Consider the following 72,089-nt stretch of genomic DNA (forward strand, 5'->3'; position numbering starts at 1 on the left):
AGATGTCACGCCAGCAAACCTCCAAGGGTCCTCAGGGAAAGACTCTAACCGACTATTAGAATATACAACAAGACTGAGGCAAGAGAGAGCTAACACTCGCATCATGCTGCAGCAATTTAATGTATTTAAACCTTCAGCCCAGGTGTTTCATTAGCAACAGAAGGTGAAAGTAACTCTTCCTTCCTAGAGGGAGATGGATATCGCTCCACAACAGAGATGCAAAAATCAAGAAGGTGCTTGAGCTAAACGCAAAGACCTTCTACAGCCGGATCCAGGGTGATAGTCTGTCACACCTGACACACCCGTGATATTTATATTGGTGTTCATTTACATATATGCCGATTGTGCTGTTGATGTATACACAAAGTTTTTTTAATATGAGCTCCACCCATATGGGAGTGGAGTCGCGTCCATATTCATTACTTTAATGAGCAGTACCACATGACCGCTGAACACAGGAACAAGCTGCCCGCGTCAGAGACAATCTGGGAAGCAGGGACCGCCTCAGGAGCAGGTGAGTATGATGGAACAGCTGCCGCACCCCCTCCTCTGCCGACACCCTGGGACATTGACTCGAGTATAAGCCGAAAGGCGCACTTTTAGCCTAAAAAAATGGGCTGAAAATTTCAGCTTATACTCGAGTATATGCGGTATGTTTCCAAAATAGTGCTGATGTAAAGTAGACATGTGGGAAATGTTATTTTATTAACTATTTTGTGTGACACCACTTTGATTTTAGAGTAGAAAAATTAAAAATTTGAAAATTGCAAAATGTTCAAAATTGTTGCCAAATTTCCGTTTTTTTTTAAATAAATAAATGAAAGTTATATGGAAGAAATTTTATCACTAGCATGAAGTACAATATGTCACGAAAAAAACAGTCTCAGAATCAGTGGGATATGTTGAAGCGTTCCAGAGCTATAACCTCATAAAGTGACAGTGGTCAGAATTGTAAAAGTTGGCCTGGTCATTAACCCCTTCCCGACCCATGACGCCAAGTAGGCGTCAAGAAAGTCGGTGCCAATCCGACCCATGACGCCTATGTGGCGTCATGGAAAGATCGCGTCCCTGCAGATCGGGTGAAAGGGTTAACTCCCATTTCACCCGATCTGCAGGGACAGGGGGAGTGGTAGTTTAGCCCAGGGGGGGTGGCTTCACCCCCCTGTGGCTACGATCGCTCTGATTGGCTGTTGAAAGTGAAACTAACCAATCAGAGCGATTTGTAATATTTCACCTATTAAAACTGGTGAAATATTACAATCCAGCCATGGCCGATGCTGAAATATCATCGGCCATGGCTGGAAACACTAATGTGCGATTTTCTATTGGAGCAGTTGTAAAACCTTTGCGGAATCCGCAGAAACAAGTGACATGCTGCAGAATGTAAACCGCTGCGTTTCCGTGCAGTTTTTCCGCTGCATGTGTACAGCGATTTTTGTTTCCCATAGGTTTACATTTAACTGTAAACTCATGGGAAACTGCTGCGGATCCGCAGCGTTTTCCGCAGTGTGTGCACATACCTTTAGAATTAGACTGTGCACACGGTGCGGATTTGGCTGCGGATCCGCAGCGGATTGGCCGCTGCGGATTCGCAGCAGTGTTCCATCAGGTTTACAGTACCATGTAAACCTATGGAAAACCAAATCCGCTGTGCCCATGGTGCGGAAAATAACGCGCGGAAACGCTACGTTGTATTTTCCGCAGCATGTCAATTCTTTGTGCGGATTCCGCAGCGTTTTACACCTGTTCCTCAATAGGAATCCACAGGTGAAATCCGCACAAAAAACGCTGGAAATCCGCGGTAAATCCGCAGGTAAAACGCAGTGCCTTTTACCCGCGGATTTTTCAAAAATGATGCTGAAAAATCTCACACGAATCCGCAACGTGGGCACATAGCCTTGGGGTTAGGGTTGGAATTAGGGTTGTGGTTAGGGGTGTGATTAGGGTTATGGCTACAGTTGGGATTAGGATTGTGATTAGGGTTATGGCTACAGTTGGGATTAGGGTTAGGGGTGTGTTGGGGTTAGTGTTGGAGGTAGAATTGAGGGGTTTCCACTGTTTAGGCACATCAGGGGTCTCCAAACGCAACATGGCGCCACCATTGATTCCAGCCAATCTTGTATTCAAAAAGTCAAATGGCGCTCCCTCACTTCCGAGCCCCGACGTGCGCCCAAACAGTGGTTCACCCCCACATATGGGGTATCAGTGTACTCAGGACAAACTGCGCAACAATTACTGGGGTCCAATTTCTCCTGTTACCCTTGTGAAAATAAAAAAATGCTTGCTAAAACATCATTTTTGAGGAAAGAAAAATGATTTTTTATTTTCACGGCTCTGCGTTGTAAACGTCTGTGAAGCACTTGGGGGTTCAAAGTGCTCACCACATATCTAGATAAGTTCCTTGGGGGGTCTAGTTTCTAAAATGGGGTCACTTGTGGGGGGTTTCTACTGTTTAGGCACACCAGGGGCTCTGCAAACACAACGTGACGCCCGCAGACCATTCCATCAAAGTCTGCATTTCAAAAGTCACTACTTCCCTTCTGAGCCCCGACGTGTGCCCAAACAGTGGTTTACCCCCACACATGGGGTATCAGCGTACTCAGAAGAAACTGAACAACACAACAACTTTTGGGGTCCAATTTCTCCTGTAACCCTTGGGAAAATAAAAAATTCTGGGCTAAATAATTATTTTTGAGGAAAGAAAACATATTTATTATTTTCACGGCTCTGCATTATAAACTTCTGTGAAGCACTTGGGGGTTCAAAGTGCTCACCACAAATCTAGATAAGTTCCTTTCGGGGTCTAGTTTCCAAAATGGGGTCACTTGTGGGGGGTTTCTACTGTTTAGCCACATCAGGGGCTCTGCAAACGCAGCGTGACGTCCGCAGAGCATTCCATCAAAGTCTGCATTTCAAAACGTCACTACTTCACTTCCGAGCCCCGGCATGTGCCCAAACAGTGGTTTACCCCCACATATGGGGTATCAGCGTACTCCGGACAAACTGGACAACAACATTTGGGGTCCAATTTCTCCTACTACCCTTGGCAAAATAGGAAATTCCAGGCTAAAAAATTATTTTTGAGGAAAGAAAAATTATTTTTTATTTTCATGGCTCTGCGTTATAAACTTCTGTGAAGCACCTGGGGGTTTAAAGTGCTCAATATGCATCTAGATAAGTTCCTTGGGGGGTCTAGTTTCCAAAATGGGGTCACTTGTGGGGGAGCTCCAATGTTTAGGCACACAGGGGCTCTCCAAACGCGACATGGTGTCCGCTAACAATTGGAGCTAATTTTCCATTCAAAAAGTCAAATGGCGCGCCTTCCCTTCCGAGCCCTGCCGTGTGCCCAATCAGTGGTTTACCCCCACATATGAAGTATCGGCGTACTCGGGAGAAATTGCCCAACAAATTTTAGGATCCATTTTATCCTATTGCCCATGTGAAAATGAAAAAATTGAGGTGAAAAGAATTTTTTTGTGAAAAAAAAGTACTTTTTCATTTTTACAGATCAATTTGTGAAGCACCTGAGGGTTTAAAGTGCTCACTAGGCATCTAGATAAGTTCCTTGGGGGGTCTAGTTTCCAAAATGGGGTCACTTGTGGGGGAGCTCCAATGTTTAGGCACACAGGGGCTCTCCAAACGCGACATGGTGTCCGCTAACGATGGAGATAATTTTTCATTCAAAAAGTCAAATGGCGCTCCTTCCCTTCCGAGCCTTACCATGTGCCCAAACAGTGGTTTAGCCCCACATGTGAGGTATCGGTGTACTCAGGAGAAATTGCCCAACAAATTTTAGGATCCATTTTATCCTGTTGCCCATGTGAAAATGAAAAAATTGAGGCTAAAAGAATTTTTTTGTGAAAAAAAATACTTTTTCATTTTTACGGATCAATTTGTGAAGCACCTGGGGGTTCAAAGTGTTCACTATGCATCTAGATAAGTTCCTTGGGGCGTCTAGTTTCCAAAATGGGGTCACTTGTGGGGGAGCTCCAATTTTTAGGCACATGGGGGCTCTCCAAACGTGACATGATGTCCGCTAAAGAGTGGAGCCAATTTTTCATTCAAAAAGTCAAATGGCGCTCCTTCCCTTCCAAGCCCTGCCGTGCGCCCAAACAGTGGTTTACCCCCACATTTGAGGTATCAGCGTACTCAGGACAAATTGGACAACAACTTTCGTGGTTCAGTTTCTCCTTTTACCATTGGGAAAATAAAAAAATTGTTGCTAAAAGATCATTTTGTGACTAAAAAGTTAAATGTTCATTTTTTCCTTCCATGTTGCTTCTGCTGCTGTGAAGTACCTGAAGGGTTAATAAACTTCTTGAATGTGGTTTTGAGCACCTTGAAGGGTGCAGTTTTTAGAATGGTGTCACTTTTGGGTATTTTCAGCCATATAGACCCCTCAAACTGACTTCAAATGTGAGGTGGTCCCTAAATAAAATGGTTTTGTAAATTTCGTTGTAAAAATGAGAAATCGCAGGTCAAATTTTAACCCTTATAACTTCCTAGCAAAAAAAAATTTTGTTTCCAAAATTGTGCTGATGTAAAGTATACATGTGGGAAATGTTATTTATTAACTATTTTGTGTCACATAACTCTCTGGTTTAACAGAATAAAAATTAAAAATGTGAAAATTGCGAAATTTTCAAAATTTTCGCCAAATTTCCATTTTTATCACAAATAAACGCAGAATTTATTAACCTAAATTTACCACTAACATGAAGCCCAATATGTCACGAAAAAACAATCTCAGAACCGCTAGGATCCGTTGAAGCGTTCCTGAGTTATTACCTCATAAAGGGACACTGGTCAGAATTGCAAAAAACGGCAAGGTCTTTAAGGTCAAAATAGGCTGGGTCATGAAGGGGTTAAGTACCAAATTGGCTGTCACTAAGGGGTTAATGTTCCATTTACTACCAGAAACTAAACACGTAGTAAAATGGTCAGCATCAATGAACTGGCAACGAATCTTCTTGCAGCTAAGTAAATGTAGGAAGAGGTTTTGGGATAGCACAATTGGGATACAACTGGGACTAGTGTACATCTGCAATATGTCTACATACGAGTTATAATATTAATAATATCAATACAAATCAGAGAGTACAGGTAGAAACATTACATAGTAACACACAAGTGAGTGCTCTGCACAAGAGCTTACAATCTATGAGGAATAAGACAAATCTATGGAGCTCATTTGTAAGTTGAATTACTGCTAATCCACTTCACAGATTTCTTTCTATATTGATGGGGGAATTTGTATAATTATGTCCCCAGCTGAAATATATATGCTATATGAAGATCTATGTAATTACAGAAATGTGCAGGGTATTGCACTAGAGATTAAATGGCAGCAGGATCCAATCTGCTAGTGGGTGAAAAAAAAAAACATTTTTTTTTTAAGTTTACAGAAGTTATCCGCTTTTACAAATGCATACCCCAAACAATTCCTGTACTGTCACAAAACCAGATAGTATTGACCCTTCCGTTTCAGCATTGGCCCCCTGACGCTACTCTTTGTACTTAGGCTGCAGCAGTGACGTCATGTCAACAGCTCACATCACCGGCTGCAGACAATCACTGAGCTCGTCATCTTGTGTCGTCTACATCGGAAAGCCCTTAGCTCAGTGATTGGCTGCAGCAGTGACCTTCTCAGTGGTGGTGAAATCAACACTGTGGCCAAAACACAGAGCCTGGAATCAGAGCTGAAGCAGGGGAAAGTGAATGCTATCTGGCTTTGTTATTTTAAATAACAGAAATAGTTTGGGGTCCACTTTCCTGAAAGTTGAAAACCCCTTTAAATCGCTCCCCTTTTCTAATTTTTTAAAGTACCATTCCAGGAGTTTTATATTTTACCATCTTTTAACTATCAGTAATGTATGTTCAGTGTGTGCATTATATACCAGTCGCATCTTCTGCCTTTCCCAGCTCCGCTCCAGTTCTCTCCTACAACAGGTCACTGTAGCTCTTTCTTGCCGGGTCACACGGCCAACCAACCGTTAATTCTTTCCTTAAAGGGGTTGTCCAGGTATAGGTATTTAATGACCTATCTACAGGATAGGTCATAAGAAGCAGATTGGTGAGGGCCTGACACCATCATCGATCAGAGGTGTACCTCAATATGGATGGTCCCTGTAGATAGGTCAAATACGTATGCTCGGACAACCTCTTTAGTCTATTAGAGCAGTGTATTGAGTCTCATAGGCTTATATAGAAAAAGAGACTTAGTCTACACAGAAGTGCTGTGTGAGCCGAGATGTCACATGATGCAGGAGAGAACCAGTGCGGCACAGGAGATGGCAGATGGCAGCGATAGGTAAGTATTTAAAGAGGCTGTCCAAGACTTTAACATTGATGGCTTATCTTCAGGATAGGTCATCAATGTCTGATTGGTGGGGGTACAACACCGGGACCCCCGCCAATCAGCTGTTCTTGGTGTCATTGGCAGAACTACACTGCTCTGTTGACTGAATAGTGGCCGTGGCCAAGTACTGCACATCCACACCCTATTGATTTGAATAGGGGGCAGATGTGTAGTTCCCGGCTATAGCCACTGTTCAGTAAACAAAGCAGTGTAGCTCCATAACGAAGTACTTCTGGTTGCCACCAACATCAGGTACAGCTGATCGGCGGGGTGTCGGGTGTTGCACCCCCACTGATCAGACATTGATGACCTATCCTAAAGATAGGCCAATAATGTTAAAGTCCCAGACATCCCCTGCACATGCTGAACATACATTACTAATAGCTAACAGATGGCGAAATAAAAAACCCAGCTGGACTGGTACTTTAAGTGCAGGGCTCTTACCAGCGTTAAGAGTTCCATTATTACTTTACAAAATAAAAACAGAATTCATGTCTTGGAAGCAGTCGTTTCAAATGACCCCTCTCTCCTCCATGATCTGAACCTTGCCTAAATTAAAAAAAAAAATCTAAAAAATAAACCTAATACCTAATTAGCATCAGCATGTCTGTGAAAGCCCAAACTCTTACAAGATGACATTTTACCCTGCAGACTGAATGCCGTATAAAAAACTCCAGCTGTACCGAGGATGTCAGAAGCTGTATGCCCCTAGATATGAAACCGAGAAAACTACTGTTCACGTGCAGAATCACAGGGACCCACGAATGCAAAAAAGAGTTATAGGTCTCAGAATATTGGGATACAAAACTATTTGCATTTTTTCCTTAACCTCTTAGTGACTGAGCCAATTTTTACCTTAATGACCAAGCCAATATTTACAATTCTAATGACTTTCACTTTATGAAGTTATAGCTCTGGAATGCTTCAACGGATCCCACTGATTCTGAGACTTTTTTTCGTGACATATTGTACATCAAGTTAGTGGTCAAATTTATTCTATATGACTTGTTTTTATTTTTGAAAAAAACGGAAATTTGGCAAAAATTCTGAAAATTACCTGTTCACCATTACATTGGATACATAGGACAAGATGAAGACCATGTACTCAAAATGGATACTACAAACAATATGGATTCTGTTGTCGCACATGCCCTTAGATCAGAGAGTGGTGTCACACAAAATCATTAACATATAACATTTCCCACATGTCTACTTTACATCAGCACAATTTTGGAAACATAATTGTGTTTCGTTAGGAAGTTATAAAGGTTAAAAGTTGACCATCAATTTCTCATTTTTCCAACAAAATTTATAAAACCATTTTTTAGGGTCCACCTCACATTTGAAGTGAGTTTGATGGATCTATGTCAGGGGTCCCCAACTCTAGTCCTCAAGGCCCACCAACAGGTCATGTTTTCAGGATTTCCTTTGCATTGCACAGGTGATGCAATTATTACCTGGGCAAGACTAAGGAAATCCTGAAAACATGACATGTTGGTGGGCCTTGAGGACTGGAGTTGGGGACCCCTGATCTATGTGATAGAAGATACCCAAAAGGGACACCATTCTACAAACTGCACCCCTCAAGGTGCTCAAAACCATATTCAAGATGTTTATTAACCCCTTCATGACCCAGCCTATTTTGACCTTAAAGACCTTGCCGTTTTTTGCAATTCTGACCAGTGTCCCTTCATGAGGTAATAACTCAGGAACGCTTCAATGGATCCTAGCGGTTCTGAGATTGTTTTTTCGTGACATATTGGGCTTCATGTTAGTGGTAAATTTAGGTCAATAAATTCTGTGTTTATTTGTGATAAAAACGGAAATTTGGCGAAAATTTTGAAAATTTCGCAATTTTCACATTTTGAATTTTTATTCTGTTAAACCAGAGAGTTATGTGACACAAAATAGTTAATAAATAACATTTCCCACACGTCTACTTTACATCAGCACAATTTTGGAAACAAAATTTTTTTTGCTAGGAAGTTATAAGGGTTAAAATTTGACCAGCGATTTCTCATTTTTACAACGAAATTTACAAAACCATTTTTTTTAGGGACCACCTCACATTTGAAGTCAGTTTGAGGGGTCTATATGGCTGAAAATACCCAAAAGTGACACCATTCTAAAAACTGCACCCCTCAAGGTGCACAAAACCACATTCAAGAAGTTTATTAACCCTTCAGGTGCTTCACAGCAGCAGAAGCAACATGGAAGGAAAAAATGAACATTTAACTTTTTAGTCACAAAAATGATTTTTCAGCAACAATTTTTTTATTTTCCCAATGGTAAAAGGAGAAACTGAACCACGTACGTTGTTGTCCAATTTGTCCTGAGTACGCTGATACCTCATATGTGGGGGTAAACCACTGTTTGGGCGCACGGCAGGGCTTGGAAGGGAAGGAGCGCCATTTGACTTTTTGAATGAAAAATTGGCTGCACTCTTTAGCGGACACCATGTCACATTTGGAGAGCCCCCGTGTGCCTAAAAATTGGAGCTCCCCCACAAGTGACCCCATTTTGGAAACTAGACGCCCCAAGGAACTTATCTAGATGCATAGTGAGCCCTTTAAACCCCCAGGTGCTTCACAAATTGATCCGTAAAAATGAAAAAGTACTTTTTTTTCACAAAAAAATTCTTTTAGCCTCAATTTTTTCATTTTCACATGGACAACAGGATAAAATGGATCCTAAAATTTGTTTGGCAATTTCTCCTGAGTACACCGATACTTCACATGTGGGGGTAAACCACTGTTTGGGCACATGGTAAGGCTCGGAAGGGAAGGAGCGCCATTTGACTTTTTGAATGAAAAATTATCTCCATCGTTAGCGGACACCATGTCGCGTTTGGAGAGACCCTGTGTGCTTAAACATTGGAGCTCCCCCACAAGTGACCCCATTTTGGAAACTGGACCCCCCAAGGAACTTATCTAGATGCCTAGTGAGCACTTTAAACCCTGAGGTGCTTCACAAATTGATCCGTAAAAATGAAAAAGTACTTTTTTTTCACAAAAAATTTATTTTCGCCTCAATTTTTTCATTTTCACATGGGCAATAGGATAAAATGGATCCTAAAATTTGTTGAGCAATTTCTCCCGAGTACGCCGATACCTCATATGTGGGGGTAAACCACTGTTTGGGCACACGGCAGGGCTCGGAAGGGAAGGCGCGCCTTTTAACTTTTTGAATGGAAAATTAGCTCCAATTGTTAGCGGACACCATGTCGCATTTGGAGAGCCCCTGTGTGCCTATGCAATGGAGCTCCCCCACAAGTGACCCCATTTTGGAAACTAGACCCCCCAAGGAACTTATCTAGATGCATACTGAGCACTTTAAACCCCCAGGTGCTTCACAGAAGTTTATAATGCAGAGCCATGAAAATAAAAAATAATTTTTCTTTTCTCAAAAATGATTTTTTAGCCTGGAATTTCCTATTTTGCCAATGGTAATAGGAGAAATTGGACCACAAATGTTGTTGTCCAGTTTGTCCTGAGTATGCAGATACCCCATATGTGGGGGTAAACCACTGTTTGGGCGCATGGCAGGGCTCAGAAGGGAAGGCACGCCATTTGGCTTTTTAAATGGAAAATTATCTCCAATCATTAGCGGACACCATGTCGCGTTTGGAGAGCCCCTGTGTGCCTAAACATTGGAGATCCCCCACAAATTACCCCATTTTGGAAACTAGACCCCCAAAGGAACTAATCTAGATGTGTAGTGAGCACTTTGAACCCTCAAGTGCTTCACAGAAGTTTATAACGCAGAGCCATGAAAATAAAAAAAAAAAATTATTTTCTCAAAAATGAATTTTAGCCCGCAATTTTTTATTTTCCCAAGGGTAACAGGAGAAATTTGACCCCAAAAGTTGTTGTCCAGTTTCTCCTGAGTACGCTGATACCCCATATGTGGGGGTAAACCACTGTTTAGGCACATGCTGGGGCTCGGAAGTGAAGTAGTGACGTTTTGAAATGCAGACTTTGATGGAATGCTCTGTGGGCGTCACGTTGCGTTTGCAGAGCCCCTGATGTGGCTAAACAGTAGAAACCCCACACAAGTGACCCCATTTTGGAAACTAGACCCCGAAAGGAACTTATCTAGATGTGAGGTGAGCACTTTGAACCCCCAAGTGCTTCACAGAAGTTCATAACACAGAGCAGTGAAAATAATAAATACGTTTTCTTTCCTCAAAAATAATTTTTTAGCCCAGAATTTTTTATTTTCCCAAGGGTTACAGGAGAAATTGGACCACAAAAGTTGTTGTCCAGTTTCTCCTGAGTACGCTGATACCCCATGTGTGGGGGTAAACCACTGTTTGGGCACACGTGGGGGCTCAGAAGGGAAGTAGTGACTTTTGAAATGCAGACTTTGATGGAATGGTCTGCGGGCGTCACATTGCGTTTGCAGAGCCCCTGGTGTGCCTAAACAGTAGAAACCCCCCACAAGTGACCCCATTTTGGAAACTAGACCCCCAAAGGAACTTATCTAGATGTGTGGTGAGCACTTTCAACCCCCAAGTGCTTTACAGAAGTTTATAACGCAGAGCCGTGAAAATAATAAATACGTTTTCTTTCCTCAAAAATAATTTTTTAGCCCAGAATTTTTTATTTTCCCAAGGGTTACAGGAGAAATTGGACCACAAAAGTTGTTGTCCAGTTTCTCCTGAGTACGCTGATACCCCATGTGTGGAGGTAACCCACTGTTTGGGCACACGTGGGGGCTCAGAAGGGAAGTAGTGACTTTTGAAATGCAGACTTTGATGGAATGGTCTGCGGGCGTCACGTTGCGTTTGCAGAGCCCCTGGTGTGCCTAAACAGTAGAAACCCCCCACAAGTGACCCCATTTTGGAAACTAGACCCCCCAAGGAACTTATCTAGATATGTGGTGAGCACTTTGAACCCCCAAGTGCTTCACAGACGTTTACAACGCAGAGCCGTGAAAATAAAAAATCATTTTTCTTTCCTCAAAAATGATGTTTTAGCAAGCAATTTTTTATTTTCTCAAGGGTAACAGGAGAAATTGGACCCCAGTAATTGTTGTGCAGTTTGTCCTGAGTATGCTGGTACCCCATATGTGGGGGTAAACCACTGTTTGGGCACACGTCGGGGTTCGGAAGTGAGGGAGCACCATTTGAATTTTTGAATACAAGATTGGCTGGAATCAATGGTGGCGCCATGTTGCGTTTGGAGACCCCCTGAAGTGCCTAAACAGTGGAAACCCCTCAATTCTACCTCCAACACACCCCTAACCTTTATCCCAACTGTAGCCGTAACCCTAATCACAACCCTAACCCCAACACACCCCTAACCACAACCCTAACCCCAACACACCCCTAACCCTAACCACAACCCTAATTCCAACCCAACTCTAAGGCTATGTGCCAACGTTGCGGATTCGTATGAGATTTTTCAGCATCATTTTTGAAAAATCCGCGGGTAAAAGGCACTGCGTTTTACCTGTGGATTTACCGTGGATTTCCAGTGTTTTTTGTGCGGATTTCACCTGTGGATTCCTATTGAGGAACAGGTGTAAAACGCTGCGGAATCCGCACAAAGAATTGGCATGCTGCGGAAAATACAACGCAGCGTTCCCGCGCGGTATTTTCTGCACCATGGGCACAGCGGATTTGGTTTTCCATATGTTTACATGGTACTGTAAACCTGATGGAACACTGCTGCGGATCCGCAGCGGCCAATCCGCACCGTGTGCACATAGCCTAATTCTAAAGGTATGTGCACACGCTGCGGAAAACGCTGCGGATCCGCAGCAGTTTCCCATGAGTTTACAGTTCAATGTGAACCTATGGGAACCAAAAATCGCTGTACACATGCTGCGGAAAAACTGCACGGAAACGCAGCGGTTTACATTCCGCAGCATGTCACTTCTTTCTGCGGATTCCGCAGCGGTTTTACAACTGCTCCAATAGAAAATCGCAGTTGTAAAACCGCAGTGAAATGCGCAGAAAAACCGCGGTAAATCCACGATAAATCGGCAGCGGTTTAGCACTGTGGATTTTTCAAATCCGCTGCGGAAAAATCCGCATAGGACCAGAATACGTGTGCACATACCGAAACCCTAACCCTAGCCCTAACCCTACCCCTAACCCTACCCCTAACCCTAACCCTAGCCCTAACCCTACCCCTAACCCTACCCCTACCCCTACCCCTACCCCTACCCCTAGCCCTAACCCTACCCCTAACCCTACCCCTAACCCTAACCCTAGTTCTTACCCCAACCTTAGTGAAAAAAAAAAAAATTCTTTATTTTTTTTATTGTCCCTATCTATGGGGGTGACAAAGGGGGGGGGGGTCATTTACTATTTTTTTATTTTGATCACTGAGATAGGTTATATCTCAGTGATCAAAATTCACTCTGGAACGAATCTGCCGGCCGGCAGATTCGGCGGGCGCACTGCACATGCGCCCGCCATTTTGGAAGATGGCGGCGCCCAGGAAAGAAGACGGACGGACCTCGGGTGGCCAGGTAAGTATAAGGGGGGGGAGATCAGGGCACGGGGGGGGCGTCGGAGCACGGGGGGGTGGATCGGATCATGGGGGGGGTGGATCGGAACACGGGAGGGAGGATTGGAGCACGGGGAAGGATTGGAGCACGGGGTGAGGGATCGCTGTGCGGGGGGGGTGGATCGGAGCACGGGGGGGGTCGCTGTGTGCGGGGGGGGGATCGGAGTGCGGGGGGGTTTGATTGGAGCGCGGGGGGTGTGATTGGTGCACGGGGAAGCGGACAGGAGGACGGGGGAGCGGAGCACAGGACGGAGGGGAGCGGACCACAGATCGGGGGGCTGGGGGGGCGATCGGAGGAGTGGGGTGGGGGCACATTAGTATTTCCAGCCATGGCCGATGATATTGCAGCATCGGCCATGGCTGGATTGTAATATTTCACCAGTTTTTTAGGTGAAATATTACAAATCGCTCTGATTGGCAGTTTCACTTTCAACAGCCAATCAGAGCGATCGTAGCCACGAGGGGGTGAAGCCACCCCCCCTGGGCTAAACTACCACTCCCCCTGTCCCTGCAGATCGGGTGAAATGGGAGTTAACCCTTTCACCCGGCCTGCAGGGACGCGATCTTTCCATGACGCATATGCTGCGTCATGGGTCGGAATGGCACCGACTTTCATGACGCAGCGTATGCGTCAAAGGTCGGGAAGGGGTTAAACCTTCAGGTGCTTCACGAGAACTAAAGTAATGTGGAGGGAAAAATTTACAGTACATTTAAGTTTTTTCATAAAAAATTGACTTCAGACCCTAACTTTTTTATATTCTCAAGGGAAACAAGAGAAAATGAATTACAAAATTTGTTGTGCAACTTCTCCTGAGTACGCCGATACCCCATATGTGGGGGAAAGTCACTGTTTGGGTGCATGGCAGGGCTCAGAAGGGAGGGAGCACCGTTTGACTTTTTGAACGCAAAATTGGCTGAAATCTATGGCGGGTGCCATGTCGCGTTTGGAGACCCCCTGATGTACCTAAACAGTGGAAACCCCCCAATTCTAAATCCAACCTTAACACACTTCTAGCGCCAACACACCCCTAACCTTAATCCCAACCCCAACACAACTCTAACCATTATACAACCCTAACCCTAGCCCCAACCCTAACCCTAACTGCAAAGAATGGAAAAAATTAAAAACATTTTATTTTATTATTTTTATCTAACTTATAAGGGTGTGATAAAGGGGGGGTTGATTTACTATTTTTTTTTATTTTGATCACTGTGATAGGGTCTATCACAGTGATCAAAATGAACCAATGGTAAAAATCTCTTATTGTTGCTGGGTACCGGACAGCAGATCTCGGCAGGTGCACTGCGCATGCACCTGCCATTTTCTTCCAGAAAAATTACATGAGGGCCAGGGGACAGAGCAGGAGGATCCGGGGATGGCGGACGTACCCAAGGGGCTTGGGGGACCCCATTTCTCTCTCCTCTGGTATGCTAGATCATATCAGAGGAGAGAGAAATGAATTGAAGAGCGAACCTTTTTTTTCTTTCTTGTGATTGCCAATATTGGGTGAATAATCGTGCTCATGTGACTGGGGACGGTAAAAACTGACCTGAATCATGTTCTCCGGGGTCCCAGCTACCCCCAGTAGCCAAGACCTCAGATTTTCCAACGCTGGGCGGCACTATACACTTATTTCTCAGCGCCGTTAAAAGGCAGCATGGAGGAATGAGTACCGTTAACTGCCTCGGCTAAAAGGTGTATCGGTGGTTGTGAAGGGGTTAAACTAGTAACAAGCAAAAATATATTCTATTCGCATCACTATAATGGTACAGAACCACTCCCCATGACAAGCCACACTCCTAACAGACTCCACCCCGTCACATACCACAGACCCAGCAAACCCCACCCATTCTACACTCTGCCCCCATAAACCCAGCCCCATGAAAAGCAATGTCCCATCAAAAGCCACTCATGACAAATGATGCCCCGTAAACACCAGTCCCATGATAGGCCACACTCCTAACAAGCGTCACACCATTACATGTCACACCCCAACAACCCCCACCATTCTAAAGCACGCCCCATAGATACCTGCCCCATGACTGGCCACACCCCTAAATTCTACCCAATTACAAGCTACGCTTCAAAGAAACCCCGCCCTATAATATACCACACCCCGAGTCTAGACACACTCCCATAGCGCCATAAGTGAAGCCTCAACAAATCCCACTCAATAAAAAGACACGCCCAGGTGCGAATGTATCCTTGGTGCAACCTGTGCAGGCGCACAGGGGCCTAAGGGGTAGGGGCCACTTCAGTCTCCAAAGCAGGTAGAATTATGCATTATGATGGGCTCTTGGGCTGCGCAGGGGCCTGTTCTGTGTCTGCCAGTGGCCATGCCCTCTCTACAAGTCCCACCCAGAAAAAATCACGGCCTGTCACAGCTCCAGTGATTCTAGAAACGATTTCCAAGTGCTGACACCTTCTAGGGAAGGACACGTTCTACAGATAATCAGATTCTCCTGCCTGCCGAATTCTCAGGATTGTGTGTAAATTCAATGTGAGCAATAGATCTACCGCACACTCAGTCTGAGGGTATGTGCACATGTTGCACATTTCCTGCGGATCCGCAGAGTTATTTTCCATGCAGAAGCACTGCAGATCCGCAAGTGATTTACAGTACAATGAATCAATGGGGGGAAAAATGCTGTGCTAATGGTGAGGAAAATTCCGCACGGAAAACGCAGCAGATTCAATGCGGATCTGCAGCGTTTCTGCACCCGTTGACTTCCATTGATTCAGTCAAATCTGATCCTGCTGTTTTGCGTGCAAGAAACGCTGCAGATCGGAAGGGGGAAGAGTGTATGGGCGGAGTGTGGGAGGAGACTGTGTGTGTGTGTGCGTGGATTGGGAAGATGTGCGGGTGTTTGTGTCTGCGGTGGTCTGCAGGGCTGTGTGTGTCTGTGTTCGGGGGACTGCGGAGCTCTGCGGGAATCTGTGGGGCTTTGCGGGTGTCTGCGGAGCTGTGTGTGTGTGTCGGTGTGTGGGGATCTGCAGGGCTGTGCGGGTGTCTGTGGGGCTGTGTGTGTCTGTGTGCGGGGCTGTGTGAGGATCACGGGGCTGTGCGGGGGTCTGCAGGGCTGTGTGTGTGTCTGTGTGGTTGTGTGCAGGGCTGTGTGTGTGCGGGCCTGTATGTAGGCAGGCATCGTCCGATGAGACTTCTAGTCCCATCCGGGTATGTCTGCTACAGTGACAGCTAGCGGGATGATGGGACAGCAGTAGTCTCATCATACGGCTACTGTGTTCAAGTGTAAGAAAAAAAAACACATACACACATACAGGACATACAACACACAGTACATACTCACCTAGTCCCCGAAGCCCTCGATCACCTGTAAAAAATATTAAAATAATAAACCAAAAGTATACTCCCTGGTCCGCAGTAATCCATGTAATAACGAGTGTCCCATGACGATCTACCGTGGAGAGCTGTCACATTGGCAGATGCAACCGCTCTCCAGCGGCTCTGGGATACAATGACAGAAGATATCCTTCCGCACTGTATCCCTCCGCCGCTGTGAGTACAGTACAGTTCATACTGTCATACTGTCAGCAGTGCCGTAAAGTGTCAGCAATGAACTTATTGAACCCTCAGTGATAACACTGCAGGAGCCATTGTCTCTTGTCAGTGTGTCACTGAAGGCCTATTTGAGCGGTCACATCTCCTGATGTCACTGTTCTATAGGGGAGATCGTTGGACACTCATTATTAATTGGACTACGTCGGAACAGGGAGTATGCTGTTGGTTAATTTTTATTTTTTTGCAGGTGATCGATGGCTTCGGGGAATTAGGCACGGTTGTAAGTATGGTGAAATTTAGAACATTAAAATACTTTTTTCTCGCTTTTTTTAACTTTCACTACTATAGGATTAATAATGGATAGGTATCTTATTGACGCCTCTTCATTACTAACCGTGCTTGATGTCACCTTACAATACAAAGGTGACATTAACCCCTTATTATCCCATATGCCACCGCTACAAGGCAGTGGGAAGAGAGGCTAAGTGCCAGAATTGGCACATCTTACAAATGCACCATTTCTGGGGCCGCTGGTATTTGTAGCCTGGGGAAGAGGGGGGGGGGCAATATCCATGGCCCCTCTCTAGGCTATGAATATCACCCCGCAGCTGTCTGCGTAGCCTTTCTGGCTATAAATTATAAGGGGACCCCACGTCATTTTTTGGGGGGGTCCCCATATAGGCTGCGCAGACAGCTGTGGGCTGATATTAATAGTCTAAGAAGATCCATGGGTATTACCCACTTCCCAGGCTATGAACACCGGCCCCCAGTTGCCACCTTTCCCACTCTAGACTTGAAAATTGCGTGGGAGTCCACGCAATTTTTTTTCCAAATGAAACAGATATTGTGTTTAAGGCTGGAGTCACACTTGCGAGAAACTTGCACGAGTCTCGCACCTCAATACCCGGCACCGCAGCTGGGACTCGGGACCGGAGTTTGCAGCTGCATGTATTTCTATGCAGCTGAACGCTCTGGTCCGAGTGCCGGCAGCAGTGCCGAGTATTGAGGTGTGAGATTCTCGTAAGGCTATGTGCACACGTCGCAGATTTCCTGCAGAACTGCAGCGTTTTTTTTTCACGCAGAAACGCTGCAGATCTGCAAGTGATTTACAGTACAATGTAAATCAATGGCAAAAAAAAATGCTGTGCTAATGATGCGGAAAAATCTGCACGGAAAACGCAGCGAATTCAAAAAAGGACCATGTCACTTCTTTTGTGCGGATCTGCAGCGGTTCTGCATCCATTCCATTATAGAAATCTGCAGGGGTAAAAACGCATGAAATCCGCACCGAATTCGCAGGAAAACCGCACAAAATCCACAAGAAAAGCATCAAATCTGCAAATGCGTTTTATGCCAAGAGATGCAGAAAATTCCAGAGGCAAATCTGCAACATGTGCAGATACCCTAAAGTGTGACACCGACCTAACACAGATTTTTTTCTATCGATAGATATATCTACAGATATAGATCTATAGATAGATACATATATCTATAGATACATCTATAGATATATAGAGATGAATAGAGTAACAGCGCAGTTGAAAAAGAGTGCCAAGCCTCACAGGTACATACCAGGCCTGAGAAAGAGCCACACTTTGCATCGAAACATCGCCATATGGGCCATTAAAAGAGCACTTTTTCTACTTTATTATTGTGTGCTGCCTTGATCTGTTTTTGATAGCTATATCTATCTATAAAAAAGAAAAGACGGAGGCAGCACACCGTTTGTAGTGAAAAAGAGCTTATTTAATCAGCCCAGAAAGCGACGTTTTGGTCCCAACAGGAACCTTTCTCAAGCAGCCAAGCAGCTGCTTGAGAAAGGTTCCTGTTGGGACGGAAACGTCGCTTTCTGGACTGATTAACCCCTGTACCCCCAAGGGTGGTTTGCACGTTAATGACCGGGCCAATTTTTACAATTCTGACCACTGTCCCTTTATGAGGTTATAACTCTGGAACGCTTCAACGGATCCCAGTGATTCTGACACTGTTTTCTCATGACATATTGTACTTCATGATAGTGGTAAAAATTCTTTGATAGTACCTGCGTTTATTTGTGAAAAAAACGGAAATTTGGCGAAAATTATGAAAATTTCGCAATTTTCCAACTTTGAATTTTTATGCAATTAAATCACAGAGATATGTCACACAAAATACTTAATAACTAACATTTCCCACATGTTTACTTTACATCAGCACAATTTTGGAACCAAAATTTTTTTTGTTAGGGAGTTATAAGGGTTAAAAGTTGACCAGCAATTTCTCGTTTTTACACCATTTTTTTAGGGACCACATCTCATTTGAAGTCATTTTGAGGGGTCTATATGATAGAAAATACCCAAGTGTGACACCATTCTAAAAACTGCACCCCTCAAGGTGCTCAAAACCATATGCAAGAAGTTTATTAACCCTTCTGGTGCTTCACAGGAATTTTTGGAATGTTTAAATAAAAATGAACATTTAACTTTTTTACACCAAAAATTTATTTTAGCTACAATTTGTTTTATTTTACCAAGGGTAACAGGAGAAAATGGACCCCAAAAGTTGTTGTACAATTTGTCCTGAGTACACCGATAACCCATGTGTGGGGGTAAACCACTGTTTGGGCACATGACAGAGCTCGGAAGCGAAGGAGCGCCATTTGACTTTTCAATGCAAAATTGACTGGAATCGAGATGGGACACCATGTTGCGTTTGGAGAGCCCCTGATGTGCCTAAACATTGAACCCCAACACAAGTGACACCATTTTGGAAAGTAGACCCTTTAAGGAACTTATCTAGATGTGTGGTGAGCACTTTGACCCACCAAGTGCTTCACAGAAGTTTATAATGCAGAATCGTAAAAATAAAAAATCATATTTTTTCACAAAAATTATATTTTCGCCCACAAATTTTTATTTTCACTAGGGTAAGAGAAGAAATTGGACCCCAAAAGTTGTTGTACAATTTGTCCTGAGTACGCTGATACCCCATATGTGGGGGTAAACCACTGTTTGGGCGCATGGGAGAGCTCGGAAGGGAAGGAGCGCCGTTTGACTTTTCAATGCAAAATTGACAGGAATTGAGATGGGACGCCATGTTGCGTTTGAAGAGCCACTGATGTGCCTAGACATTGAAACCCCCCACAAGTGACACCATTTTGAAAAGTAGACCCCCTAAGGAACTTATCTAGATGTGATTTGAGCACTTTGACCCACCAAGGGCTTCACAGAAGTTTATAATGCAGAGCCGTAAAAATAAAACAAAAATTTTTTCCCACAAAAATTATTTTTTCAGCCCCCCGTTTTGCATTTTCCCGAGGGTAACAGGAGAAATTGGACCCCAAAATTTGTTGCCCAATTTGTCCTGAGTGCGATGATACCCCATATGTGGGGGGAACCACTGTTTGGGCGCATGGGAGGGCTCGGAAGGGAAGCAGCGCCATTTGGAATGCAGACTTAGATGGAATGGTCTGCAGGTGTCACATTGCGTTTGCAGAGCCCCTAATGTACCTAAACAGTAGAAACCCCCACAAGTGAAACCATTTTGGAAAGTAGACCCCCTAAGGAACTTATCTAGATGTGTTGTGAGAGCTTTGAACCCTCAAGTGTTTCACTACAGTTTGTGACGCAGAGCCGTGAAAAAAAAAAAAAAAAACTTTCCCCCCAAAATTATTTTTTAGCCCCCAGTTATGTATTTTCCCGGGGGTAAGAGGAGAAATTCTACCCCAAAAGTTGTTGTCCAATTTGTCCTGAGTACGTTGATACCCCATATGTGGGGGGAACCACCGTTTAGGCGCATGGGAGGGCTCGGAAGCGAAGGAGTGCCATTTGGAATGCAGACTTAGATGGAATGGTCTGCAGGCGTCACATTGCGTTTGCAGAGCCCCTAATGTACCTAAACAGTAGAAACCCCCCACAAGTGACCCCTGTTGTGAATTCTGTTGTCGGGCTCCCTCCTGTGGTCATGAATGGTACTTGGGCTGGTTCTGTCCATGGACTTCCTCTGGTGGGTGTTTCTGAGTTTCCTTCCACAGGTGACGAGATTAATTCGTTAGCTGCTGCTCTATTTAACTCCACTTAGATCTTTGCTCCATGCCACCTGTCAATGTTCCAGTATTGGTCTAGTTCACTCCTGGATCGTTCTTGTGACCTGTCTTCCCAGCAGAAGCTAAGTTCCAGTTTGTATTTCTTTGGTTTGCTATTTTTTTCTGTCCAGCTTGCTATTTTTATTGTTGTCTTGCTTGCTGGAAGCTCTGGGACGCAGAGGGAGCGCCTCCGCACCGTGAGTCGGTGCGGAGGGTCTTTTTGCGCCCTCTGCGTGGTCTTTTTGTAGGTTTTTGTGCTGACCGCAAAGTAACCTTTCCTATCCTCGGTCTGTTCAGTAAGTCGGGCCTCACTTTGCTAAATCTATTTCATCTCTGTGTTTGTATTTTCATCTTTACTCACAGTCATTATATGTGGGGGGCTGCCTTTTCCTTTGGGGAATTTCTCTGAGGCAAGGTAGGCTTTATTTTTCTATCTTCAGGGCTAGCTAGTTCCTTAGGCTGTGCCGAGTTGCATAGGGAGCGTTAGGCGCAATCCACGGCTATTTCTAGTGTGTTTGATAGGATTAGGGATTGCGGTCAGCAGAGTTCCCACGTCCCAGAGCTCGTCCTTAATTATCAGTAACTATCAGGTCATTCCGTGTGCTCTTAACCACCAGGTCCATTATTGTCCTGACCACCAGGTCATAACAGACCCCATATTGGAAACTAGACCCCCCAGGGAACTTATCTAGACATGTTGTGAGAACTTTGAACCCCCAAGTGTTTCACTACAGTTTATAACGCAGAGCCGTGAAAATAAAAAATCTTTTTTTTTCCCACAAAAATTATTTTTTAGCCCCCAGTTTTGTATTTTCCCAAGGGTAACAGGAGAAATTGGACCACAAAAGTTGTTGTCCTATTTGTCCTGAGTACGCTGATACTGCATATGTTCTGGTAAACCCCTGTTTGGGCGCACGGGAGAGCTCGGAAGGGAAGAAGCACTGTTTTACTTTTTCAATGCAGAATTGGCTGGAATTGAGATCGGACGCCATGTCGCGATTGGAGAGCCCCTGATGTGCCTAAACAGTGGAAACCCCCAATTATAACTGAAACCCTAATCCAAACACACCCCTAACCCTAATCCCAACAGTAACCCTAACCACACCTCTAACCCTGACACACCCCTAACCCTAATCCCAAGCCTATTCCCAACTGTAAATGAAATCTAAACCCTAAGGCCGGCTTCACACTTGCGAGTTTTACGGACGTAAGAGCGCAGAAACTACGTCCGTAAAACTCGTAAAACATACGGCACAATTATTCTCTATGCCCCTGCTCCTATCTGCCGTATTAAACTGATCAGTATTATACGGCTTTCTACGGCCGTAGAAAATCGCAGCATGCTGCGTTTGTCACCGTATTGCGCAAATAAAACGTCAATGAAAGTCTATGGAAGCCCCAAAAATACGGATTACACACGGACCAGCAGTGTGACTTGCAAGAAATACGCAGCGGTGTTAGCGAGAAAAGCCGGTAATTCATTGCGGTGTACAGTAAAATCACAGTCAAGTAAAAAGGGCAGCACACTGCAGCGCCAAAACATGCAAACTTGAAAACACGAAATTTGAACTGCATTACTGCACTAGAAATATGAAAAATGAGAGCTTTTAGTGCATAAAAATGGCCATATTTATGTGTACCTCGTAGCCACTTTACGGCATCTCTCTTATACGAGGTCCTACGCTTGACCTACCTCGCTGAGAATAAACGTCTCCATCTGAATGGGTACATGTGAAACCTCTTCTTGGACTCCAATTCTCTCTCTCTGTGGAGGGGTATTAGACCTACTATAATTAAAACACCTGTGGCTAGGAGGCGGGTGAGGCGCCCTCTGCTGGCTGTTCATAGATCGTGGGAACTTTCCTAGAAAGCCTGGGAGCTTTCAAGGAAAGCTCTCACGATCTATGAACAGCCAGCAGAGGGCGCCTCACCGCAAATGAAGGTAAATATAGGTCATTGACCTACTTTACATTCATTCCCTGGGGTTTTGCAGCGAGGAGTAGCGTTGCATTAGCAGAACTCCTGGCTGCAAAATGTTTTAACCCCTTCAGAAGGATTTACATCGTTGGACTTTACAGATCCTCGGAAGGTAAGGATATTGTTGGTTTATTATGTTTTTTTATTTACAGATCGAGGGTCTTCAGTGATTGGATTGGGCGTTAAATAAAATATTACAACAACCTTTGTTTTTATTTCATTAAAATAATTTTTAATAATGTGTTTGTGTAATTTTTAACCCTTTACTAGTATTGGATTAATAATGGATAGGTGTCATAATTGACGCCTCTCCATTATTAATTAGGCTTAATGTCACCTTACAATAGCAAGGTGGCATTAACCCTTCATTACCCCATATCCCACCGCTACACGGGAATGGGAAGAGAGTGGCCAAGTGCCAGAATAGGCGCATCTTCCAGATGTGCCTTTTCTGGGGTGGCTGGGGGCAGGTGTTTTTAGCCAGGGGGGGGGGGGGGCAATAACCATGGACCCTCTCCAGGCTATTAATATCTGCCCTCAGTCACTGGCTTTACTACTCTGGCGGAGAAAATTGCGCGGGAGCCCACGCCAATTTTTTCCGCCATTTAACCCTTAAATATAATAGCTAGAACGGCCAAATTTTGCATATACACACTACTGACATTAGTAGTGTGGAATATGCAAAAAAATGGTGATATGAGATGGTTTACTGTATGTAAATCAGGTCTCATATCATGTTGGGTTTAGGAAGGAGAAAGCAAAAGCCGGTAATTGAATTACCAGCTTTAAAGCTCTCTCACGCTGCATTAAATATAAATATATATATATAGGTGTCTCCCTGACATATATATGTATATATACCTATTCTATGTGTATATATCTACTCTAATCTAACCTGTCAGTGTGATTTTACTGTACTCTGCGCTGAATTACCGGCTTTTCAAAGGAGACCCGTGCGTAAAAATCGGACAGCAATACGGATGTCATACGGATGTTGCGATAAAAAAATCGCATGACACTCGCATGGCACTCGCAGACGTTACATCAGTTTTTTCGGTCCGTAAATCGGACCGTTTTTTTCTCACTAGTGGAAAGGGGCCCTTATGGTGGGGGGTGGCATATCAGTGTGTTTTCTGTTTTTTTAAATAAAAACGCATGCGTTTTTAAAGCAAACGCATGTGCTTAAAAACGCATGCGTTTCCATTGACTCCAATGTATTTTTTGGCACACAAAAAACGCATGAAAACGCATGCGTTTTTATGTGTCAAAAAAACGCCTCTCAAAAATACAAGTTGCATTTCTGAAAAAGAACGCATGCAGCAAAAAAATGCATGCGTTTCAAAACGCGACCAAACGCGTACAACAAAAAACGCATGCGTTTTCAATGTTAAATATAGGGGAAAAAACGCATGCGTTTTTTGTGTGCAAAAAACGCTGCAGACAAAAACGCAGCAAGTGCGAAACCACCCTTTACACATCCAGAGGTAAAATGCTGACCATGTGAATGCTGTCTTCCAGGTGGCAGCCTCAGTGGACTCCTAGCCTCTGCCTATCCTACTTGTAGCCAGCTGCTTGGGGTACAAGGCCTCCCGATAATCTCCCCCTTGCCGCAGTCTACAGAAGGAGCCACGTGACCCCGCACACAGCGGTCCCGTCCCCTGTGCTGCTGTCTCTCTACAACCAGAGCTCTGACGTAAAGTGTCCTCATGGAGGACTCATCGACAGGTGTCGCTGGTTGTACGAGCACCGCGCAGCTCTATCGTTTGTGACGTCCCGGGACACGCCCTCTTTTACCCTTGTGCGTCCGTGCTCGCTGTGCCGGCCTCTGCCTGAGCGGGAGCGTGTGTTGTGCGCGTGCCTCTTTCTTCCGGTCCGGACCCGCCGCCACTTCTCCCGTGTGCTCACACACCGCTTCAGCTGCCGCCATGTTGGGAGCTGCTCTCCGGCGCTGCGTGACTTCTGGCCTCCGCAGTCTCCCTCGCTGCCGCCTGCAGCCCCAGCCGGCCTGCTCCCAAGGTGAGCTCTCGCCATTGTGCCCTTGACGTGTGACATAGCGGGGCCTCTCCGCCTCTGTGTGCCGTGGAATGGGTGCTTATGTGGCCGGTGGGCTGCCCTGGAGCGCCGCTCTGCTCCTCACTGCGGGTGTCCTTGTGGTGACCCGGAAAGGCCCGCTCTGTGCAGTGCATGGTGGACGGAGCCTGCGCCTTCTCCGCATTGGCCTGTCATGTGCGACGTATGAGGTCACCCCCGATCTGTTCACTGTACATAGGACTACTGCTCTGTGTACATAGGACTGACTGCTCTGTGTACATAGGACTGACTGCCCTGTGTACATAGGACTGACTGCTCTGTGTACATAGGACTGACTGCTCTGTGTACATAGGACTGACTGCCCTGTGTACATAGGACTGACTGCTCTGTGTACATAGGACTGACTGCCCTGTGTACATAGGACTGACTGCTCTGTGTACATAGGACTGACTGCCCTGTGTACATAGGACTGACTACCCTGTGTACATAGGACTGACTGCTCTGTGTGTCTAGGACCTCTCTGTGTCTAGCACTTACTGCCCTGTGTACATAGGACTGACTGCCCTGTGTACATAGGACTGACTGCCCTGTGTACATAGGACTGACTGCCCTGTGTACATAGGACTGACTGCCCTGTGTGTCTAGGACCTCTCTGTGTCTAGCACTTACTGCCCTGTGTGCATAGGACTGACTGCCCTGTGTGTCTAGGACTGCTCTGATATACAGTGATGCTGAGCAGCTGCCGGTAAGTCACTGCCTGCACACCCTGGCTTTCCTGTAGCCCCTGCAGTGTGCAGCAGTTTATTGCAGCCCTGCACACCCTGGCTTTCCTGTAGCCCCTGCAGTGTGCAGCAGTTTATTGCAGCCCTGCACACCCTGGCTTTCCTGTAGCCCCTGCATTGTGTGCAGCAGTTTATTGCAGCCCTGCACACCCTGGCTTTCCTGTAGCCCCTGCAGTGTGCAGCAGTTTATTGCAGCCCTCACACCCTGGCTTTCCTGTAGCCCCTGCATTGTGTGCAGCAGTTTATTGCAGCCCTGCACACCCTGGCTTTCCTGTAGCCCCTGCAGTGTGCAGCAGTTTATTGCAGCCCTGCACACCCTGGCTTTCCTGTAGCCCCTGCATTGTGTGCAGCAGTTTATTGCAGCCCTCACACCCTGGCTTTCCTGTAGCCCCTGCAGTGTGCAGCAGTTTATTGCAGCCCTGCACACCCTGGCTTTCCTGTAGCCCCTGCATTGTGTGCAGCAGTTTATTGCAGCCATGCACAGTGAGACGTGAGCTGGGGAGAGCAGCTGATGGGGCTGTACATCCCGGAAGCAAGGTCACATTGACTGGTGAGCACTGGGGCCTGATGGCGCCCCCTGGAGGATCCTGCCCTGGGCCACGCATTCGCTGCACATTCTACTCTACATTCGGGTCATTTTTTATTAAAATTGGAATTTCACCTTTATAACTTCTTACGTCAAGTCTTATGATCAGTGGTGTTCTGGGTCCTTAGGCCTCACTGATTGCTAAAACACGGGGATAGAAGTGTGTGGCCGGTGCTGATCTTCTGTGATACTGAAGGCAGAGCGCAGCCCCTGCAAAATGTTTTTCTACCCCTTTTTTGGTTTTAGTGATCAATGGGGTTTCCACATCGCACCGAAGTTTTGCTTGTGAACACTTTATGAAAAATGCACTTAAAATTTATATCTGTTTACTGCAGTGTGGCACAAGGTTTGATCAGCTTTGATATTCTCCTTTGGGCCAAGGTTATGACATGCAGCTCAACCTTGAGCCTGACACTCGCTGGACATCTGCTGCTGAGGCTTATTTCTTGCATTTCACAAATCTCCTTATTGATTTGAGATGTGTAGTGACGAAAACAAAGTCCATTATAACGAGCAAATTCTTGTCCAGACTTCATCTGCAGGTCTTGGGGTATGTTTCCACGTTCAGGGAACGCTGCGGTTTTGACGCTGCGTTGAGCCGCAGCGTCAAACACGCAGCGTCCAGATGTTACGGCATAGTGGAGGGGATTTCATGAAATCCCTTTTCCACTATGCATTAAAAGACGCATGCGGCATAGCCGCGAAAACGCACATGCGGCACATCTTTTAAGAACGCAGCATGTCCTTGCATTGCTGAAACAATGGAAGGACAGTGCAGGTGACCTGCCAGTGACCTCAGGTGCAGATTTGGTCAGGATTTTACCTGCATAAAATCCTGACCAAATCCTGATGCAATCCTGAACGTGGACACATACCCTTATGACCCAAACTAATGGAATCATGGGCAGAGATGTCTGGGTTATGAGGTCTGCGATTAGGTTGGGGCTTGTGGCCCAAATTAGTCCTTATTCAGCCGTATAGCAACGTCTACAGGCTCATATCTAGTTCAGGTGTGTGTGTGTGTGTGTGTGTGTAAAGCCATCCATTTTTCATCCAGAAAAAAAAAATCTTTTTTTTATCCAATATATATGCAGTCTGTATGGCTCTTTTTTGTTTTGTTTTTTTACATGAGTAATTTAGTAATAAAAAAGAAAATGCAGTTTTCTATGTTGAGAATGGCAATGGATCAGTTAAAAAATAAATGCCATACGGACTTGAAACCTGTATGTGATCCAGTTTTCGCGAACCTGTTTTATTTTAATGGGCAACTTTGATCAGGACTCTGGAGTTGGTAAGCCAAACCTCCGACTCCTCAATCTCCCCAACCCCACAGCACTGGTCACTACTGAGCGTGTGCATATAAAGTGCAGCACAGATTCATCTCCACTAAAAGCCGAGAACAGGACAGACATTTAAAGAACATTTCATAACTTTTTCAAATTATGAATGGCATCAACATCTGGCGGAGGGAGTCACGTGACCACGGCAGCCGGTTTAATGCTTCTTTTTCATTCCTTCTAGTGATGAGCGAGCATGCTCAGATAGTGTTATCTGAGCACGCTCGTGTCCTAATTTAGTATCTTTGTCATGTTCGAAATAAATGCTTGCGTCACCATTAGTGATGAGCGAGTGTACTCGTTGCTTGGGTTTTCCGAGCGCTCTGGTGATCTCACGAGTATTTGTTATTGCTTGGAGATATAGCTTTCATCGCCTCAGTAAGACCAGTAGGGGATGAGGAGGAGTGGTTCTGGTCAGAGAGGTGTGAGTATATAGATTTTATTTTTTTTTCCTTAAAATCTCCTTGGTGCCTAGTAAGCCCTCCATTAACTTTTCCCCCCTCTAATCCTATGTATGTTCTTAATTGTGTATTAATATACTTTCTGCTATCACAGTCTTCCTCGCTATCAAACATTGCTCTGGTCCTCTTCTGAGTGACATCACCGCCCTTCAGACTCTTGCAGTGTAAGCCTATAGAGCTGCAGAACGAGGCTCCACAGGCTTAAAGGGAACCTGTCACCAGGTTTGGCCAATAAGAGATATGGCCATCACCTTTCAGGGCTGATATACAGCATTCTATAATGCTGTATATCTGCCCCAACTTGACCTGTAAGAGAAGAAAAATAACTTATTATACTCATCTGCGGGGTGGTCCGGTCTGATCCGATGGGCGACGCTGGTCTTGGTCCGGCGCCTTATCGACCAAAGCGGATGACAAATTCCCTTTAAATTGTAAGAGACTTCGGCTCGCGCAGAGTGATTCAGATATGCAGTCTGAATTGTGTGACTTGGAAGAGTGCCGGCATTGTACTGGATACCGCAAAAGATGAGAGTATATTAGCACCTTGACAGGACATACACAGGTTTATGGTAAAAAAGTTAATTGGAGGGCTACTCAAAGCATAGTTTGTAATATAGGCACGTTCCTGACATGCCTTTCAGTAGATACTTGCATTCCCCATATTATAACTACTCTGATTCACCTTTTCTTAGAACTTTGCATTGTGCCAGTCTCCTGTTTATTACTTTTCCAAGTTTCTAAATAAACGTTCTAGGTGTTAGCATATGTCTGCCACCCAACTGATAACGCCTAGCTGTCAATGTATTCATAAGTTGCTTGGAGGGAAAACCAGGAATGAAGAAAAGCTTCTCTAGAATTTCATGGTAATTAAATTCATTACTTAAACAGACTTGTGAGGAGTTACGACGGGTACCCAAAGGGAGATGGTGTGCCACACAGGTTCTGCTGGCAACGGGTTACTCCCCCTGTTCTGAGGACTGGCATACTTGGTGCAGGGGGATAGCTGACTGAACAAGGGCTTGGCTGGTGACTGTCTGAAGTTTGCAGCCAGGTTTACACAATTAATTTCTTGTATTTCCAATAGACGATGCATGTGCACTTCTTATTTTCCCGTACCTAGCCATTATCCTTTGCTGTGTTCACACTGTTGTACTGGCAATGAGTTGTCTGTTGTGTCCTTCATGGTGACAACAGGACAGGAAGCCTGCTGCTCACATGGAAATGCTTCCCCACAATCTGCTCTTCCTTTACAACTTAAAGGGAACCTGTCACCCCGTTTTTTCAGATTGAGCTATAAGTACTGTTAAATAGGGCCTGCGCTGTGCGTTACTATAGTGTATGTAGTGTACCCTGATTCCCCATGTATGCTGAGAAATACATTACCAAAGTCGCCGTTTTCGCCTGTCAATCAGGCTGGTCTGGTCAGGTGGGCGTGTTCACAGCGCTCTTTTCTTCTCCAGCTTTCCGTTGGTGGCGTAGTGGTGTGCGCATGTCCAAGGTCCGAATTCCCTGCGCCCACGTGAAGACACAGCGCGCGATCTGCGCTGTTATCCCTTGCATCGGTGGGGGCGGCCATCTTCCTGGGGCCGCGCGTGCGCAGATGGAGTGCTCTGCTGCACGGGGCTTCAGGAAAATGGCCGCGGGATGCCGCGCGTGCGCATTAGAGATCGCGGCGGCCATTTTCCCAAAGCCGATGCAAACTCGGCTTTGGGAAAATGGCCGCCGCGATCTCTAATGCGCACGCGCGGCATCCCGCGGCCATTTTCCTGAAGCCCCGTGCAGCAGAGCACTCCATCTGCGCACGCGCGGCCCCAGGAAGATGGCCGCCCCCACCGATGCAAGGGATTACAGCGCAGATCGCGCGCTGTGTCTTCACGTGGGCGCAGGGAATTCGGACCTTGGACATGCGCACACCACTACGCCACCAACGGAAAGCTGGAGAAGAAAAGAGCGCTGTGAACACGCCCACCTGACCAGACCAGCCTGATTGACAGGCGAAAACGGCGACTTTGGTAATGTATTTCTCAGCATACATGGGGAATCAGGGTACACTACATACACTATAGTAACGCACAGCGCAGGCCCTATTTAACAGTATTTATAGCTCAATCTGAAAAAACGGGGTGACAGGTTCCCTTTAATATTGAATTAACACTGATCCTTAGCTGATCTGGTAAATGATTACCCCTGCAAGATATGGATGTGTAGAGGAGGATCACTTTGCCATCTGCTGACTTATGTTTATGAAAGGGTCATAATTCATTAGAAAGCCTCCAATTCCATTTCTTCAACTTTTTAGTATTCAAGGGGTTTTATATAAATGACCTCTACAGATAGGTCATGGATTATAATGGAGAGCCACGTTACTATTGAGGGACAGTATACAGAGCTGGGCCAGTTGCAGCTCACAAGTCCCCTGCAATCAGCTGATTATTGGGTGGCTGCCTAGCAACAGGCATGTTGGCCAGAGGACACCATGGACTTACATTATGTCCTCTGGATTATGAGCGCGCAGATGAGGGTGACTGCTAGGATGGAGGTGTCATATTTTCTGAAGATATTCTTTATGACCTTGGGATTTTCTGCTTTTGCCCCCCACCTTCCCAGAGCCTTAACTTTTTTATTTTTCCGTCAATATGGCCATGTGAGGGCTTATTTTTTGCGGGACGTGTTTTACTTTTGAAGGACATCATTGGTTTTACCATGACGTGTACTGGAAAACGGGAAAAAAATTCCAAGTGCGGTGAAATTGCAAAAAAAGTGCAATCCCACACTTGTTTTTTGTTTGGATTTTTTGCTAGGTTCACTAAATGCTAAAACTGACCTGCCATAATGATTCTCCAGGTCAGTACGAGTTCATAGACACCAAACATGTCTAGGTTCTTTTTTATCTAAGTAGTGAAGAAAAAAAAAGCCAAACTTTGCTAAAAAAAAAATTTCACCATTTTACGATACTCGTAGCATCTCCATTTTTCGTGATCTGGGGTCGGTTGATGGCTGATGTTTTTAATGATACCATTTTGGTGCAGATACGTTCTTTTGATCTCCCGTTACTGCATTTTATTGCAATGTTGCTGCGACCAAAAAAAAGTTTCTGGCGTTTTAATTTTTTTTTTCTCGCTACGCTATTTGGCAATCAGGTTAATCCTTTTTTTTTTTTTTAATTGATCGGGCGGTTCTGAACGCTGCGATACTAAATATGTGTAGTTTTGAAATTTTTTTAAATTTTATTTTGAATGGGGCGAAGGGGGGTGATTTTAAACTTTTATATATTTTTTTTCCCACTTTTTTTTTTTTTTAAACTTTTGCCATGCTTCAATAGCCTCCATGGGAGGCTAGAAGCTGGCACCACTCGATCGGCTCAGCTACATGGGAGAGATCATCAGATCGCTCCTATGTAGCTGAATTCCTGCACAGGGTGGCGCTCATAGCAAACCGGCATCAGCAACCATAGAGGTCTCAAGGACCTCTATGGTTACTATGCAGATGCATCGCTGACCCCCGATCATGTGACGGGGGGGGGGGGGGGGGGGGGATTTGGCAATGTGCTCATTTCCAGCCCGATGGCCGGAAGTGCCGGTTAAATGCCGCTGTTAGCGTTTGACAGCGGCATTTAACTAGTTAATAGCGGCGGGTGGATCGCGATTCCACCAGTTGCTATTGCGGGCACATGTCAGCTGTTCAAAGCGGGGGTTCTGACCTCGGACGTACTATCCTGTCTGAGGTCAGAAAGGGGTTAAAGCCTCATTTATGTCCAGTGGATTTGTATACCCTCCAATCTGTGATGAAGTACATGTGGATGGGGCTTCTTAAATCTAATATATAGGCTATGAAACCCTAAACAGAAATCTTCTCTCTCCACAGATTTTCTGTTCAGATTTACACAAGTCAATCATGGCCTTTAAATGACTGTCAATATGCTATACTATGGATGGTTAGACTGGCCAACAAACATTCTATGCACGCAGATCTTTAATAATAATAATAATAATAATCTTTATTTTTATATAGCGCTAACATATTCCGCAGCGCTTTACAGTTTTTTGCACACATTATCATCGCTGTCCCCGACGGGCTCACAATCTAAATTCCCTATCAGTATGTCTTTGGAATGTGGGAGGAAACCGGAGAACCCGGAGGAAACCCACGCAAACACGGAGAGAACATACAAACTCTTTGCAGATGTCGCCCTTGGTGGGGTTTGAACCCAGGACTCCAGCGCTGCAAGGCTGCAGTGCTAACCACTGCGCCACCGTGCTGCCCGTGTATCTTTAATACAATCGTTAGTGTGTGTATAGATAATTTTATCTACTGCTGATCTCATTACAGGAAGCGATGTGCTGCCGATAACCATGACTACTTGCTTTGTTTCATCAAACCCAAATGCTCATTTGTCAGTCTGGAAGGGCTAACAATTGAGCATTCCTGCAAACACTTTCTCCTGTGACTGACTTGTATAATTGGGCCTTTAACACTGTAATTCATTGAAGAAATAATGTACTACCACAGAATACCTCACTTGGGCATTGTCTCATGATCTGCCATGGACATTGAGTCTTTCAGTCTTTGGCCTATTGAGCTGAATAGTATTTTCTTTCCCTTGAGCTCTCCTGTTTTTCTTACAGTTGCAATTGCTGCTCGTTGCTATTCTCATGCCAAACATGAGTCGGATGAAGAGTTTGATGCTCGCTGGGTGACTTATTTTAACAAGCCAGATATTGATGCCTGGGAACTGCGAAAAGGTACTGCTCTAATGACTGCTCCATCTGATGTAATCAGGAGAATATCGGGACATTGTAATGACTGTTTTCAGTGTATTGCATTTAATGAACACCTGTCTTTTCTCATTTAAAGAAATACTTGCATTTGCCATACAATTACTGCTGAAGCACCTTGGAGTTGTGCATTGCACCATTCTGCCCATGACTCTAGAAAAGTAAGAATGAGCTGACGACTTGCTGTCACCCTTTTTCCTGTTGATGGGTTGTGTCCCTACAGTTAGGGTACCGTCACACTATACGATTTACCTACGATCACGACCAGCGATATGACCTGGCCGTGATCGTAGGTAAATCGTAGTGTGTTCGCTGGGGAGCTGTCACACAGACAGCTCTCCAGCGACCAACGATGCCGAGGTCCCTGGGTAACCAGGGTAAACATCGGGTAACTAAGCGCAGGACCGCGCTTAGTAACCCGATGTTTACCCTGGTTACAAGCGTAAAACTAAAAAAAACAAACAGCACATACTTACATTCTGGTGTCCGTCAGGTCCCTTGACGTCTGCTTCCGCACTCACTGACTGCCGGCCGTAAAGTGAAAGTGAAAGCACAGCCGCTGTGCTCTGCTTTCACTTTACGGCCGGCAGTCACAGTGCGAGAAGCAGACGGCAAGGGACCTGACGGACACCAGAATGTAAGTATGTGCTGTTTGTTTTTTTTTAGTTTTACGCTTGTAACCAGGGTAAACATCGGGTTACTAAGCGCGGCCCTGCACTTAGTTACCCGATGTTTACCCTGGTTACAAGCGAACGCATCGCTGGATCGCATCGCTAGATCGGTGTCACACACACCGATCTAGCGATGACAGCGGGAGATCAGCGATGAAAGAAAGTTCTAAACGATCTGCTACGACGTACGATTCTCAGCAGGATCCCTGATCGCTGCTGCGTGTCAGACACAGCGATATCGTAACGATATCGCTGGAACGTCACGAATCGTACCGTCGTTGCGATCGAAATGGTATAGTGTGACGGTACCCTTAGACACTGTCCAATCAGAGGTGTCATTTTTACTGTAACACCCTCTTGACAAGGAGAATGTTGACAATGTTTCTTATATTTCCAGGTAGAATCGCTGAGGAAAGGCAAATGCAGACTTCTAATATGCTCAAATTATTTTGATTTGGAATGGAAGTATTAACTAGAGCAGTGCTCCCCAACTCCAGGCCTCGAGGGCCGCCAACAGTGCAGGTTTTCAGGATTTCCTTAGTATTGCACAGGGGTTGGAATCATCACCTGTGCAGATGATCACATTACCACCGATGCAATACTAAAGAAATCCTGAAAACCTGTACTGTTGGCAGCCCTCGAGGCCTGGAGTTGGGGACCACTGCTCTAGAGTATACATGTCAGATGACTGCATTTTGGAACTGTTCATGTAACTGCTGTATTGTAGACTGCGAATGCAGAGAAAGCTCAGCCTTGCTCTAATGTGACCTAGCTGTGCTAACCATTACACAACGAGGATTGTTGGATGAAGGCATTAAAGGGAGTCTGGTAAAGCCGTCTATAATCTGCTGAAATCAAAATGGAGGCTGCTTGCTAGATGTATTGAGGCATACTAGAGAACATTTTGGAGTTGATTAAAGGGAACCTGTCACCCCGTTTTTTCAGATTGAGATAAAAATACTGTTAAATAGGGCCTGCGCTGTGCGTTACAATAGTGTATGTAGTGTTCCCGGATTCCCCACCTATGCTGCGAAATACATTACCAAAGTCGCCGTTTTCGCCTGTCAATCAGGCTGGTCAGGTCAAGTGGGCGTGGTGACATCACTCTTTTCTTCCCCAGCTTTCAGTTGGTGGCGTAGTGGTGTGCGCATGTCCAAGTGCCGAATCCACTGCGCGCACGTGAAGAAACAGCGCGCGATCTGCGCTATTACCCCTGTCATCGGTGGGGGTGGCCATTTTCCTGAAGCCGAGATGCAAACTCGGCTTTGGGAAAATGGCCGCCGCGATCTCCATCTGCGCACGCGTGGCATCCTGCGGCCATTTTCCTGAAGCCCCGTGCAGCAGAGCACTCAATCTGCGCACGCGCGGCCCCAGGAAGATGGCCGCCCCCACCGATGACGGGTAATAGCGCAGATCGCGCGCTGTTTCTTCACGTGCGCGCAGTGGATTCGGCACTTGGACATGCACACACCACTACGCCACCAACGGAAAGCTGGGGAAGAAAAGAGCGATGTCACCATGCCCACCTGACCTGACCAGCCTGGTTGACAGGCGAAAACGGCGACTTTGGTAATGTATTTCGCAGCATAGGTGGGGAATGGGGGTACACTACATACACTATTGTAACGCACAGCGCAGGCCCTATTTAACAGTATTTTTCTCAATCTGAAAAAACGGGGTGACAGGTTCCCTTTAAGTACCGTATTTGTTGCTTTGTAAGACGCACCCCCAAATTTGGTGAAGAAAAAGAGAAAAAAATAATTTTGTTAAATGGGGGTCTGTTTTATAATGCCGGTGTCCATCTTACAAATCATATATATCCCTCATCCTGGTATTTATATAACCCCCCATCCTGGCACATGGCTCACACTGGTCCCGAAACACTGCCCACCCTTCTCATCCTGGATATGGCGCCCCGTTACTATAAGCCCCCCTGCAAGCACACACATGCCCACCCCCCCCAGTCACTACATGCCCCCCTGCTGGCATGCACATGATAAAATAACAATCACATAACTCACCTTCTGATGATGGCTCCGTTCTCCCAGCTCCTCGGTTGCGCTTCCTGTTTCCCAGGCATCAGATCATGTTACCTGGGCACACAGTGAGGAGATCACTGTCCTGTGCCGATCACATGATCGGATGTCGGCACAGACACAGGCAGAGCCACTGGGAGCACGGAGCAATCATCAGAAGGTGAGTTATGTGTTTATTATTTTATCATGTGCGTGCTTGCAGGGGGGCATGTAGTGACTGGGGGGGGGGCATGTAGTGACTGGGGGGGGGGAGGGGGTACATGTGTGCCGGCAGGAGGACATATAGAGAGGGGGGCGGCGTGTGTGCCAGCAGGGAGCATATTCATGATTGGGGGGGGGGGGATGCGGGCACATGGAATATTGCGCAGCTTCAGCACCGAGGTGATTTACAGCGGGTGCAGTGAATATTACATGAGGCTAATGAGCGGGAGCACAGGACCTCCTGCTGTCTCTGCAGCCCACTCCAGCCCCCTGACACAAATCCAGAGCTGCCCCCCTCCTCTACAGTACTCAAAGTACTTGTTCTCACCCACAAAGCTCTCCACAGTGCGGCACCCCCTTACATCTCCTCCCTCATTTCTGTCTATCAGCCTAACAGACCACTGCGCTCTGCAAATGACTTTCGATTAACCTCTGCACTAATCCGTACCTCCCGACTCCAAGACTTCTCCCGTGCTGCGCCAATCCTCTGGAATGCTCTACCCCAAGATATTAGGACCATCCATAATTTGCATAGTTTTAGGCGCTCGCTCAAAACACATTTGTTCAGAGCGGCCTATCACGTTCACTAATCAAAGTTATGTTATGTTTGTGTGTGTGTAGCCCATTCACTATCCCCATCTATTCCCCACCCCCTGAAGATGGCTGGACCATGATTGTAAATACATCATTGTAAATACACACCTGTACTTTGCATCTCCCCCTCCTCATTGTAGATTGTAAGCTCTCACGAGCAGGGTCGTCTTATTTTGCTTTAATTATTGTATTGTTAACGTTGTTACTTATGACTTTTGTGTTTCAAACTGTTAAACTGTAAAGCGCTGCGGAATATGTTGGCGCTATATAAATAAAGATTATTATTATTATTACAGCACAGCATACAAATTCGGATTAGAAGACGCAGCTCCCACTTTTCCCCAAAATTTGGGGGAACAAAAGTGCGTCTTATTCTGAAAAATACAATAATTATTTTAACTTTTTTTTTTTATTTTTGAAATGGTTTAACAGAACGCCCCTATGGATGTGATAACATAACTTGCAAGCGCTAGACTTCCCCTTTCATCATTGATAATCTGTAGTCGGGTGTATGCTTCCCGATTTCAGTAAGGCTCCCTGAGACTTCCAATTATGCGCAGTTCGCCTCTCTGAAGCCAGCACGCGTATACCCGACTTGAGGATGATTGATAAGTAGGGAAGAAGCCTCACGCATGTGTGAGATAAGTAGAGTGCTTGTGATGAAGCCAGCGCTTGTACGTTATCACACCCACTGGGGAGTGATAACATGCCAAGTGGGCCAACTAGTCTGGAGACACAAACGCCCCCTCGACTAGTCAAAAGCCTCATTTACATATTCTAAATAGACTTTAGAAATACCTTTTTCTAAAGATCTGTTCATGCAATGTAGTAAAGGGACTGTTAAGCAGAGTATTTACATAAGCAGACACAACTCATGGTGGTAATGTGGCCACCGGAGCCCTGACAGGTTCCTTTTAACAAGGAAAGTTATTAATATAAAATATATCTAGCTCAAGATGTCTACTTGTTAGTATACTATAAATAACCTGAAACATGAGGAAGAGGCAAAGATTGTTACTTAATCTAACCATGCTTCCTAAATGACTTAATAGCTCTACTCGCTAACGGTCTTTGAACCCAGTATGTGTACCATAAGGTCCAGATCACCTCAAAACACTATTGAGCGTTACTTATTAGAGCTGTGAGATATTTACGGTAATACTTCGAACATTCTCCAACCAATGGTTTTCTTATACACAAATGAGCTTTTCAGATCTATGAGCCAGAAAGAAATCTGCCTAAAGAGATTTTGAATGAAAGGAGCCGTTACCAGTGTAACTAGCACAGTACAGTAGAACTGAACTTTGTCTTCTTACAAACGCAGTTGCTGCAGATCACAGCTCCATTGTAACAATATTACAGCACTGCCTGCCTGAGCTGAAGCGGAGAGGAATCCGCAGAAGTGTGTAAGGGCGCAGTCAGAAGGCTGTATAACCAGGACGAGATTGCATCGCTGTGCAAATACATGCTGTCACGCTCTGGTCAGGAGAACCACTGGTCAGTTCGAGCATTGCAATGTGATCGACGTTCATACTTTACAGCTGTCTGACTGAATCCTTATAATCGAACACCGCTCAGTAGTGAGATCAGGAGAGCAGACATCGTCCATTACACATCACACTGGTTTTACCCATATCATTTATAATGCAGATCAGTGTCCAGCCCATAGTCCTGAACAGCTCATCTACATATAAGAAAAACATGGATATCTCTGGAATAAGACATTGGATCGCAGATATCATTTTATTCTCTAGGGTTGATTGTACTGACAGATTACCTTTTAAGATGGGGTTGTTCTAAAAGTGCAGAACACTTTTTAAAGGATCAGCACTGTAGGTGTACAATATAATTTGGACAGGAAAGCTGCCTGTGCTGTCACCTTCATGACAACAACTTCGACAGCTAGTTTACTATGGCAGAGATCAGAGGACTTCCTTTTTTATTAAAATGTTGAACTGGAAACGCACTATGTAATGGTAGCTCCAAAGCAGAATAAAATGTTTGGTTTTTTTTTTGCCTCTTCATTGCAGAGATTTGTGCGATCAAAGAATTTAATACCTAGTGAGTTAATTTTCTTTTAATCTGAGGCCACACTCAGACGTTCAGCATTTGGTCAGTATTTTACATCAGAATTTGTAAGCCAAAATCAGGAGTGGAACAATCGGAGAAAAACCCACTCCTGGTTTTGGCTTCCAATTACTGATGTAAAATACTGACCAAATACGCTGGATTCCAAATCACTGGAATCTGCTATGTAGCACTACCTATCCTACATATAGCCAGCTACACAAGCTTACAAATACTGACGTAAAGTACTGACCAAATACTGAACGTGACTTTAGTGTGTATCAGTTTTCACCGGGAGTGTGTACTTTTGGGCAACATCATACAAGAGGGCAATCGTAAGAATGCCACAATGCACAGGAGGAAAAGATCATACCCCACCATAGCTTAGGTTTCGCACACTGAGAAATATGCTCAGATAATTTTAATCTAATAGTTTAACCTTGTGCTGGAAGTAGATCACAGATGACGAGGTGCTTAAGGTCCCGGTTGGGAATATTGTGACACGTCTAAACTCAGTTGTACTACATTACAAACCCCTCTATCATCTTTTCTCATTTCATAGCATTGTCACTTAATTTCTTCCGGGGGGTAATATAGTATCATTTATTATTATAGCGCCATTTATTCCAAAAAGCAAGTACAATAATCTTAAACAATACAAGTCACGACTGGTACAGGAGGAGAGAGGACCCTGCCCGCGAGGGCTCACAATCTACAAGGGATGGGTGAGAATACAGTAGGTGAGGGTAGATCTGGTCGTGCAGTGGTTAGGTTGATCGATGATTACTGCAGGTTGTAAGCTTGCCGGAAGAGGTAGGTCTTTAGGTTCTTTTTGAAGGTTTCGATGGTAGGCGAGAGTCTGATGTTGTGGTCGAGGGTTCCAGAGTAGGGGTGAGGCGCAAGAGAAATCTTGTATGCGATTGTGGGAAGAGGAGATAAGAGGGGAGTAGAGAAGGAGATCTTGTGAGGAGCGGAATCATTAACAAAGAGAAAATATAACATTTCTCAGCAACACGACCATTAATATGAGGCTGACGGGTAGGACTAGTGTAACATTTTCTGATATGCCCATATTAATAGGTCATATATGTCCCAGAGGTGACAGATCCCCTTTAAATTTGCCCCATAACTGCTTTATGAAGTTGCTATGTCAGGACATAATGGGTACCTAATAGTTTTTCACTAACTGACTCCAGTGTATACAGAAGTTCTCCTAATTTGTTAGACTTCTAAGGAGATATAAGCTTATCACCATTGGACTACCCATAACAATGTAACCTGGTACTGGGTAAAGTAGAGGACCTCCTGTTTAGTTCTTCTGCCTCAGATCCACTGATCCCTGTCCCTTCAAGCTTGTGTACAGTGCTTGCCTGCGTCTTCGAATACTCTCAGCTGTCTGATATAAACGCAGTGGGGTGTGCTGATGGACTGGGTCAGGTCACATTTTCAGCACTGGAGTGTTGGTGGTGTTTGTGTATAATACTTGGATTACTTTGAGTGAAGGAGTATTGGCTTATTAATGTGGTTATACAAGCTAGGCATATATATGGGAATTACCAAACACTTTGCTACCACAGTCCTAACATTGCTGCTCAAGACCATGTTTTGTTTTTTTCCCTTTCCGACTAGGGGTGAACACTCTTGTCGGTTATGATTTAGTTCCAGAACCAAAAATCCTTGATGCTGCTTTACGTGCTTGCAGGCGGTTGAATGACTTTGCAAGTACAGTCCGTATCTTGGAAGCAGTGAAGGTGAGTAGAATATCATATCCCAAAGTTGTGCGATACAAGGCTTGAACTGATTGGTGCAAAATATATATATATATATATATATATATATATATATATATATATATATATATATATATATATATATATATATATATATATATATAATTTTTTTTTTTATGTATTTCCCTACGTTAATTTTTGTGAATGAGCCCTTTTTGGGGTAATGTACCGTAATCAGAAAAACATTTAAAGTAAGGGAAACGTCTTCAAAATTTAAGACTTTATTTTCCTTACTCATGTTGGTTAAGAGAGCTGTTTTGCTTCCTAAAATTGGTGCGCAAAGTGGTGTAAATGAAGTTATACCTAAGTCACCGATTCCCAGCCGCTCATGTTCCGTTGGTTCTTGATACTTCATGCTCTGTCTGAATAGACAAGTCTGCCGCAGCCAGTGAGGTGCGGATTCGACAACTTGTTTGTCAAGATCGGACTGGTAAGGGGAGTATATGATAAAGTTCACTATTTTTTCTTGTATATATATATATATATTATATTTATATTATATTATAAATTTGGCAGCACTGCAAAAAAAAACAGGTGCAATAAAATCTGTAAGCGTAATGTCCAAACCTCCAAAGTAGGAAATCACTAAATAAAAAAAAAAAAGCAGCACTCCAAACATCAATATGAAAAACAGTGGCTTGGATCAGTGCTGCCTATTTTTTTCTGATTTTTAGATCTATATCCCGAGCCTTTCAGCACATTCTTTTTTTTGTGCTGAAAAGGCACCCCTCAGCTTATACATGAGTCATTGTCTCAAAGATGGCGAGGGAGGGGTAGCGGCAGAGCAGCAGGTCAGAGGCAAGTGCCGGCAGCTGTAACTGTGCCCGCTGCTAAAGAGAAATGAATATTCACTGCGCTGGCAGTCAGTATTCATTTCTCTTAGGCTGGTTTCACATGTCCAGATAATTCCGGTACTGGAGTTATCCGTGTCTGTGTGTCCGTGTGCACTGTCCTCCGTATGCACGTACCGCCCGCAGGAGAGACAGCGCTACAGTAAGCGCTGTCCCCACTGCGTGTGGTGCTGAAGGCGGCATTCATCTCTTGTCCCCTGCAGGAGAGAAGAGATGAAAAATCAAGTTTTTTTTGTTTGTGTTAAAAATAAAGTTTGGGGTCACCTCCCGCCTCCCATCCCCTGTGCGCCTGCCCGCTTGCAGAGAAATACTCACCCAGCTCCCGCGATGTCTCCTCTCAGCGCTGGCAGCAGGTCCTGTGTGAGCGGTCACATGGTACCGCTCATTACAGTGATGAATATGCCAGAGAAGTCTCCGTGTTTTGCACAGGGACACACGGTCCGTGAAAACACGGAGACATGTGCATAGACCCATTCATTTGAATGGGTCTACGTGTGTCAATGTCTCCGGTACGTGAGAAAACTGTCAGTACACGTACTGGAGACACTGACGTGTGAAAAAGGCCTTATAGCGTGCACAGTTGCAGCTGCCGGCTTCCAGCACACATCCTACTTACCTTCCCTGCTCACCCTCTCTGCATCTTGTTCCAGCTAAGTGATCACGAATCCCTTGCTCATAGGCGTGGAGTGAATATTCATTACTTTAATGAGCAGGGACACGTGATTGCTCGGCCGGAAGACCTGCAGGTGCCGAAATGAGATGCAGTGACGGTAAGTAGGTTTTTTTTTGTTTTTTTTTTTCCAATGAAAAGCCTGTTTAACGGAACATAAAAGAAAAAACAAGAAAAAATTGGAGCGCACTTACCCAGGTAAAATGGTCACCACTTTATTAGGACTTTATACAAAAAGCAGGGAAGGGGGTGGACAAAAGTCAGACGACTGCCGTTTCGTGCGGCACGGCACTTCAACGGGTCCTAGAGCTGAATGATCACTGGGAGGATTTTGTAGACGAAATAAGCCACAAGCTCCTCCCCTCATGCAGCACATAGGTGGGAGTAAGCACCATTAATAGAAACATGAACAACAGTGCAATAAAAACAACGAACACAATTAAAAACAATCTCTGTGAAAAAGACCTGTAACGGAATTTAGACATTACCTGCAAAGAAATTAGGTGATTATAGAAAAACTGACATGTCGAGCTTTTCATTCAGACCGAGCGGTCCCGCTGCGTCTGTACGAAGAATCCACCTGGCTTCCCTGCGCAGAAGGAGGCGGTGGCTTATTTTGTCTACAAAATCCTCCCAGTGATCATTCAGCTCTAGGACCCGTTGAAGTGCCGTGCCGCACGAAACGGCCATCGTCTGACTTTTGTCCACCCCCTTCCCTGCTTTTTGTATAAAGTCCTAATAAAGTGGTGACCATTTTACCTGGGTAAGTGCACTCCAATTTTTTCTTGTTTTCTCTTCTATGGACTTTGTATGCACTTGTTGGATGCAGCACCCCGTCGGTAATATAAAGGAGATTGTCAGCCATAGCACCTATAAGTGTGGTTTAGGCTATATTCACACTTAGCGGTTTTTACCGCGGAACCGCCGCGATTTTGATGCTGCGGGTCCGCAGCAGTTTCCATAGCGTTTACAGTAACATGTAAACCCTATGGAAACCGCAAACCGCTGTGCACATGCTGCGGGAAAAACCGCGCGGGAACGCAGCGGTTTACAACCCACAGCATGTCACTTCTTTGTGCAGAATCGCTGCGATTCTGCACCCATAGGAATACATTGAACCGCTTACTTCCCGCATGGGGCTGTGCCCACGTTGCGGGAAGTAAGCGGATAATGTGCGGGTGGTACCCGGGGTGGAGGAGAGGAGACTCTCCTCCAGGCCCTGGGAACCATATTTGGGGTTAAAAAATAAAAAATCTGATTATACTCACCCTCTGATGTCCGGAGCTCCTGGGCGCTGCACGCGGCCGTCCGGTCAGAGTTGCTGTGCGACCAGGACCTGCGGTGACGTCGCGGTCACATGACCGTGACGTCACGAAGGGTCCTTCTCCCACAGCATCTTTGGAACCGGACCGCCCGGTGCAGCGCCCAGGAGATCCGGACATCAGAGGGTGAGTATAACCAATTTTTATTATTTTTAACATTACTATTGATGCTGCATATTGCTGCATATGCAGCATCAATAGTATAGGCGGAAATCGCGGAACAAACCGCGATAAATCTGCAGGGAGAACCGCAGTTGTTTTGCCCTGCAGATTTATCAAATCCGCTGCGGGAGAACCCGCAGGGACCCGACGCAAGGTGTGAACATAGCCTTAAGGTATCGTGCACATTGGTGTCATCTAACTGCAGCAGTGCGGAGGTGAATCTTCTTTGATGTTTAAAGGAACGCTTTACAGAAAACTTATTCACTATTGTTGCATATGAGGTGAAAATCTGAGACATGGTAACTTTGGCTTCATTGAATCTCAATACTATATTTAGCTATTATCTCAGCTTCTTCTCTAAACAATGGGTAATGATGGCATTGTGACTGGCCTAAATTTTTTTTTTCGTTTTCCCAGGATAAAGCTGGACCTCACAAGGAAATCTATCCCTATGTAATTCAGGAACTCAGACCAACTTTAGATGAGCTTGGTATTTCTACCCCAGAAGAGCTGGGCTTAGATAAACCATGAAAAAGTAAGTTTTTACACACCCAGCCTTGCATGAAAATGATCACCGAAGCTGCTTTTTCCCATTAGCCAATTTTTTTTCAACTCTTAGTTTGAGAAATAAAAATGGCGAACTTTATATACTAAACCAAGGTGTTCTATATGTGGAGCCAAGGGGCATGGTCTGTGAATACATCACTTATCGGATGCAGCTCAACGTTAAGTTTTATTTGGTATGTTTTTTTTTTTTACACTATTGTGAGGCTTTAGGAAACAATTGTGTTCATTTAATATAGATATTCTGAATAATGGAGTATTTCTGTGGGGTAGAATCCGTTTAACCCCATACTGACATGACATACTGGTACATCAGATGCTGGCACTTTGATGTTGATGCGAACTCACACTCCCAGACCACATCTTTCCCAGGCAGATGATGGTCTATTTAAACAGCCATCATGTGACTTTAACATGCAGTGGCGCGTATCATTCTAAGCAACCTTTGATGTGATCACTGGGCGCTGATGGGTTGCTATGACAGCCGCCAAAGACCCCTATGCCTATCATTACGATACTCCTGAGAAAGCCAGCCTTTAGAGGAGATCTCGCCTATGAAATTGTAGGGTATTTTCATGAGGAACAGATGCGCTGTGGATTTTCCAATTAGATTTTACTAATAAAAAAGCAAACAAAATATTACAGTAATACAATTGACACAGATATTGACTTGTGGGACACATTTTAAATTTGCAGCATCTGCAAAAGTTAACTGCCCTTTAAATTACGGCAAATCCACTTGTAACGCATGGATTTAGGCGCAGTCTCGCCCCCAAATTTACGTCTAGTTGTTCCTTTAAGGCTAAAGTCGCGCAAGATTTGGTTGAAATTTCTTGGATTCTGCTTTTTGGTTCAACTGAGGTGGCTGTGAAATCCAAGTAGTGGATATTAACCCCCCCCCCCCTCCCAAAATAAACTGGAGTATTAGTTGGTATGCATACAAAGTAGGAGAACATTTCAGGTTCCATCATATATGAATATACCATAAGCCTCCTTAGACATTCATGGTATATTGATTTATAATTTCAGTTTACTGGTTTCTGGCTTTTTATCTGCTGTTTGCATGGCAGTTCTTACAATCAAATTTCTCAGAGCGTGTAAGGCTGGGTTCGCATAGCGTTAATGGCGTCCGTTAGACGGACTATGTTACACCGCGGTGTAACGCAGTCCCTTAACGCCGCCATTAACTACTATATCGGACGCATCGCTAGCGCACGCCCACTATGGGCATGCGTTAGCGATGTGCCGTCATTGAGTGACGGACCCTGGGACGTGGGCTGCAGCGTTTCTGGGTCCGTCACTACTAGCGCAGATAGAGCTAGCAGATGCTCTATCTGCGCTAGCGCGATGGAGAATGTCGGCACTTGCGTCAGCAGCCCGTTCACGTATGTGTTGAACGGGCTGCTGTTTAACACAATGTGAACCTAGCCAAAGAAGTTTGACATGGCCTCCATCACAGACACAAGTCTATGTACAAGTACTTAGATATGTAATGCTAATGCCTCTTGCCTGTGACTTTTGTAATGTTCTCCATTGTTGTTACCATGGAACTCTTTATTTAGTTACGTTGTCTGGTATTTACACTAAACGTGTCTAAAATTGTAAATCTACCTTCACACATGTTGATTTTTGTAGGGTATTAAAGTGTATTGTATATTGATCTGGTAAAATTATTTTTGAAAATAACGTTCTCATCTTTCTTCCTACAGATTATCCATCCAAATGTTTTATCAATACTACTTGATTGTACACAGCCATCCAGAAATACAAAGATGTTAAAATATTACCTTTATTTCGAAAAAATGCAACTGTTCTTTTATTGAGTCCCTATCTGTGTAATATTATGTTGGACCTAATAAAGGGATGTTGTTTGATCTGATTGTTGAGCTGCTGGTTTATTCTATAGTTTTGCATTATACTCTTTAGATTAGCCTATAGCTATCTCTCAACTTCTCCACACATGCGGGCACACCCCTATAAATCACGCAGCATTTTATTTATTGGTCATTTGGCTAAATACTTTGTCAACCTGTCATTGTATCCTGCTTTAGTTCTATCCTGTGGAAGATGGGATATTGGTTTAAGATGATAAATGCGCGTGTCTCCTCTAAGACCTGAACCTAGCTCTATACTGATCGCTCTCCATTTCTTTCTATGAATTTTTTTAGTGTTATTTTTGAGTCTTCCAAAGAAGTGACTAGGCTATGCATGTATATCCCTGCCTCCTCTCAAAAGTGGCCATGAGACAGGGTCCTGTATTTCTGTTCTAGAGAAATATTTGGTACCCACATCTCATGTATTTACATCCTGTCACTATGCTGTAAATGTTGAAGATGGGTGTTACCATTAAAGAGGTTGTCCGGTCTTCTGATGAATCTGTTAGGATCCACCGGTATTGGCAGTGAGACCAGCTGGTCACGGGATGGCAGGTAGGTGATCTACATACTTTCTGCCACGTTACGACTAGATGTGCTTGGTCTCCCTCAATACAAGTGAACTGACAGAAGCCGAGCATGACTAGTCAGCATGCAACCACATGTATGCAAATTCTATACATAAGGTCACGTGACCGCTCACTCACCTGCAATTCAGAAGTCTCTGCAGTTTCATAATGTGTATGTGTGTGTATATAGTGTGTGTGTGTGTGTGTGTGTGTGTATGTATGTATATATATATATATATATATATATATATATATATATATATATATATCGCTCTGTCCGAAGCCTTTATAGACTGTGCAAGCGCCGGCGCAGTCTGGCCCCCACAGAGTGACGCTCCCAGGAGATCGCGGTATGCGTAAACACTGAACGCATACCGCGATCTCCACCGGAGAGTCAGGGACCGCCAGGAGGGTAAGTATATTCACCTTTCCCCGTTCCAGCGCTGCGTGCGGCTCCGTCTCCCGGCTCCTCTGCTGTGACAGTTCAGAGGGCGCGATGACGCGCTTAATGCGTGCCGGCGCCGCCCTCTGACTTACCTGTGCAGTCCGCGCTTTCCGGCGCCATTTTCTTGAAGACACCTGCAGTGGAGCCGGACGATAGGTGAGTATGGTATTTTTTTTTTTTTTTTTTTTATATGGCAGCAGCATACGGGGGGCATATAATACAATGGTGGCGCAGGATGGGAGCAGCACATGACAGAACGGGGGCGCAGGATGGGAGCAGCACATGACAGAACGGGGGCGCAGGATGGGAGCAGCACATGACAGAACGGGGGCGCAGGATGGGAGCAGTACATGACAGGATGGGAGCAGCAAATGGCAGGATGGGAGCAGCACATGACAGAACGGGGGCGCAGGATGGGAGCAGCACATGACAGGATGGGGATGCAGGATGGAGCAGCACATGACAGAATGGGGGCGCAGGATGGAGCAGCACATGACAGGATGGGGACGCAGGATGGAGCGGCACATACCAGGATGGAGACCATATACCAATATAAATGCTCGCCACCCGGGCGGAGCGCGGTAATTTGCTGATTTGGGAATGAAATAAAAAAATTATGATCATTAGAAAAATTTATTTTATATTTTAATTATACTGAACAGTAATGGAATTTTTAAATTACATGGTTTTAAATAGTGTATCTGGCAAATGTCGACCTTCGCTATCCACACACTGCTGCATACGTTTTCTGAAGTTTTCATGAACTCTTAACAAGCATGTCCACTGGTATTCTGCCAATTTCAGCTTCAATATTGTTCCTTAGGTCTTCCAAGGTGTTGGGACGGTTGATATACACCTTAGACTTCAGGTAACCCCAAAGGAAAAAATCGCATGGGGCTAAATCTGGTGAGCGTGCTGGCCAGTTCACATCTCCCCTCAAAGATAAGCCGTCCAGGAAACATTTGCCTCAAACAATTCATGGTAACCCTCGCTGTGTGTGCAGTGGCACCATCCTGTTGGAACCATGTATCCTCTAGTTCCATTGCCTCAAGAGCCGGCTGAAAATAATCCTGTATCATGGACAAGTACCGTTCGGAGTTCACAGTTATGGCACGACCATTATCCTGAAAAAGTAAGGACCAATGATGCCTACTCGTGATATGGCGCACCACACAGTGACGCGGTCCAAATGCAGAGGTCTCTCGTGAACTTCTCTGGGGTTTGTTTCACTCCAGTAACGCATATTTTGTTTGTTTACACACCCACTGAGGTGAAAATGTGCCTCATCAGAAAAAAACACAATTGCGTCACGGGGTATCGTTGCTAACATGTCTTCACAAGAGGTCCGCCGTGTCAAATAGTCCCATGCTGACAAATGTTGGACCACGCACATTTTATACGGGTGAAAATTCAGTTCATCATGAAGAATCCGGTGGAGAGAACGTCTTGAAATGCCAAGAGCAAATGATTGCTTCCGAGCAGAGCGTTTCGGAGATTGCAGTACTGCTGCTCTAACTCTCTCGATGTTTTGTGGTGTTGTAATCCTTCTCTCAGGTCCCCTTCGTACACATGACACATTCCCTGCTGTTCTGAATGCATTCACCCAATTTACAATTGATTGCCGTCCAGGAACACGTCCGCGTGGAGGAACAGCGAATTGTAAACGAAAAGCACGCTGCACTGCAATGATCGAGTGGGCATTTGAAAAATACGCTTCAACACAAAATGACCTCTCCTCACGTGTCCACTGCATGATGGCAACTGAAAGGCAGAGGAATACAAATCTCCCATCAGCCACTGTAAGCCACACCCACTCTCCCCTCTCTTCGACCGACAGTGCCGTCACAGCATGCAGTGCAAAAAAGCAAATTACCGCGCTCCACCCTGTGTCTATATCTCTCTCTCTCTATCTCTAATCTCTATCTCATGGGTGCCATGTATATCAAAAAGGTCCACCTTGAAGTGGTTTGGATTGCTTTTGCACTCTTTGAAGTACCTTTTGCTTTTGGAGTTCATAACTTCATTAGTCGCAGTATGCTGAGACACCGTGTATGTATAAGTTAATCTTTAACCCCTTAATCCCATTTGACGTACTATCCCGTCAAGGTGACCTGGGACTTAATTCCCAGGGATGGGATAGTACGTCACAGCGATCGGCCGCGCTTACAGGGAGATCGCGGCCAGATGTCAGCTGACTATCGCAGCTGACATCCGGCACTATGTGCCAAGAGCGGTCACGGACCGCCCCTGGCACATTAACCCCTGGCACACTGATCAAACATGATCGGTGTTCCGGCGGTATAGGGAAGCATCGCACAGGGAGGGGGCTCTCTGCGTGCTTCCCTGAGACCCTCGGAGCAACGTGATGTGATTGCGTTGCTCCGAGGGTCTCCTACCTTCTTCTCCCTGCAGGCCCCGGATCCAAAATGGCTGCGGGGCTGCATCTGGGACCTGCAGGGAGGTGGCTTTCCAGGCGCTGGTAAGCCAGGAGCAGAGCACGTCAGATCAGCGATCTGACCTTATAACATGATATAACATCTTCTTGTGCTCTTGCTGTTTAGTATTGACACCCCTGCAATTCTGTCAATTAATACTCAGTTTCTTCCTGATGATTGCAAACACAAATTCTTTGGTATTATCTTCATTTAATTTGTCTTAAATGAAATAACAAAAGAGAATGAAGCAAAAAGCAAAACATTGATCATTTCACACAAAACTCTCAAAATGGGCCAGACAAAGGTATTGGCACCCTTAGCCTAATACTTGGTTGCACAACCTTTAGCCAAAATGACTGAGACCATCCGCTTGCGGTAACAATCAATGAGTTTCTTACAATGCTCTGCTGGAATTTTAGACCATTCTTCTTTGGCAAAACTGCTCCAGGTTCCTGATATGAAGGGTGCCTTCTCCAAACTGCCATTTTTAGATCTCTCCACATGTGTTCTATGGGATTCAGGTCTGGACTCATTGCTGGCCACATTAGAAGTCTCCAGTGCTTTCTCTCAAACCATTTTCTAGTGCTTTTTGAAGTGTGTTTTGGGTCATTGTCCTGCTGGAAGACCCATGACCTCTGAGGGAGACCCAGCTTTCTCACACTGGGCCCTACATTATGCTGCAAAATTTGTTGGTGGTCTTCAGACATCATAATGCCATGCACAAGGTCAAGCAGTCCAGTACCAGAGGCAGCAAAGCAACCCCAAAACATAAGGGAACCTCCGCCATGTTTTACTGTAGGGACCATGTTCTTTTCTTTGAAGGCCTCTTTTTTTTTCTCCTGTAAACTCTGTTGATGCCTTTGCCCAAAAAGCTCTACTTTTGTCTCATCTGACCAGAGAACATTCTTCCAAAACGTTTTAGGCTTTTTCAGGTAAGTCTTGGTAAACTCCAACCTGGCTTTTTTTATGTCTCGGGGTAAGAAGTGGGGTCTTCTTGGGTCTCCTACCATACAGTGCCTTTTCATTCAGACGCTGACGGATAGTACGGGTTGACACTGTTGTACCCTCGGACTGCAGGGCAGCTTGAACTTGTTTGGATGTTAGTCGAGGTTCTTTATCCAACATCCGCACAATCTTGCGTTGAAATCTCTTGTCAATTATTCTTTTCTGTCCACATCTAGGGAGGTTAGCCACAGTGCCATGGGCTTTAACCCCTTAGTGACAGAGCCAATTTGGTACTTAATGACCAGGCCAATTTTTGCAATTCTGACCACTGTCACTTTATGAGGTTATAACTCTGGAACGCTTCAACGGATCCCGCTGATTCTGAGATTGTTTTTTTGTGACATATTGTACTTCATGTTAGTGGTAACATTTCTTCGATATTACTTGCGATTATTTATGAAAAAAACGGAAATATGGCGAAAATTTTAAAAATTTTGCAATTTTCAAACTTTGTATTTTTATGCCCTTAAATCAGAGATATGTCACGAAAAATAGTTAATAAATAACATTTCCCACATGTCTACTTTACATCAGCACAATTTTGGAAACAAAATTTTTTTTTGTTAGGGAGTTATAAGGGTTAAAAGTTGACCAGCAATTTCTAATTTTTACAACACCATTTTTTTTTTAGGGACCACATCACATTTGAAGTCATTTTGAGGGGTCTATATGATAGAAAATAATGAAGTGTGACACCATTCTAAAAACTACACCCCTCAAGGTTCTCAAAACCACATTCAAGAAGTTTATTAACCCTTTACGTGCTTCACAGGAACTGAAACAATGTGGAAGGAAAAAATGAACATTTAACTTTTTTTTTGCAAACATCTTAATTCAGAACCATTTTTTTTATTTTCACAAGTGTAAAAACAGAAATGTAACCATAAATTTTGTTATGCAATTTCTCCTGAATACGCCAATACCCCATATGAGGGGGTAAATCACTTTTTGGGCGCACCGCAGAACTTAGAAGTGAAGGAGCGCCGTTTTACTTTTTCAATGTAGAATTGGCTGGAATTGAGATCGGACGCCATGTCGCGTTTGGAGAGCCCCTGATGTGCCTAAACAGTAGAAATCCCCCACAAGTGACCCCATTTTGGAAACTAGACCCCCCATGGAACTTATCTAGATGTGTGGTGAGAACCTTGAATGCCCAAGTGCTTCACAGAAGTTTATAATGCAGAGCCGTGAAAATAAAAAATATTTTTTTTTTCCACAAAAAAGATTTTTTTAGCCCCCAAGTTTTTATTTTCACAAGGGTAACAAGAGAAATTGGACCCCAAAAGTTGTTGTCCAATTTGTCCTGAGTACGCTGGTACCCCATATGTGGGGGTAAACCACTGTTTGGGCGCACGGCAGAGCTCAGAAGGGAGGGAGCACCATTTGACTTTTTGAGCGCAAAATTGGCTGTCGTGTTTGGAGACCCCCTGATGTACCTAAACAGTGGAAACCCCCCAATTCTAGCTCCAACCCTAACCCCAACACACCCCTAACCCTAATCCCAACCTGATCCATAATCCTAATCACTAACCCTAACCATAATCACAACCCTTACCCCAAAACAACCCTAATGTCAACCCTAACCATAACCCTAATCAAAACCCTAAATCCAACACACCCCTAATCCTAATCTCAACCCTAACCTCAAACCTAACCCTAATCCCAATACACCCCTAATCACAACCCTAACCTTAACCCTAATCCCAAACCTAACCCTAATCCCAAGCGTAACCCTAATGCCAACCCTAACCCTAATACCAACCCTAATCCAAACCCTAACCCTAATCCCAGCTCTAACCCTAACTTTAGCCCCAACCCTAACCCTAGCCCTAAGGCTACTTTCACACTTGCGTCGTTTGGCATTCCGTCGCAATCCGTCGTTTTGGACAAGAAACGGATCCTGCAAATGTGCCCGCAGGATGCGTTTTTTGCCCATAGACTTGTATTGCCGACGGATCGTGACGGATGGCCACACGTTGCGTCCGTCGTGCACTGGATCAGTTGTGTTTTGGCGGAGCGTCGGCACAAAAAAAGTTCAATGAAACGTTTTTTTGTACGTCGCATCCGCCATTTCTGACCGCGCATGCGTGGCCGTAACTCCGCCCCCTCCTCCCCAGGACATAGATTGGGCAGCGGATGCGTTGAAAAACTACAGCTGCTGCCCACGTTGTGCACAATTTTCACAACGTGCGTCGGTATGTCGGGCCGACGCATTGCGACGGCCCCGTACCAACGTAAGTGTGAAAGAAGCCTAACCCTAAATTTAGCCCCAACCCTAACCCTAAATTTAGCCCCAACCCTAACCCTAAATTTAGCCCTAACCCTACCCCTAACCCTACCCCTAACCCCTACCTCTAACCCTACCCCTAACCCTAATTTTAGCCCCAACTGCTGTTCTCCTGCCAGCCGGCAGATGGAGACAGATGGCGGGCGCACTGGGCATGCGCCCGCCATGTTCTTCTGCCGGCGGCCAGGAGGAGCAGCAAGAGGATCCAGGGACACAGGTGAGTATAGTAAGGTCCCCGAATCCCCCTATTTCTCTGTCCTCTGATGTGCGATCACATCAGAGGACAGAGAATTACACTTTACTTTTTTTTTTTTTTTTTTTGCGGTCGCCGGTAAACAGTTAATTACTGGCGATCGCAAAACAGGGGTCGGTAAAACCGACCCCGATCATGCTCTTTGGGGTCTCGGCTACCCCCGGCATCCGAGACCCCAAAGATTCTCCCGCTGCCGGCCGGCGTGCGCACTGCGCATGCGCCCGCCATTTTGAAGATGGTGGCGCCCACCGGGAGACACGAGGAGCATCGGGGGAGCTAGGTGAGTATTGGGGGGGCCACCTGGGACCCCTTTTCTCTGTCCTCCGATGTGCGATCACATCGGAGGACAGAGAAATTAAAAAGAGATCGCGTTTTTTTTGTTTTTGTTTTTTTTTTGCGATCGCCGGTAAACGGTTAATTACCGGCGATCGCAAATGCGGGGTGGGTTAAAACCCCCCCGAATCATGTTCTCTGGGGTCTCGGCTACCCCCAGCAGCCGAGACCCCGGAGAAAATCGGCCTCTGGGGGTCGCTATTTACTTTTTCCACAGCGCCGTTAATTAACGGCGCTGTGGTTTAAGTACCCTTAGCGGCCGCCGTTAAAAGGCGTATCGGCGGTCGCTAAGGGGTTAAACTTGATGACACTAGGCACGGTAGACACAGGAACATTTCAGGTCTTTGGAGATGGACTTGTAGCTTTGAGATTGCTCATGCTTCCTCACAATTTGGTTTCTCAAGTCCTCAGACAGTTCTTTGGTCTACTTTCTGTTCTCCATGCTCAATGTGGTACACACAAGGACACAGGACAGAGGTTGAGTCAACTTTAATCCATGTCAGTTGGCATGGATTAACACCTGGTAAATGCCACAGGTAAGTTACAGGTGCTGTTAATTACACAAATTAGAGAAGCAACATGATTTTTCGAACAGTGCCAATACTTTTTTCCACCCTTTTTTTATGTTTGGTGTGGAATTATATCCAAATTAGCTTTAGGACAATTCTTTTTGTGTTTTCATTTAAGACAAATTAAATGAAGATAATAACAAAGAATTTGTGTTTGCAATCATTTTCAGGAAGAAACTGAGTATTAATTGACAGAATTGCAGGGGTGTCAATACTTTTGGCCACAACTGTAAATAAAAGTACACATTTAGTATCGCCGCATCCATAACGACCAGACCTATAAAATTGTCCCCTTAAGTGAACACCGTAAAAAAGAGGCAAAAAACGCTTTATCATACTGCCGAACAAGTGGAATAGCACGCGATCAAAAAGACGGATATAAATAACCATGCTACCTCTGAAAACGTCATCTTGTCCCGCAAAAAACGATACATACAGCGTCATCAGCGAAAAAATAAGTTATAGTCCTCAGAATAAAGAGATGCAAAAATAATTTTTTCTATTAGTTTTTATCGTAGAAAAGCGCCAAAACACTAAAAAAATGATATAAATGAGGTATCGCTGTAATCGTACTGACCCGAAGAATAAAACTGCTTTATCCATTTTACCAAACACGGAATGGAGTAAACGCCCACCCTCCCTCCCCAAAGAAAATCATGAATAGCTGTTTTTTGGTCATACTGCCTCACAAAAATCGGAATAAAAAGCGATCAAAAAATGTCACGTGCCCGAAAATGGTACCAATATAAACGTCAACTCGTCCCGCAAAAAACAAGACCTCACATGGCTCTGGACCAATATATGGAAAAATTATAGCTCTCAAAAAGTGTTAACGCAAAAAAATATTTTTTGCAATAAAAAGCGTCTTTTAGTGTGACGGCTGCCAGTCATAAAAATCTGCTAAAAAAACCCACTATAAAAGTAAATCAACCCCCCCCCTTCATCACCCCCTTAGTTAGGGAAAAATAAAAAAAATGTATTTTCATTTTCCCGTTAGGGTTGGGGCTAGGGTTAGAGTTTGGATTACATTTACGGTTGGGATTAGGGTTAGTGGTGTGTTTGTGTTAGGGTTTCAGTTAGAATTGGGGGTTTCCACTGTTTAGGCACATCAGGGCTCTCCAAACGCGACATGACGTCTGATCTCAATTCCAGCCAATTCTGCGTTGAAAAAGTAAAACAGTGCTCCTTCCCTTCTGAGCTCTCCCGTGCGCCCAAACAGGGGTTTACCCCAACATATGGGGTATGAGCGTACTCAGGACACATTGGACAACAACTTCTGGGGTCCTGTTTCTCTTGTTACCTTTGGGAAAATAAAACTTTGGGGGGGCTAAAAAAACATTTTTGTAGGAATTTTTTTTTTTTATTTTCACGGCTTTGCGTTATAAACTAGTGAAATACTTGGGGGTTCAAAGTTCTCACAACACATCTAGACAAGTTCCAATATGGGGTCACTTGGGGGTTTCTACTGTTTAGGTACATCAGGGGCTCTGCAAATGCAACGTGACGCCTGCAGACCAATCCATCTAAGTCTGCATTCCAAATGGTGCTCCTTCCCTTCCGAGCTCTGCCATGCACCCAAACGGTGGTTCCCCCCCCATATATGGGGTATCTGCGTACTTGGGACAAATTGCACAACAACTTTTGGGGTCCAACTTCTCCTGTTATCCTTAGGAAAATACAAAACTGGGGGCTAAAATTTTTGTGGAAAAAATTAATTTTTATTTTCACGGCCCTGCGTCATACACTGTTGTGAAACACTTGGGTGTTCAAAGCTCTCACAACACATCTAGATAAGATCCTTACGGGGTCTACTTTCCAAAATGGTATCACTTTTGGGGGTTTCAATGTTTAGGCACATCAGTGGCTCTCCAAACGCAACATGGCATCACATCTTAATTCCAGCCAATTTTGCATTGAAAAGTCAAATGGCGCTCCTTCCCTTCCGAGCTCTGCCATGCACCCAAACAGTGGTTTACCCCCACATATGGGGTATCAGCGTACTCGGGACTAATTGCGCAACAACTTTCGGGTACAATTTCTTCTTGTACCCTTGGGAAAATAAAAATAATTGTGTGCGAAAAGTTCATTTTTGTGAAAAAAATATATATTTTTTATTTTTATGGCTCTACATTATAAACTTCTGTGAAGCACTTGGTGGATCAAAGTGCTCCCCACACATCTAGATAAGTTCCTTAGGGGGTTTACTTTGCAAAATGGTGTCACTTGTGGGGGGTTTCAATGTTCAGGCATATTAGTGGCTCTCCAAACTCAACATGGCATCCCATCTCAATTCCAGCCAGTTTAGCATAGAAAAGTCAAACGGCCCTACTTCCCTTCCGAGCTCTGCCATGCGTCCAAACAGTGGTTTACCCCCACATATGGGGTATCGGGGTACTCAGGAGAAAATGGTCCCCAAAAGTTGTTGTACAATTTGTCCTGTTACCCTTCGTAAAATAAAACAAATTGGAGCTGAAGTAAATTTTTTGTGAAACAAAATTAAATGTTCATTTTTTTTTTTAAACATTCCAAAAATTCCTGTGAAGCACCAGAAGGGTTAATAAACTTTTTGAATGTGGTTTTGAGCACCATGAGGGGTTCAGTTTTTAGAATGGTGTCACACTTGGGTATTTTCTATCATATAGACCCCTCAAAATGACTTCAAATGTGATGTGGTCCCTAAAAAAAAAAAAGTGTAAAAATGAGAGATTGCTGGTCAACTTTTAACCCTTATAACTCCCTAACACACAAAAATGTTTCCAAAATTGTGCTGATGGGAAGTAGACATGTGGGAAATGTTACTTATTAAGTATTTTGTGTGACATATCTGTGATTTAAGGGCATAAAAATTCAAAGTTGGAAAATTGCGAAATTTTCGCCATATTTCCATTTTTTTTTTTTTTTCAAATTAACGCAGGTAATATCAAAGAAATTTTACCACTATAATGAAGTACAATATGTCAAGAGAAAACAATGTTAGAATCACCAGGATCCGTTGAAGTGTTCCAGAGTTATAACCTCATAAAGGTACAGTGGTCAGAATTGCAAAAATTGGCCTGGTCATTAATGTGCAAACCACCCTCGGGGCTTAAGGGGTTAAAGTCTGTTTTGAGTTAGGCTGCCGTCACACTAGCAGTATTTGGTCAGTATTTTACATCAGTATTTGTAAGCCAAAACCAGGAGTGGGTGATAAATGCAGAAGTGGTGCATATGTTTCTATTATACTTTTCCTCCGGTTGTTCCACTCCTGGTTTTGGCTTACACATACTGATGTAAAATACTGACCAAATACTGCTAGTGTGACGGCAGCCTAATACTAAGGCCGGTTTCACATTAGCATTTTGAGGAGCTGCGGATTTCCTCCGTGAAGCCACGCCCTCGGCCGCACCTCTGCCGCTAGCTCCGCCTACTTCTGCATGCGGCTAGCGAAGCTATCTTTAACATTAGGTACGCAGGTTGTGCGGCTGTATGCGGATGCTTCCACATGCGTCGTTTTGACGATGTGGCGACCAGCGTTGGACGCAGCTGGTAGCAATTTCTTTTTTTTTTTTCTCCGCATTGTCAAAACGACTCATACAGCCGCATGACCTGCGTACCTAATGTTAAAGCTAAAAGCAAATGAGGGGAGAAGCCAGCGCTGCCTATATAATAATAAATAATCTTTATTTTTATATAGCGCTAACATATTCCGCAGCGCTTTACAGTTTTGCACATATTATCACTGTCCCCCGATGGGGCTCACAATGGTTAAAACGCAATACATAAAGTGCAAATGCACATATTGATTTCTAACGATTTCCAAAATGAGACATTTAGCAAACAATTGATCAATTCTTTGAGCCACCCCGCCACTTCACGGCATTCTCATAATGGGGAAGTGGCAGGGTGGCTCAAAGAATTGATCAATTGTTTGCTAAATGTCTCATTTTGGAAATACAGTTAGAAATCAATATGTGCATTTGCATTTTATGTATTGCGTTTTAACCATAGGCAGCGCTGGCTTCTTCCCTCTTTTGCTTTAATGTTAAAGCTAGGTACGCAGGCTGCATGCAGAAGTAGGCGGAGCTAGCGGCGGAGGTGTGGCCGAGGGCTGGGCTTCACGGAGGAAGTCCGCAGCTCCTCAAAACGCTAGTGTGAAACTAGCCTAAATCAGACTGCAGGCAGTGAGGACATCTCTCCTCTCCTTAGACAGCTTGACTGTTCCTGTAGTGATGATCCTACCAAAACAACACTTCTGCAAGATTGAAAACGTAAACCCCCATTACTTTTTTTTGCCATAGTTTTGTAAATAACACAGAAAATGTTTTTTTTTTTACCTGCAGTTTTTGCAAAATGCGTTCTTCAGTTTCAGTAGAGGAGCGGGTATTAGGCATGCAGCCCTTGCAGGCCAGAAAGTGTGGGAGGGGAAGTGCCACTAGTATAGTACTGGAGAACTAGTCAGCATTGTCCATGTCTCCACTGGACAAATAGAAGTTACTGTGCAGGGATGCAATGAAACGTGAAAGAACATGAAACAAAGTGAATCTGCAGCCTTTTTGAAATATTGAAATGTTAGTTACCCTTTTTAAATGGGTTGATTTAACTTTTTTTTTTTTCTTCATAGTGTTTCTAGATCTATAAAATAACAGAGCAGTCACGCACCCTTCCCAGGTCTAGTGCTGTTTGTTGAAATCCTGCCGCAGTGACATCACATGTACAGGGAGAGATGCAGAGTTTTGGGGTGCACTTGGTCATTCAGCAAGGTGCGGATGGAATGGAGTTTGTGACCCCCAGGGCAGGAGAAATTTCACTTAAGAGTATGTGCACTTGTTCAGGATTTTTTGCGTTTTTCCGCCATAAAAATGCGATTAAAAACGCATACATTATGCATCCTATCATCTAGAAGGCATTCTGCTTGTTTTGTGCACATGATGCGTTTTTTCCTAAAAAAAAAAAACAAAAAAAAAAACCGCATCACAGTAAAAAAAAAAGCAGCATGTTCATTAATTTTGCGGATTTTTTGCGTTTTTCCCGCTATTTAATGCATTGGGAAAAAACACACAAAACGCGTACTGGCAGAAAACGCAATCATGACTCTCAGCCTTTGGCGCTACGTATCTTGGGCAGTGGAGGGCTGAAACTGAGTGCTGGAGTAACAATGTGGTGTTTCAGCATTACATATCTTAATTATGGCACTTTTCTAAATTTTGGCAGAAAGTGACTACCCCTGTTACACATGTGTAATGAGAGAAGAAAGGTAGGCCTTATAAATGGGAATCCCCACCAAATAAACCACAGCACCACAGCTTTATTTTACATGTAAACATACAAAAGGCAAAGCACACTTAAAAACATTTAAAACAAGGGGATATGAAATAACCCCATAAACACAGAGGCCCAAAATAAGGCAAAAAACCCGCACAGAACCAAACAGAGTACAATGCACATGCCCACTGATAATAATGGCCTAAAATGACAGCATATTGATAGAATAAATGGAATAACTGTGACCAGCCCAACCATGCCTTTTTATCTGTCGCTCAAATATAGAGGAGCCATGATAACCTGAGGACGTACATAACCTACTACACAATACAATATGAGTGCCGTGGTGTACACAGATAGAACGGCTATGCCAAGAACATGGGGCTAGCCATAAAGATGGTAAAGGCAGGGCTGAAAATACAGATGCCGATAAATAAGCTGTCAAATACCCACCAAAAATATGACCAGGCGCCTGAAAGGAATATTTTTGCCATCTTTCTCTATACCTGTGGATAGGGTCCTTGTCCTTACTCGGATGTTTATGAGCATTATATATATTTTCCACTTAGGGAACTCTGTGTTTATTTAGTGAGGTACAGCTAGATAGGGCCACCCTTATGCATTGTATTTGATGTATGTTTATTATACTTATTTGTTATCAAGATATGCATATTGTGTAGGTTATGTGATACTGTACCTCTGCAACACTTGCAGGGTACGTGCCACTGTTGGGCTACTGTTACTTTTACGGATCATTGTGGGGACTTTTCGGTGTGTTCACCTGTTTTTAATGTTTTTATCTTTGCATCAATAAAGTTTGCCTTTTTTTATATTTCTATACTTATTGTGGTGTGCAGTGTTTTAGAGTGGTTCTTTTTCTCATTGAAAGGAATAAAGTGCATGAATAGCAAACTCCTATGGCCACCGGTCATGGGCAGGACCAAGTGAGCATGTGTACCCTGGTGATGGAATATGCGGGCTGCAGACACCCAACGCGTGTCGCCACGCACTGGTGGCTTCGTCAGGGGTAATGCCTGCAAGGCCAACCTCTTGCTTAAATACGAAATAATCAATATCTTACCGATAACAGCTGTGCTGCAACCAGATTCGCCGCATGGAGTTTGTGCAATACCTATTGCACCCGCCGGGCCCAGCGTGTACCGAGTGTGCATGCGCCGGCGTCCCAGAGCGGAAGTGTGCAATCCACTCAAGGTAGCCATGTGTTGTGAATTCCGTTCTTGGTTGTAAGTAGTATTTTTGTGAGTTCTGCTCTTGGGCTCCTCCTGTGGTCTTTAGTGGTTTGGCTGCTTCTTGGATTTAGCTTCTCAGCTGTTTCCTTTGATTGTCTTTTGGGCTCGGCTATATTAGTCTGGCCTAAGCCCTCAATCAATGCCAGTTGTCAATTGTCTCTGCCTGGAGTCAGTGCTCTTTGGATTTTCCTGACACTCTGACCAAGTTCTGCAAAGCTACGTCCTTCCATGTCCTTTGCAGTTCACTTATTGTGGACTTGTTGTTTTGTACTGTCTTGTTTTTTGCTCATTTGTCCAGTTTATCAGTATGGATCTTTTTAGCTAAGCTGGAAGCTCTGGGCAGCAGAGTTTGCCCTCCACACCTTTAGTTAGGTGTGGAGATTTTTGCATTTCTCTGTGGTGGACTTTTTCTAGTTTTTTCTACTGACCGCACAGAGCTCTTTCCTGTACTTTCCTTTTTAGCTAGAAGTTGCCTCCTGTGCTCAATCTTGTTTCATACTACGTATGTCATTTCCTTCTCCTCTCACAGTCATTACATGTGGGGGGCTGTCTTTCCTTTGGGGATTTTCTCTGAGGCAAGATAGTTTTCCTGCTTCTATCTTTAGGGCTAGTTAGCTCTTAGGCTGTGACGAGTTGCCTAGGGAGCGTTAGGAGCAATCCACGGCTGCTTCTAGTTGTGTGTTGAGCTTAGGGTCTGCAGTCAGTATAGATACCACCTGCTCTGCTCAGAGCTAGTCTCATGTCGCTCCATAATCACCAGACCATAACAGCCATGGCAGCATGTACACTGAAGCAAATACGCTTGCGCAGGAATTCCACCCACAAGGGCAATTGACATAGGGAAGTACATGTATGCTTTGAGAACAGAAATTTAAGAGAGATCAAATGGATTTCAAAAATGGACGAGCCTTCAAGTGGCACATAAGGGGAATAGGAGGTTTGGTAATGGGCCGCATCAGGTTGAGGGCAGTGTTGCCACCACATCGGATATATCCTCCAGTGATGGTTTTTTATCTTCGGAATTGAGCGACCCCGAAGGCGCAGGAGGAGGAGATTTGTCCCAAAAGAGGCGTACTCGGAACCGCAAAGCGTGGTCGCCTTGGTACAAACGGGAGACGCGGCAGAACAGGAGGCGTTAATACCAGATCCATCACGAACCACTGGTAAGTTGCAGATTATCAATCTATCAAAGTATCGGATTGTGAGATCTCTTTGATGGAAAAGGGTCTTTCTTTCTGCCCTACCAGTGGGCTTGACAAATTTACGTTTATCAAAGATGTCTATCTGTTCTGCAGACAGCTTACTTTTAAACTGCTCTATCATCGTCCTTCGGTCCTAGATGAGCTTCCCATGGCTGACAGACTGGTTTTGAGGGATCTCCTGGACCTTTTGGATGAGGGTGACGAGTGCCAGCCCAGAAGAAAGTTCACCGGAAGGCTTCCCTCACAAGTTACTCCCCCATTTACCCTGTTCCCGGCGGTACAGAGCTTCTTCAACGCTGTGTGCAGAGAGGTAAATAATCTTAAGCTTGACCCTACCAGGGGGACGAATATTAGCCAGAAGGATCAGGTCATTCTGGCTAAACTGGGTTCTAACAGGGAATTTGTCATCCGCGAAGCAGACGAGGGGGGCAACTTGGTCATATGGCCGGTGGACCTCTATGTGCAGGAAGCCATGCGTCAACTGGGTAACACAGATTATCAAGTTCTTCCCTCAGATCCCACTTGTGTCTTCCAGGGCAAATTGGATCGTCTGCTAGAGGCTGCATACGCACGCAATATTATTAACAAGCGTGAACAGGATTTTCTAACTAACCACCATCCCAGGACTCCCACCTTCTATATGCTTCTGAAGGTGCATAAATCTATACAGGCCCCTCCGGGTAGGCCCATTGTATCCGGGATAGGTGGGTTACTTGAACGGCCATGTGTTTACATCGATTTCTTTCTTCATCCTCTAGTTGTGTCTCTCAAGTCATATGTCAAAGACTCCACATTCCTCATTCTACAACTTCAGGACTTGGAGATTCCACCAGGGGCGTGGCTTGTCACGCTTGATGTAGAGTCTCTCTACACGTGTATCGGACACGAGCTGGGCATACGGGCTGTCTCTTACTTTTTGGATTTAAACACAACGGGAGATAGAGGACACGACTCGTTCATCTTGGATTTGTTATTGTTTGTCTTGGATAAAAACTACTTCATCTTTGACCGTGTCTTCTACAGGCAAGTGAGCGGCACCGCTATGGGGGCTCGCTGCGCCCCTTCATACGCCAACCTTTTTTTAGGTTGGTGGAAGGCCACGAGGGTGTTCTGTCTAGAAAATTTCTCTGAACATGTCATTAAATGGTTCCGATATATTGATGATGTTGTGTTTATCTGGACAGGCACCCTGGAACAGTGCCAGGAATTTGTGGATACACTCAATGATAACCCCTGGAACATACGCCTTACTTCACAATACTCCCAGATGGAAATCGAGTTCCTGGATTTGAGATTACAGGTGAAGGGATCTAAAATCTTGACGACTCTATATCGTAAACCTACGGCCACTAATAGCCTGCTGCATTTTGCTAGTTTCCACCCTATGCACCTTAAAACAGGTATTCCAAAGGGTCAATTTTATAGAGTCAGGAGGAATTGTAGTGAACATGAGGATTTTACCACACAATCCCGTGAGCTCACTACACGTTTCCGGGAGAGGGGTTACCCGAAACGGGTTATCTCCCGGGCTTTTTCTGCGGCCAATAACAGCAATAGGGAGGACCTTCTACAAAGTAGAGCTAGGACCACTGAGAAACCATTAGGAATAATTTCCACCTTTAACAATCAGTGGCAAGACCTACGGGGTATCTTATCCAAATATTGGGGTATTTTACAGAGCGAGTCTAAGCTTCTTCCCCATATTGCCCCTCAACCTAACTTAGTAGCCAGGAGAGCTAGAAGTTTCAGGGATTGTTTAAGTCATAGTCACTTTCAGCGACCAGTTATAAAACTTCGTAGAGGGGGCAGACTGGTGGGCACTTTCCCTTGCAGTATTTGCCCTTTCACCAGTGGTGATGAGAAAATTATGGTGCCTTCTTTGTTTTCACAGACACCCATCAAGGCCTATTTCAATTGTAGCTCTCGGAATCTGGTCTACGCCTTGGTATGCCCATGTCCAAAACTGTATGTTGGTCAAACCACACAGGAGCTAAGAAGACATATACAGCAACACTTCTCCAATATCACAACGGCAAAAATGGACAAGTCAAAGGGGAAAACCCTCACATCTGTGGCTTCACACTTTTTGGTCGAACACAACTCGCAATGGACTGGCACGAAGATTCTAGGACTTGAAGCGGTTCATACGAACATTAGGGGTGGGAATATCACCCTTGAACTTTTAAAACTGGAATCGAAGTGGATCTTTGATTTGAACTGTGTCATTCCCATTGGCATTAACGAAGATTTATTGTTCACTGGTTTTTATAAACAATAGTTGGCAAATTATTGCCTTATGTGATTTGTTTGGCCAGTGCACTTTTGTTTGTTCTTCTTGCCTTACAACTATCTATTAGGTCTGCCTATTGTCGATCTGTACTGTCACATCTCAAATTATATACAGCTAGACCCTGTTTTTTTTGTTTTTTTGCCAATTATCTAGACTCACTGCATTTAGCAGAACTTCCAAATAACTTTTTCATGAGTTAGCTCATTTTTATGGGTTCGTGACATCTGTGCAGTGCTTAGTGATTTATGCATTTACGGTAGTTTTTGTAGGGGTGCTATGCATGTGTTCACTGTTTAAAATGTGATATTTGGTTTAGTATATGCAGTTTGCCTCACTGAGCTATTGGCTTGTTGCCAGAGTGTGCCCATATGTCCTTAGTGTATGCGCACTCGCTCACTTATGGGCTCCATTATACTTGGACGCATGCGCATTGGCTTCAGTGCCCCGGTTATCAAAGCATACATGTACTTCCCTATGTCAATTGCCCTTGTGGGTGGAATTCCTGCGCAAGCGTATTTGCTTCAGTGTACATGCTGCCATGGCTACCTTGAGCGGATTACACACTTCCGCTCTGGGACGCCGGCGCATGTGCACTCGGTACACGCCGGGCCCGACGGGTGCAATAGGTATTGCACAAACTCCATGCGGCGAATCTGGTTGCAGCACAGCTGTTATCGGTAAGATATTGATTATTTCGCATTTAAGCAAGAGGTTAGCCATGCAGGCATTACCCCTGACGAAGCCACCAGTGCGTGGCGACACACGTTGGGTGTCTGCAGCCTGCACCTTCTATCACCTGGGTACACATGCTCACTTGCTCCTGCCCATGACCGGTGGCCATAGGATTTGCTATTCATGCACTTTATTCCTTTCAGGCGCCTGGTCGTATTTTTGTTGGGTATTTGACAGCTTATTTATCGGCATCTGTATTTTCAGCCCTGCCTTTACCATCTTTATGGCTAGCCCCATGTTCTTGGCATAGCCGTTCTATCTGTGTACACCACGGCACTCATTGTATTTTGTAGTAGGTTATGTACGTCCTCAGGTTATCATGGCTCCTCTATATTTGAGCGACAGATAAAAAGGCATGGTTGGGCTGGTCACAGTTATTCCATTTATTCTATCAATATGCTGTCATTTTAGGCCATTATTATCAGTGGGCATGTGCATTGTACTCTGTTTGGTTCTGTGCGGGTTTTTTGCCTTATTTTGGGCCTCTGTGTTTATGGGGTTATTTCATATCCCCTTGTTTTAAATGTTTTTAAGTGTGCTTTGCCTTTTGTATGTTTACATGTAAAATAAAGCTGTGGTTTGTTATTTATTAGGAGGTGATTCCCATTTATAAGGCCTACCTTTCTTCTCTCATTACACACTTGTAACTTTTCTAGGCCTTGGTTTGAATCCCACTGACCGTGGTGCCCCCATTGTTTCAATTCTTACCCCTGTTACACAGCTACATATACCCTTAGTTGTGACATCTACAGGTACTCTTAGTCCCCCTAGAATGATTGCCAGGCAGAAACTTAGATACTAGACAGGTGGTTAGAGTTCACCTGGTCCATCAATCACATTGGTAAGTCCTGGGTGGTGGACTGATGAGCTGAGAACCGTCTCTTATCCGACTGCATGCTCGGCTCTGCTTTTATGTACATCATGTCACAACGATGATATCGTACCACGCCAGCAATCAAAAGAGCCATGAATGCTGTAAAAAGACGGTTCTCTGGGCCGCCCTCCAGATTAAAGATGTGGCCGATGGTCTGGGCCCTGCAAATCGATTCTTGCCGACTCTAGATATCATTGCCCATTCAACAGTGTGACAGCAAATGATTGGAAGGAATATTAGGCTATTGCAAGGTTAATGTGAGCCCACATATAAACCAAGCCAGTACAGTGTTGTGGCCAAACTAACCTTTCCAATGAAATATCACAAGGGTCTATATAAAATTATGAAAATTGACACAAACCTAGTAGTATACAAAGAAGCCCCCACTGATTTGCTAAGCCAATGTTCGTCTGTAAAGGAGAATACAGAGATTTCCTGCAACAAGACCTGAAGGACTTCAAGAATTGGAGAGAATTCATCACCTACGCTGGATTTTGATCGTTCAAACCAGAAACACATTTTGTTTCTAACATGTTAATATTTTCTAATGCAGATAAATTATTTTCTTTTTCTTTTTAATGTTTGCACATGATTGTGGGAAAGAACTTTGGATATAACTCTTTACAGCAGTCACAATAGCCTGGAGATGCTTATTGACTTATGGGAATTTTTAAAAACACGTTTAACAACCTGTTGCTTAGTTTTTATTCTGTGATAACACATTCCCTTTTTCTCTATGTAACAATTATAGGTGTCCAATCGCTTATAATATAAACCTCATTTATCAATGGCGGCTCCTGATCGTCTTGTCTGATGTGCGCCTCCATCAGTGGCTATGTTCAGGAGGGGAATGCTGTACTAACAAGGGAGCAGCACTTCACAGTGGAAGAAACATATGCTGATACAATAACCATATTAATAACTGGTATATCATGTTTCCAACACATCTGTGGGGAAAAGAAAGTAATAAAGTTAGTGTCTCTCAATTTACTTTAGGAGCTAAACAGGTTGCAATTTGCTGCCATTAATTGACTTTTATACCCAGAAAAATAGTAAGAAGAGCTCAGAACAGCATCCTAGTGGTGACCGCAGCTTCACCCTATACCGCGGTCCTAAAATCCTAGTTCTGGCATTCAGATACCTTCCATATCTTTCTCTTTTTCCGTGTAAAAACGGAAGTAAAACTACTTATGTACCAGTCCTTCTGGACCTTTACTTAATCACATTACAACTTGGGAAACATTCCAAGTGTGACCATCATATTGGCTGAGATGGCTCTTCAACCAACCCCTTCTCAACATTTGACTTGCCCATGTATGATGCAGGCATCTGGCAGCTGCTGTTAAAGGGAACCTGTCTGCAGCATTTTGCTAAATAACCTACAGACACTGTCAGGTTGGTGCCATTATACTGATTAAAGTGATAGCTGAGTTGAAGAAATCTGTCTTGTGGTTCTTGTGTAATCAGTGCTAAAAGTTTTTAGTTAATGAGATGCCCGTGCTTCGGGGCGGGACTGTAGGCAGAGTCTAATTTTCCTGCTCTACGCCAGGGACAACAAAACACCTGCCACAGGCCACCCTGAAACACAAATATGTTCTTTATCACAGAGACAGACTGTTTGTTTTTCAGGGCGGCCAGTGGCAGGTCTTTCCTTGGTGTTCCTGGCTTAGAGCAGGAAGATGAGACTGCCTGCAGTTCCACTTTGGAGCACGGGCATCTCATTAACTGAAAACTTCTAAGGCCATGTGCACACGCTGCGGATTCCGTTGCAGAATTTTCCACAGCGGAAATCCGCAGTGCAAAAAGTACTGTGGATTTATTGCGGTTCTTTTTGCGGTTTCCACTGCGGTTTCCACTGCTGTTTTAGACACCTGCGGATTTTTAATATGGAGCAGGTGCCAAACCGCTGCGGATTCCACACAAAGAATTGACATGCTGCGGAAAATGAACCGCAGTGTTTCCACGTGGCTTTTTCTGCAGCATGTGCACAGCGGTTTTTGTCTTCCATAGGTTAACATTGTACTGTACACCACATGGAAAACTGCTGCGGATCCGCAGCGTCAAAACCGCAGCGGATCCGCAGCAAAAACCGCAACATGTGCACATACCCTAACACTGATTACACAAGAACCACAAAACTTCACTCCAGGTATCAATTTAATCAGAACGGCAGCAACCTGACATTGTCTGTAGGTTACTTGGCAAAATCCTTCTGACAGGTTCACTTTAAGTCCTGAAATGCTGCTGGAGATCAAATACACTGAGGATCGAATTGCGATCAGTGCCTACAAGCTCTATTGGAAAGAGCTTGTAGGCACTGTGCATGTTTGGTAACACCATAAAAACAATACCGCAGTGCCACAGGATTGGAGGAGGGCCGACGTGGTACCGATATTTAAGAAAGGTAAGAAGGTGGATCCAGGTAACTATTGTCTGGTAAGGCTACTTTCACATTTCCGTCTTTCTGCTACCGTCGCAATATGTCGATTTTTGAATTTTTGAAAATGCAGGATATAGACTTGTATTAGCGATGTATGGACTCAAGTTTTGTCCGCCGTGCACTGGATCCTGCAAAATGTGAAGGCCCGTCTTTTGCAAAAAAACATTCAAGGGAACGTTTTTCTGTACGTTATATCCTGTGTTTCTGGCTGCGCATGCCTGGCAGGAAATCTCTCTCTCTCTTTCCTCCGCGGGACTTTAGACTGGACAGTGGACCTGTTGAAAAACTGCGTCCGCTGCTCACGATATACACTATTTCACAAAAGTCCGTCGGTACGTCGCGCCGACGCTTTGTGACGACTGACTACCGGCGGAAATGTGAAAGTAGCCTAAGCCTCACAGCAGTGGTGTAAAGTTTTTGAGGGCATTATAAGAGATGACCTGCAGAGATCTATTACAGAACATAATAAAAAGACAACCAACATGGATTCATGAAGAATAAGTCGTGTCTAACCAACATGTTTGGTTTCTATGAGGAGGGGAGTGCAAATCTGGATGTTGGTAAAGCGGCTGATGTGATTTATCTGGACTTTGATATTGTACCACATAACAGCCTTATACTGAAGCTACAAAAGCAAGGACCGGGGGAATCTATATGCAGATGGGTAAGGAATTGGCTAAATGACAGGAAACATAATCTGGTGCGTTCTCTACATGGGATATAGTCAGCAGTGGGGATCGCAGGGATCTGCTAGGACCGATTCTTTTTAACCTCTTTATTAATGACCTTGTGGAGGGGATTGAGAGTAAAGTCTCAGTCTTTGCTGATGTCACCAAACTATGTAGGATACTAAAATCTGATCTTGATTTTACAATATTACAAAACGATCTGGATAAGATGACTGAATGGGCAAACACTTGGCAAATGAGGTTAAATGTAGAGTTATGCACCTAGGACGGAGTAATCCTATTGCTGCACATACAATAACTGGGAGTATACTCTAGGATGTATAAAAAGAGAGAAAATCCCGCAATACTAACGTATTATTACCCCTTTATAAATCACTGGGGAGGCCACATCTAGAATATGGGATCCAGTTTTGGGCTCCACATTTAAACAAGTATATTCAGAAGTTAGAATCAGTTCAAAGGCGGGCACTAGATTATTACAAGGGATGGAAGGCCTGTCATATGAGAAGTTAGAAAAGTTGGGCTTATTTAGCTTAGAAAAAAAGATATACTTATAAGTGAAATCTCTTCTAAGATAAGTACATGTGTGGAGAAAAGGTACCGTATATGCAGTGCCCCAGAGACCTGGTTGTTGCAGTAACGTCGCTCTGCCGCTAAGGGGAGTGATGGTACGTCTGATGGCACTAAAGGAGTTCATCTGACCAGGTATCACCAGCACACATTACACTTCACACTCCGGCCACTAGGGGGAGCAAAAGGTTTTATTTATTAGGCCACTCCTCACACTGGTAAAACTAGGGGTTGGATAGGAAGTTAGTCAGAAGCTGACTGGGTTTTGTTCAGGCAACATCCGTGGCAGGGGGTGTTGCGGGGAAGATTCAGGGGGGTCCCTGTCAGGCGTGGGAACCTGGCAGGCACCTAGCGACAAGGATAGAACGTTACGGAGCCGCGCCTGCACTATCTGCGGCGGCATCCAAAGAAATGACACGAAGCGAAGGATATTGTGGACAGTGAGAAACGAGATAAAAGCACAAAGGAGAGCCAGTAGGAGTCATGCCCGGAGAATGGCAACATCCTACTGAGGCGCGTAGCCGGTGCCCGGAACACCGAGGAAGTAACTGACTTTATGCCTTACTTCACATACCGCAGGACAGTTAATTAAAGGTTGGCTGTCTACCTTACATCACCTAAGCAGACATAGGGGTCAACGCGTGGAGAGGGGCGTCTCTAGGGTCCCGGAAGAGCTCCGAGCCTTCCCGTCAAACGGGTGCGTCCTAGCCATAACAAACCTGGGGGACGGAGAATAGAAAGAACGAGAAAGAACTAAAAAGAACGAGAACAGAAGTTGTGAGGACTATCCCGAATGCTCAGCAGGGAAGCACTACAACACACAGGCGCTAGTGGTAGGCAACGATTTCCACCTGCAAAGGGAACTCTGGATGTGCCTTCGGACCGGCCGGTCTCAGCCCGGTTAAGCGTGCTCTGGATTGAGGATCCTGAAGTCACCAGTAAAGAGGTAAAGAGACTGCAACCTTGTGTCCTTGTTATTGTCTGCACCTCACATCATCACCACCTACACTACTGGGAAGCCGTGGGGACTCACTTCACCTGTGGGAAGGTAAACCATCTAGCTGCCATCACATCACCCCAGTGGACCCCAAGCAGCGTCAGTCACCCTGAACGAATACCACAGGTGGCGTCACGAAACCTTGACAGACTTGCATCACCTTTCATTGGACGCCCCTTAGCAGGGTCACGGACCGGGTCCAGCCACCGTGACAACCCCAGAACTGAGACAGAGAGGATCGGTACCGAGTAACCTGTGGCCCTGTGTCTGGGGGCGCTCCAACTATACTAGAGTATAAGCTGAGATTTTCAGCCCATTTTTTTTTGGGCTGAAAGTGCCCCTCTCGGCTTATACTCGAGTCATTGTCCCAGAGGGTCAGCAGAGGAGGGGGAGCAGCAGCTGTCACATCATACTCCCCTGCTCCTGGTGCATCTCTGCACGTCCCTGCTTCTCCTGCACCCGCAGCTCTTCCTGTGTTCAGAGGTCACGTGGTACCCCTCATTAAAGTAATAAATATGGACGCGACTCCACTCCCATAGGGGTGGAGTGCATATTCATTTCTTTAATGAGTGGTACCATGTGACCGCTGAACACAGGAAAAAGCTGCCGGTGTGCCGGAGACCATCAGAGAAGCGGGGACCGCGCCTGGAGCAGGTGAGTATAACGGGAGGGTGAGCCATGCGATATTCACATGACCTTGTTCCAACGCCGGGCGCCGCTCCATCTTCCTCGTCCTCTGGCTGTGACGTTCAGGTCAGAGGGCTCGATGACGTGGTTAGTGCGACCTGAACAGTCACTGCAGAGAGATGGAAGACACAGCGGCGTGCAGTGGTGGAACGGGGACAGGTGAATATCGCAAGTGCCGGGGTCCCTGCCTGCTCTGGACAAGATATGAGTATGTCATTTTTTTTTAAAATTTTTATCGCAGCAGCAGCAGCAGCATATGGGTTAAATGTTTCTATGGAGCATCTTATGGGGCCATAATCAACCTTTGTGCAGTGTTATATGGGGCATATTTTTGTATGGAGCATCTTATGGGGCCCATCGTGAACTTTATGGAGCATTATATGGGGCTCCTGATTCAATATCGATATTCAAAAACACTTAACCTACTGATGTCTCAATCAATTTTACTTTTATTGGTATCTATTTTTACTTTTGACATTTACCGGTAGCTGCTGCATTTCCCACCCTAGGCTTATACTCGAGTCATTAAGCTTTCCCATTTTTTTGTGGCAAAATTAGGGGTCTCGGCTTATACTTGAGTATATACGGTAAATAGGAAAGGATTCTTTACTGTGAGAGCCATCAGGCTGTGAAATGTCCTTCTGCTGGCAGTAACTAAGGCTAGGTTCACATTGCGTTAGGGCAATCCGTTAAGCGCATAGCGCTAGCGGATTGCGCTAACGCAATGTTTCTTTTTGGTCCACGTTTGCCGTCCCCGCTAGCGCAGATCCCCGATCTGCGCTAGTGAGGAATGGACCTCGGACGCTGCAAACAGTGTCCGAGGTCCATCACAAAAGAATGGCACGCGCTAGCGATGCGCTACAGGCAGAAATAACATTGCGCTCAATGGGTGCGCTAACGGACCCGTTGCACGGCGTTAATTGCGACATTTTTGCTGTGCAACGCTGTCCGTTAGCGTTAACCCATTAATGCAATGTGAACCTAGCCTAAGGCAGATGCTACATCAGCATTTAAAAAAGGTCTGGGAGATTTTCTACCAACTAGTGGCATTGTGGGTTATAAATCTAGTGATGTAGCCAATATGAACTCGCCTTGGCTCACTCCATGACTGCCAAAATCAAAAGACAAAATATTTGGCACCCTTGGTTACACAGTGGTCATTCCTCTATTGACCCGCACCACCTTGTTTGACCGTTTACTTGAGTGGGAATAAGTAAGCATAATTGACATGTCTGGTTTTGTGTTGGTAATATTCGAATTCTGCCACAGTTTGCCAGGACCCCTTGTCTATGTCTATAACTGAACTGCTAGATATTGTCTTGTGAATGCCTATACTCTTTTCCTCCCCCCCTACTCCCCCTACCTTACCTACCCCTCCTCACAACCCCTCTCCTCTACTTATTTACTTCTGGTCATTTTCAGTTGACCTCTGTTACTGTTATCACTGTTTGACTGCACTGTATTGTTATGGAAATCTTCAATAAACACTAATTGATAAAAAACAAAAAAAAATCTAGTGATGTATAACTGGTGGAGAAAGGCTGAGCTTGATGGCCCTGTGCATGTTTCCATGTTACATTACACTATATAAAAATATAAAGAAACTTTATGGCAGATTGAAAAAAAGGCATAAGATAAAATAAAAAACTGGGGATTTTTGACGTGTGGACATATTCCCTTTAAATGAAAAGAAAAAAATGTGCCTTCCTACAGTTACCACAAGAGGGCGTACAGTGCAGGGATTTATACAGCGCTAATGGGTCCCTAATGTTATTTTCCTGCTTATCTCGCACGGTCCGCTCCTATAGGAGAATGCGCTATGATGTTGTGGCTGCAGAGCTTCGGAGGCCGCGTACAACACGTGATCATCATCGTCCTATGAATCGTCACAACGTCACGAGTCTCCTTGCCAGTCTCCAAAATGGCCACTTCAGTCACCTTCAGAAGGCGTGACTCTACAGTCATGTGATTAGATCAACAGGTTTTAATTGGTCAGAGTTATTCTGCCGT

The 72,089-nt window shown here is 44.8% G+C and overlaps 2 protein-coding genes across 4 annotated transcripts in view; both read left to right on the top strand.

Annotated features, from left to right (window-relative positions):
- Window positions 1-24,224: 24,224 nt before the first annotated feature.
- COX5A (cytochrome c oxidase subunit 5A) lies at window positions 24,225-45,216 on the top strand. The gene is made up of 5 exons (XM_069765697.1): window positions 24,225-24,453; window positions 32,260-32,376; window positions 39,608-39,729; window positions 43,191-43,308; window positions 45,047-45,216. The coding sequence occupies exons 1-4, from the start codon at window positions 24,363-24,365 to the stop codon at window positions 43,302-43,304; spliced, it is 444 nt and encodes a 147-aa protein (XP_069621798.1). The 5' UTR covers window positions 24,225-24,362; the 3' UTR covers window positions 43,305-43,308; window positions 45,047-45,216.
- A 26,838-nt stretch (window positions 45,217-72,054) lies between these two features.
- Window positions 72,055-72,089, top strand: part of FAM219B (family with sequence similarity 219 member B) — a 20,737-nt gene continuing 20,702 nt past the window's right edge. For all 3 annotated transcript variants that reach the window (XM_069765698.1, XM_069765699.1, XM_069765700.1), the window contains exon 1: window positions 72,055-72,089. This exon is cut by the window's right edge and continues 96 nt beyond it. The gene's annotated coding sequence lies outside the window, so the exon portion shown is untranslated.

Source organism: Ranitomeya imitator, chromosome 4, assembly GCF_032444005.1.
Source record: "Ranitomeya imitator isolate aRanImi1 chromosome 4, aRanImi1.pri, whole genome shotgun sequence".
NCBI classification, from domain to species: Eukaryota; Metazoa; Chordata; class Amphibia; order Anura; family Dendrobatidae; genus Ranitomeya; species Ranitomeya imitator.

Bases quoted from the DNA above. Each gene is read 5' to 3' on its own strand.
- COX5A (XM_069765697.1), top strand. From the start codon at position 24,363: ATGTTGGGAGCTGCTCTCCGGCGCTGCGTGACTTCTGGCCTCCGCAGT. The intron at 32,377-39,607 runs GTACTGCTCTAA...CTTTCCGACTAG, and splicing joins TGCCTGGGAACTGCGAAAAG to GGGTGAACACTCTTGTCGGT. The intron at 39,730-43,190 runs GTGAGTAGAATA...TCGTTTTCCCAG, and splicing joins GTATCTTGGAAGCAGTGAAG to GATAAAGCTGGACCTCACAA.